The sequence below is a fragment of the Eretmochelys imbricata genome, chromosome 7 (genome assembly GCF_965152235.1).
Source record: "Eretmochelys imbricata isolate rEreImb1 chromosome 7, rEreImb1.hap1, whole genome shotgun sequence".
Lineage (NCBI taxonomy): Eukaryota > Metazoa > Chordata > Testudines > Cheloniidae > Eretmochelys > Eretmochelys imbricata.
This window is the reverse complement of record NC_135578.1, coordinates 97,741,502-97,806,816: the sequence shown is the minus strand read 5'-3', so window position 1 is coordinate 97,806,816 and position 65,315 is coordinate 97,741,502. Positions and strand designations below refer to the sequence as shown.

General features: G+C 41.8%; 1 protein-coding gene across 3 annotated transcripts; it reads left to right on the top strand.

The window, feature by feature from the left end:
* Positions 1–11,968: 11,968 nt before the first annotated feature.
* PWWP2B (PWWP domain containing 2B) lies at positions 11,969–61,350 on the top strand. Of its 3 annotated transcripts, none has more exons than XM_077822714.1 (4): positions 11,969–12,076; positions 14,901–15,294; positions 30,453–32,112; positions 60,823–61,350. In XM_077822714.1, the coding sequence occupies exons 2-3, from the start codon at positions 15,152–15,154 to the stop codon at positions 32,092–32,094; spliced, it is 1,785 nt and encodes a 594-aa protein (XP_077678840.1). In that variant the 5' UTR covers positions 11,969–12,076; positions 14,901–15,151; the 3' UTR covers positions 32,095–32,112; positions 60,823–61,350. The 3 variants fall into 3 exon arrangements, with proteins under 3 accessions (XP_077678840.1, XP_077678841.1, XP_077678842.1); XM_077822715.1 differs by lacking the exon at positions 11,969–12,076 and adding an exon at positions 12,106–12,353; XM_077822716.1 differs by lacking the exon at positions 11,969–12,076 and adding an exon at positions 12,106–12,353 and having other exon boundaries at positions 14,888–15,294.
* Positions 61,351–65,315: the final 3,965 nt, after the last annotated feature.

The following is a 65,315-nucleotide window of genomic DNA, read 5'->3' as shown; positions in this document are numbered from 1 at the left end:
TTATAAAGTGTTTTGGGTGTTATATTGTGTTTCTTTTACTATTTCTTTTTGACCTTCTTAAGATCCCATTCTGCAATTTTTACTCAAACAAACCGCCTATTGAAATATGCTTCAGTTTAAGTTTTGCCTAGGTGGGAATTGCAGAATGTATCCTTTACATTGTACATTATTTGAGGCAAGAAACTTTTTTTATTTGTATGTTTATGAAGTTAAAATACCATGACCACCTACAGTGCTATATAAATTAATAATGTAAAGAATAATGTATCCCCAACTACGCACTATATCTTAAGGCTGCAGTTGCATCAGGGGATTCTGGTGTCATAGCCACCACATGAGTAATTGTTACAGTGCGGCTCTGCTATCTAAGGATACTTTTCAAATGCAGAAAGATCCTGGGCACTAGAAATATGATTGTTTGTTTATTTTTCTTCAATGAATAAAATATTTAAGTATTTTATTTTCAACTTTCTTTCCCCTAGGTGGCATCACTTTCTGTCTCCAGCACAATGATATAGGGCTTGGATCCTGTTTGCAGACAGTGGGAGCTAACAGCTCCAAAAGTGATCAGCTGCAGCTGGAGGGAATGTGCTGCCTGCTGCCCTCTAGTCCAGGAGGGAGATCCAGATGTTGGCAAGGCAAGGGAACCACTGAAGGAAGCAGGAGAAGGAGAAGTGTTGGGAATATTCTGCTATAGCTAGTGACCCCCCTCTTCCCTCTTCCTCCCCCCTCCCCCCCCATTTGAATGAGTGGAGAGGAGACAGGAAAAGACTGGAGGAAAGACTTCTAAAAGAGCATTGTAGCCAGGAATAGAAAGCAGCTGAGCAGGAAGCCAAGAGTATAGCAAGAGTAGGGGAGAAGAGCACTTCTGTATGGGAGATAGGTGGGATAGTGATTGGGATAGGGAGGACAAGGGACAACCAAACAAGCCAGCTGTAGAGAGGTGAGGAAGAAGGGAGTAGGGCTGGAGTCAGTCCTTTTGAAGGGATCTATTATCAATCAATTCCTTCCCCAATCTCCCAGCAGTTGTGTCTGTAGTACCCCAGCAAATTCCTCTAAGTAGCTCCCTTGCTTTGTCAGGGTCTGGATCACCCTGCTGGTGAAGGGGAATCAAGTGACAGATTATCTCAGGCTGCTGCTAAATGCCTTCAGAGCTGTCATCCTCTGAAATCTAATCCCTTCAATATCAGGCTGCAGCCAGAAAGTGGGGCCTCCCAAAGGAGAGAAAGAGAAAAGGTAAAAATAAAACACTTGAGCCTGAATCACCACAGTGTGACACCAATTGTATAGGAGTGTTACTCCATTGAAATCTGTGGAGTTACCTAGATGTAACACACGAGTCACGCACTAGTGTATGAAGACCTTCTGCCTTTCTTTTCAAAGCAAAATCCCCATTATTTATTGTACTAATGCCCAGGAGTCTCCTAAATGTAGAAGTCTTTAGTATTTAAAATGGTGCTAATGACCCTTTAATATCACGAGAACCCCAGAAGGAAACAGTGGATAATTTCTGATCATTATGTCTGTTATTTCATTTTATATATTGAAATACAAGTCTTCCCTCCCTGTCTGGTCTTTGGCTTCTCCCCTCTCAGCCTCCTCTCCTCGTTTCTGGAGTCATTTGTCTTTCTGCTACACTCCATGCCTCTCTGGGGTTTTTCACCTTTCTCCAGCTTGAGGGTGTAAATTTAAAACTTACCTGAACTCCAAATGTCTGTGATTACAGTTTGATTGAAATATGGCCTGCTACTGGGGCACAAAATCAGGGTCATGAAACAGCTCTCTGGTGGCAGGAAGCGGTGCTAGATGGGGAAGAGTTGAATTCACGGTTGGTGGGAGGAGTGGTTCCTGTGGGGAAAATGAGGTGCAAACCTGTGGGGTATCCTGTAGAGGAATTTTTTTTCGAGGAAGAGGATGGAGAGGACAGAGAGGAAAGGGTTGCTAGCAAACAGAATCCAGGAGTGGCTGGTATTGCTGGTACTTCAGAATATGTGGCCCAGTTTGATCATGTCTTAATCTGCTCCTGGATACATACAGTTTTACGTGTTCGTATTTTGGAATCAAATACTGATTAATAATAAGGATTCAATACCTACTGAGTCAAGTTCTGCTCTCACACAAGTGTACAGTCCAGAGTAACTCCCTTAGGGTATGTCTACACTACCTGCTGGGTCGGCGGGCAGCAATCGATCCAGTGGAGGTCGATTTATCGCATCCAGTCTAGATGTAATAAATCGACCCCGGTGCTCTCCCTTCGACTCCTGTATTCCTCCACCATGAGAGGCACAGGTGGAGTTGACGAGAGAGCGGCAGCAGTCGACTCACCGTAGTGAAGACACTGCGGTGAACAGGTCTAAGTACATTGACTTCAACTACGTTATTCACGTAGCTGAAGTTGCGTAACTTAGATCAATCCCCCTGCAGTGTAGACCAGGGCTTAGTTTCAATGGAATGTCTCTAGATTGGCGCTGTTGGAAATGAGATTGCAATTTGGCCCATTTTTTTGTATGACTGCTAACACTGTAAAATGTTGTTTAATCATTCTGTTCACTGTTTCCATATATACTAAATGTGTAGCAATGTACAGTTAGCCGTTAAAAACGCTAACATTGAAGAGAAAATACAAAGCACTTGTATACTAATCACTTAAATATAAAGTGATCATATAAAGTCAACACAATTATTTTTACCTGAGCACTAGTTATTTTTAAATTCAAGACTATTATTAAAATAATTTGTTCTTCTAAATACACTTATAGTTCATACTGTAATCTTAAATGATATTGCCTAAATAAATTGCATTAGTGCATAAAGATGTATAAGAGTTTGGGTCTGGCCAGATTATTTAAATGGCTAGTTTACTGTTGTTGTAAAATCTGCATTGTAAGCTGTTTTGCTCAGTGCAGCATACACTTGCCCCTGCACCCAGTCACTATTTTGGCTGGTGCAAAGGTGGGAAAAGGCCACAGCTCCACCATCATTCTGCCTTTCCCTGCCTTCTCTGAAGATGCTAGCACCAGTTGTGACACTGGCTACTGCCAAGCACAATACCAGCGCTCCCCTTGTGCAAACGGGGAAAACCCCTTGTGCCCTCTTTCCACTCTGCACAGTCTTAATTTGCACAAACATTATGGGCCAAATTTGCCTCTTGTTTGTCCATCTTTTTAATAGAAATGTCACTCAATCTACTGTCAGTTGCATTGGTGTAGATTCAGTGTAAATAAAGTCCAGAGAGTTGCTTTGAATGTACATGAGTGGAACTGAAAGTAGAGGTTTTTTTTTTTATCATTTGTTTGAAAGCTTGGATTTTATGAAAAGGGGACAAAAGAATAAAATATCTTGATACTTGAAACTTATGTTTCCTCTGCATCAAATTTCAGTGAGATAACATCAGCATTGTTTAATTTATAGTCTCTTACTTTTGTTGTCCCAGGAATTATGTAAATATCAAGTCTTGTAAGTAGACTTCCAGTGAATGTGGAACATCTTGCTTTCAATGATACTTCAGAAGGTTGTTTTCCTTCTGCAGTTCACTCTGGATTTCTCTGTCCTTGATAGTGTCAGTATTCTTCTTTATGTTTTCACATTGCTCTCAATGTATTTTCAAGGTTCTGAAGATCAACAGGAAAGTCAAGGCTGATTGTCTGAAATCTATAAACTGTCCTCTAGGTACTATGGTTAGCACATAAAGTGGTTTCCACACTAAATAAATACCAGGTCAATGCCATTTTTTTCAATTTTTCAATTTTAAATTTTGCCATTTAAATTAACAGAGAAGAACCTTGAGCAGTGAAGGTAAACTTTTGCTACGTTATTTGGGCAAGTCTCTACATGAAACTGCCCTTAATCTTTAAAAAGTGAAAGTCAGAGCCCTATTCTGCAGTCCTCAGTGAAGCAAAGTTCTCATTGCCTTCAAAGAAACTTTATTATGAGCATACTTTCGACTGTGTAGATTAGGTCTAAATGTGATCTTGAATAAACTGGTATGAGCTTATTAAAAGTATACCTAATATTTGTAAAGGGTGATCAATAGTTCAGACAAGTCTTACTTCAGTGGGTACTTTTCAAAATTTAGAAAAATGTAAGGTAAATATAGAATTGAAAATAACAGAATTATGAGAGTGTAGAGTTTGATTAACACCAAATGTGGGGGTGAACTGCCTTTTGAGAAGTTCTTGCTCATATCCAACATGCAGATACAAGCCATCATGGGAGTGAGGAAGTCCAGAGTCTAATTCTGGCTCTGTCACCAACTTGCTATGTATTACTTTGCAGCCACTTCTCTCTATAAATGGAGATATCTGTACTTATCTACCACAAGGTGTGGTGAGGATAAACAAATGTTTCTATTATTCTTTCAAAATGTAAAACCCTATAGCATTGATTACTAATAGATTCTACAGAGTTAGAGTGATTGACAAATTTGGATTAGGGAAAAAAACTTCTCTTTAGGGCACATTTAAGAAAGGAACCTAGCTTCGTCTTTTGTTTGTTTGTTTGTTTGCCCTCCCCCTTCTTTGAAGCACTGAGCCAGGATCACAAATTAGGTGCAAAATGACATATCTCACAAGATCTATTTCTTACATTTTCAGGTGGACTGGTGTAGGTGGACTTTAGGCATTCTTGCCTTGCATGTTATGTGCAGCTTAAAAGGCTTTAAAAGTTATCAAAGAGAGGTTTGTCTTGCGTGGTTCTCTTCTGGGTCAATAACGCTGATTAATGGGAGGTAGAGACTCAGCAGTGTTTTTCATTTGATTTTGAACAAATATAAATGAGATTATTTATTACTGTGTGGGTTCTATTTGTATCTTCTCTGACATTTTCTGCTTAAACAGAAATGAATTCATATTCTCTTATTCCCTTTTCAGGAGTACCAAATCTCCAAGGGGGATTGTGGGAAAGATGTGCTAGCACAAAAATGAATCATGTTCTGTCTTTGTACGGGCAGCAAAGAGTGGTCAGTTCAGGTTAGCAGAGATGCAGTTTGGTGCACTAATAACCATTTTGGACTTGTAATTCATTCCTACAAATTGAAAAATACTCATTTCTGGCAAAACAGAAGTAGCACCTCTGACATAAGTGCTGGAACTAGGGATGCTGTCATACCCCCTGGCTTGAAGTGGTTCCTTCATATACAGGATTTACAGTTTGGTTCAATGGCTCTCAGCACCCCCACTATACAAATTGTTCCAGCATCCCTGACCGCTCTCACAAAGATAAACAAGTACTTAAGGAACCAGACTACACTACACTTTGACTTTCAAGGTCTTTTATGACTGTGCATAAAACAAGCTCTGATCCATTCATTAAACCTCTCTTTTTTTTTTTTTACCATATTTAATCTTACCTGTGGTATTTCTATTGTAATTTCTGTATAAGTTTCAGGTTTTCTGTCTCTTAACAAATATAATTATAATTATAATTACATCTGGAAAAACTGTTAAAAGAATGTTAAGGTTGCAAAGTAAAACATTCAAAAGTTAGGAAATGCCAGATTAAAGGTTCTCCGTGCAAGGTTAATTCAGCCCACTTGTACATATGCATTACGATGCAATCTTTAATTACATGATCACATGCTATTTTTACACAGGACCCTGCCTCATTCAGTAACTTTGTAGCCGGTTAGTCAAGATTTCTTTCATCTTCAACATTCAGTTTATAGCCCAGGCCTTATTTAACGTACATCGCATGGTTTGTTGGGGATATAAATGTTCCCCACATGGTTTGTTTGCAATCAGTCATTGCAAGAATGTGTAGTGCATGAAAGCCAGAAAGTGAAACTAAACAGAAAGATGAAATTGACTAATCTACTTTCACTGTGAAAGATGAAGTAGAAGATGTAATAGTCTTGGGGTTCATTAAATAACAAACTAGTGAAGGAGAAAGGAATAAAACTTTAATAAAACAAACTGGAGAGCTTGTGCAGTGAACTCCTGCACACAGACATGTGGTCTTCCCACTACCCTTCCTCTTCCCAGCCTGCCTCCAGGACACATCTCCAAATTCCCATACTCACAACACAGTCCCTTATGAAGGAGTGTCTCTAAATTATAATCTTCTACAAACATATCTCCACAGCAGAAGTAAAAAAACAAATAACAAAATGCACACAAAAAATAAAGTAGATTTTTAAAATTATTTCACTGTAATAATAGTGTAACGTTTGTTTGGTTTTGAGTAACTCAGGTAATCCTGGTCCTGTTGAAGTCAATGGGAGTTTTACTATTGATTTTAATAGGGCAGGATTTCACTCTGTTTGTCTTTTTGAAAATACTGGAACAAATTCTTAGCTCCTCTTCCGGCTGCTTTTTGTTGTTCAACTGGTGCAAAGCAGCTGGAAAGCTGCCCTAACAGGAACATAGAGGAATTCCCTAGGAGGCATAAATCTGGTATAATTGGCTCTACACCTCTTGCTCTTGGACCCCAAATATAGAGGGTGTGTTGGTGAAGGAGAACTTGGCATTCCAGTGATCCTTTTCTGGCAGAGCAATCCCTAGGGCAGGGGTAGGTAACATATGGCACGCATGCCAAAGGCGGCACACGAGCTGATTTTCAGTGGCACTTACACTGCCCGGGTCCTGGACACTGGTCCAGGGGGCTCTGCATTTTAATTTAATTTTAAATGAAGCTATTTAAACATTTTTAAAACCTTATTTACTTTAGACTTATAGGAAGAGACCTTCTAAAACATTCAAATGTATTACTGGCACGCAAAATCTTAAATTAGAGTGAATAAATGAAGACTAGGCACACCACTTCTGAAAGGCTGCCGACCCCTGCCCTAGGGACTATTACTCTTGGAGTAACTGAGAGCAGACCTTAGGCTACACTAATTTACACTGAGGGCCAAACAGCCTTCAGCTAGCACTCAGATGAGAAGAGTGGTAAAATAGCTTAGAGCAATGTTTTCCCCTCACTCCCTTTGGATGCTATGCCAATCACAGCTCAATCAGACCCATGGATCTGACCGGTCAAATTTAACCTACGGTATTTCTCTCTAAATGTACTTTGCTAAAGGGGATGCATATAACTCTCCCAGTGTTATTATTTATTCGAGTTGGTTGCACTGCTAACATTGGATTATCGTTCGTGTGGTACTGATGTTTTATTGCTGTTTATTGTTAGTGTGCCATGAGGCTGATCAATAGATGCATTATATAGATATGAAATAAATAAGAATATTGTGGAAGCATGATTTCCCCTCTATGACGTCTGAAGTTTTGGCAACAGCTGGTTTTGATGCATCCAGAGGAATTATCATCATTGAGCCTGGACATATGTTTGGATCCCTGGAATTTAAAGGGCCAAGGATTAAACTGCCATACACTACTTTGGTGATAATTATCTCTACAGGATTCCAGAACTGGAAACAACATGAAGTGATTCATGTCCATATTTAATTTAACAGCTCACTTTATGAAAGAGAAATGTCCTCCTAAACAATGAGCACATTTTCATGGCTGTCTTCTGATTATGACTTTTTTTGGATCACAAATGTGATTTGTATGATGCCTAATCCATTTCATTATCGCATAAACCACCTTTCCTTTTAATGTCTCCAGGTTTTCAATAGCTGGCTGGGCAAAGGTCCCAGCAGTCTTTTCCTGTGTATCTGTACAACTGCAGACTGAAATACACAAACCAAATGTACATAAAGCACAGTGGTATATATAAAAGTCAAGTAAATAAAATATACTCAATATCACTCATAGACCAACATTTTGAATCCTGGTGGGCTAACTCCCAGGATCAGGCCTCAACAACAACAAGAATTCTCTGACATAGATTTATAAACATAATCAATTCCAGAAATTTCAAACTTGGGTGCCTAAAGTTAGGCTTCTAAAATCCGTATTTAGGCACATAAATAAAAATCCTGATTTTTACAGGATGCTGGACACCTCCAGCTCCCATCCGGCCACATTTATTTAGACATCTATCAACTGAGGAGCCTATGTACTTGCCCCATGTACTTTTTCATATATTTGGCAAAGTACCTTTTTTAGTTCAGCTGAATAAGTTTATGCTGAATACTTTGAAGATACTTTCTTCTTAAGTATTATTAATAATTGGAATCTGCCTAATAATTTTAATATATAACTTTATAATCATTTTAATGTCCAATGTGACAAACATTTTGCTGGGTTTGTCTATTTTAAACAGCTTAAATTTGGAACACTGCTAAAGATGAACTTGGACATAAAACTTATTCCTTTAATTCTCAAGTCTATTGTCCAGTTAACTGTTTGCTTCTGCTTTGGACTGTAGAATTAATCTGCACTGGTTTGACTACTTGGTGATGAAATGCCAGAAATATTACAAGAAGCTACTGTCATTATGTGCCAACATTTCTACACTGTTTTATGCTGCAAAGGTAGCTTTCCAGATGCTGAATATTAACTGACTCCGCTTTAGATCAGGTTATTAAATCTGCTCCGCCATTTTTCCTTCCCTGGACAGCACTGGCGTTGGATTACATCAGTATGCTTCACTATATATGATGATATATCACATGAATACATCATTAAAGTGACAGCTTGTTCTGATGATGAATTATCAGTGTACATTATGTATTTCTCACAAGAAGCTGCAGTGTGGAGAAAAGCAAATCCAGTAGTGGATTTAGCTAGAGATGAAAAGCATGTGCTAAGGTGCTTTTATGGTCCCAAATGCTGGGGACCATGTAGATATAGACTGTGCAATAATACCAATATGCTGTAATTTGCTGTTATGTGCATCTGTGTACTGAGAGGACACTGATATCTTTTAAAGTCATAAGATTCTGCCAATAATGTTGCCAGTCTTATTTGTTCTGTGGTGTTTGTCCAGTCAAAGTGCAAAGGAAGAAATGACTCTAAGGGTATGTCTGCACTGCCATTAGACACCTGCAGCTGCGCCACGCCAACTGACTCAGGCTCAAAGGGGTTGTGCTTAAGGGGCTGTTTAATTGCGGTGTAGCCATTTGGGTTCAGGCTGGAGCTTGGGGCTCTCGGACCCTGTACAGTGGGAGGGTTGCAGAGCCTGCACCCCAAGCCGGAACATCTACCCCACCATTAAACAACCCCTTGGCTTGAGCCCCGCAAGCCCAAATTACCTGACACAGGTCAGCCATGGGTGTCTAATTGCAATGTGGACATACCCTCGGAGCAAGCTTCACCATCTCACCATCTTTCCTGGTAGAAATACTACTACTCTTATGTAGTGCTTTTCACAGCACTTTACATGGTAGCTCAGTATCATTATCCACATTTTACAGAGGGGGGCTTGTGGCACAGACAGGGGAAATAATTTACCCAAGCACCTAGCATGCTAGTAGCAGACCTGGGAAAAGAACCCAGGTTCTTTATCAGTAAATTTTTCTCCAGACATTGTTGCCAAAGAGGTTCTTTATTCTGAAGTGCTTACAGAAGGTTGAAAGAAGGGGCCCACTGTCTCTCTCCTCCTGTTGTTGTGGGGTTTTGGAATCCATTCTGAGCATAAACTTATTAGCCATAACCCTGCCACTTCCCAGTCTGCCCACAGTGCCCTTCTCTGCATGCATCCACCCCAACCCCCGAGTCACCCCAGGCCATGCCAATGGGCCCACTGGCTGGCCAGCCCAGGCCCTGGGCCAGCCCAAGCCACCCCAATTGGCCCGACCCCCACTGGCCAGCCCAAGCTGCCCCGGCTGGCCCAGACCCTGGCCACCAGCCGAACTCCAGACATGGCTGGAGCTGAGCCTCTGCTGGCTTCGGGGGGGCGAAACATGGGCAGGGCCACAGGCTGGGTCAGGGAAGGCTAAGCCTTCCCTCACCTATGATACCCACTGCTGCTACTCGAGTCTGTCAACCTGGCCTCTGAGCCTCGCTGCCACAGGTTGTGTGTAGACATACCCTCAGAGTCTGAGTTTTCACTAAGTTTAAGCTGTTAAGGGAAAGAAATTTAGTCAGGCCACTTAAAACTCTTTGCTTTTTTTAATACCTTTTTAATTTGTTAAAAAATGAATTAACAGTGGCTCCTATTGTTTCGGCTACCTATCCCATAAAGGAGCATAACTGCTTTTTTATTTATCCTGGATGAGAAGTGGCTGTTATGCTTACATGCTTCAACAAGGTTTCGCCCAACTCTCAGCATTACAGGCCTACCTCTGCCTGCTCTTACACCTCTCCCAGGTTCTCCAGCCAAACCAGAATTTAAACTCCGCATATTTCTAAGTTAAAAAAATTGGACAGAAAAATTGTGCTTATCAAACAAACAAAAATTTTTCAGGCCTTCATACATCATAGAAAAGCAAAAAGAGGACACAGGATCAATTTTTAAAAAATCTTTTACATGTCACCTTTAAAAGTGACTTTTTTGTGTGTATTATAAAAATGGAATGATTAAACAGGAACAATAATAATTTTCATTCCTAAGGCACCTACTATACAAGGATCTCAAAGCACTTTACAAATGGTAACAAATTAGATGAGGTAGATAAGTATTACTATCCCCATTTTACAGGTGGGGAAGCTGAAACACTGAGATGTAAAGTGCTTTACACAGGTCATAGAGGAGACCTCTGGCAGAGCTAAAGAACCCACATCTGCTGACTCCCATTCCTGTGTCCTAACCACAAAACCATCTTTCTCATTCATACTATTTACTGCGAAACACAAGCGTATAAATCAGATGTATGCAAATGAGAATTTATTGTGTAGAAAACAAAAGTGAGAGTAAAAAAACTCTAAATAACCCAGATGACTCACCCCAAGGGACTCTTCCTACTTGTATATTTAAGCATGTGCATAAGGATTTGCATAGGAATGGAGCCTAAACTTCTTCATTTCTGTATCAAATTGCAACACTTTTAACAAGACTCTGGTTACCTTTTTATCAACTACACTGGAAAAAAAGGAACAATACTAGAGGAGTTTCCATGTCTAATCAACTGCTTGCCAGACTAACTGAAGGATTCTTTGGTTAAAAGGAAACTATAATGTTAAAAGTCATATAAATAACCCGTGCCTGCTGTATGTTACTAATAAATTCTTGGACTATTAAACTGGTGGCATTTAGAAGTCTAATTTGTTTCACTATTTTAGCTCTTTATTTTTTCATTTCTCAGCTTGGGCAATGAAAATAAAGTATTAGTTTCACTTTCTGATTTTCTCACAGTGGAACAATGCTGCGGTGCAGAAGAATTGTTTAAAAAAGCAGCTCCGATTGGAATTTAAAGAAAAATCATAGAAACGTTTCTACTAGTTTTAGTTTTACAATGCATACATTGAGGGTTAAATCAGATGAAGCAGTATGTATGTATTGAACAGCTATTATGGTCCATTTTTAACCTAGCAAGTAAACTGTATGGTTTTATATACTTTGTATCCATTTGCCCACTGTTTCACTCTTACTTCTGCGCAGATCAGAGGACTGCAATAAACAGAATTTTTAAAAAAAATCTTCAGTACCTGCTTGTGACAGAAATATAATATGAAAATTGGAGCCGTATTTTTAACCTGCGGGAAAGCCGTAACCTCTCGGCTGAAAACATGTTTTGATAGTTTTCTACCTCAGGTTAGGCACCCCCTCCCACCACCACCAACTTCAAAATCGTCTCAAATGCTTCCAAGACCAGCAGTTTAATGCCTTTCATTGGGAGGCTGCCTGCCAAAACCAAACCACAGCCTAATTCCCTAGAGACTACTGCTAACCTCTCCCGCTCTGTTCCAGCAGAATTTAGCTACCAGCCTTCTCCTCCGCAGGGAGATGGCTGTCGCTTTGCTGTGACCAGTGGGGCTGCCTGCCATCTTTGAGGAGGGAGCTCAAGAGGACCCAGAACGGAGGAATGTGGTTGAGTCAAGGTGGCTACTGCAGCAGCGCTCGCTGCCCAGCCAATCCTGGCGCGCCACTGAAGCTTGTCAGACGCAGCAGCCGCCACAGTCCCTAAGGCGGGGGCGGGGCTTCCCCGCCCGGAGCCGCCGGAGAGGTCAGTCCTGGGGAGCGAATGCCGCATTTAGCCGCTAGAGGGTGCGTGTTGGAAACGGAATGCCACATAGTAACCTCTCTAAATTGTCAAACACTGTAATTGTTAAAGGGCTGGAGACTGATCGCGCAGGTAACGTGAGCCCTGGACTTTTCTCTTATTTTTAGTGCCTTTGCAGCGATTCTCATTTCTTAGGTTTTAATCCTGTTTTGGATTTTTGTTTTGCTTTGGGTTTGTTTTTCCCTCTCGCACCCCCCCCTCCCCGCTTTTGGCTGCTCCTTTCCGTTTAGATCCTTATTACAGGCGACTCCAGTGCGACTAACTCCTTCTCCTGTTTCTCATGGTCAAACATTGACCAAACAAACTTAATCAAGATTGAAGTAATCGAGTAAACAACAGCAACAACACTGTAAGTTCAGTGAGCCCACAATACAGGTTTATTAATGTGTAACAATGTTCTGTGTATTTGTGGCTCACACCAAAAATGGTTTTAAAGGTATTAAAGAACTGCAGTATTTAGCTGAGGTGTGCTGAAGCTGTTCCTTTTGGATCCCGCAGATAATCCAGTTATTCTGGTTCAGAATTAGTTTTGATTGAACTGTACAGTGTTTTTTAAATTACCTTTATTACTATAAAAAGACAATTTGAGAGGAAACTTTTTAAATAACATTTTTCAATAAGTTTTAAAATAACTTGTTTTAATCTGTTAAACTAAATATAGTATGAAAATATATTTTTCTATCATGATTTTATAATACTTTAGTCAAACTGATCAGTAAAACAGATTTTAAAATATCAGCAATGAATAGATGGGTCCAAATAAAAAGAGCCTAAACCTTGACATTTTTTCTTTGACCTAATATACTGTAGAATGTGTTTCATTTATTACTTTAATTATCTTCACTACCAGGGTGCTAGCCATCCTGTAGTTTCTCATGAAAAAGAAAAACTATTGTTTACTTTGCAAACAGGAAGTGCAACTTACTTTTTTAAAAAATATGAAGATGTAATTGGTAATAATCAGGCCCTTCAATGGTCTCTTGGAATTTATATGTAATCAGAAATTCTTTCCTATGAATGTGAGTAACAGTCTGGTTTCTATTTCATAGCTTTATTTAACTGAACTATTTCTAGTACTATTGAACTTTATATAAAATAAACCATAATGATTATTAGATAATGAAAACAAGAGGTTTCTAACAGCATTGTTGTAGGCATATATAAGTAATGTGATGGATGGACAGGAAGGGCTGACTGACCTTGGACCCTTTCTGAATGCAGCATTGCTCAGTAAGAAGCAGTTAGCAGTTGTCTTTTCATAGTTACAGTGTATAGGCCAACTAGAGTAACAGTTCTGGAATATTTTAAATCTAGAGTAAGATTTACAACCTATGAGATTCACTCAGCACCCACAACTGGTAGCCTTTGACTGAATATGAAGGGAAAAAAAGCAGCTTTCACCTTCTTACTTCTAATCTAATGCGCTTCCAGATGAAACTGTTTTTTACTTCCTTGTTGCATTGCCTTGACAGGCCTAAAAAGGAACCTGAACACTTGCCCATTGAGCTTTTGTTTGATTATTAAAAATAACATTGGTGAATTGCTACTTGAAACAATAATGAAATATATTTCACTTTAAACACATTTTAAAGGAGCCTGTTCAGTGTTGTGAGGACTCCCTCAGGAAAGAAAACATATTTTCCTGCAAATTCAGTGCTATATATAGAAGAGTTCTTTTCTCATGATTTATAGTAGCCACCTTCTAATGCAATAGATTTTTGCTCTGCCGTCTGCTAAAAATTCGACTTTTTTAAATGTACCCTAGGTATCTCTTTCTTATTTAAATGAAGAATAAGAACTGATTTAGTTTTTCCAGTACCACAATATATCATTTGGAAAAAGGCATTCTGGAAAACTGAATTTCTATCACTTGAAATTAAACTAAAATAATAAATCCAGGTTTCTAAAGGCAGTTTTGCTCATTTGGAATCAGACACCTCATTTGGGATTAATTGTAAAGCAGTTTTTACAGTATCTTTTACTTGTGATACACAATGCAAAATGCTTCATCAGTGAGGCATTTGAAATCTCATACATAATTTGTTGAAATTTCACTCCTTCACTTACAATTTGACATGTCTGCAGGCTGCAACTCTATAAGAGCAAGCTTTTGAGTTATAAAAATGTACTGATTGACAGGTGCTGAGAAAAGTGAGCTGTTCTCGGTGTCCTAGGAAAGCAAATTTAAGGTTGCAGTTAACCCTCTAAATGGATAAAAGTGACTTGCTGTATTTGCATACTTGTCAGCATTTGAATGCCATTCAGACAGCCTTTAAACACCATTGTAATACATTTGGGCTAGGATATCTTTTTTAGAGCAGCTGTATGGGAACATCTTATTTAGCTTTAAAAAAATAAAGACTGCTTCTTTCCCTTCCACATTATATAGGGACAGTTAACACGTATGGATCAGGAATAAATGATGATGTAGTTATCTTCCTAAGGAACAATTTGGGCCAGGAAAATTCTTTAACATGTCTAAATAATCAAGATGTAGCCTGGTGAGGATGGTATAATTATGTCCTAGAGGAAAGGGGCAGAAGGGGGAACAATCTTAATCTAGCCTATTAACATATTATTGCATATGGAGTATTCATCCTCCTGGAACCCAGGGAAAAGAGGGTGACTCCTCGATCCTTTCAACGTGCTATGGGCCTGATTCTCCTGCAGCCCAATGTAGGGCAGAGCGGATACGCACTGACCCTTTAACATGTTGTTGCACATGGTGCTGTGAGGGCAGAGCGGAGACCCCTGGACACTGATGTTAGCGATGTGGTATTGTGGGGGAAGAGAGGAGACCCCCTACCAGGCCCCGCCGTGAGCGGCAGTAGCCGCCTTAGTCTTCCTGGCATGCTCTTCTCTAATAATCACCCTGAACTGTAGCCAATTGTTGCAGGATTCGGCCGTGGAACGTTCCCGGGAGGGAAGCATTGTGACGTCAGCGCACCTACTAATCCTCCCAATTGAGGGGGAGCCTGGAGCCATGAGGTCATCGTAGCGGCCGGTGTAGCCATCCGGGCGGCGGCAGCGGCGGGGGAGGGGAGAGCAGAGAGCAGAGCAGAACGGGCAGAGGGCCCAAGCGAGGCCGACTGGGAGCCTGCCGCCGCGCTCCAGCTGTACTGAGGCGGACGCCGAGCTCCTGCAAGCATGGAGGAGGCTGAGGCGAAGGAGCTGCAGGTCGGCTCCTGGCTACCCGTGCTGGTGGAGCAGATGGTGAACGACACGTTGGTGGTCACCTTGAGCTGCGGGGAGAGGCGCTTCACTGGGATCCTCCTGGACTGCACTAAAAAGTAGGAGCCCTCAATGCTTTGATTGTTACCCAAAATATTTCCAAGGGTGATGATTGCAACTGAGAAGTTTTTTTCTCTATAGAGTATGGCCTGCTGCTGCACAGAGAGATCAGAGCAGCTGGGGAGGAGGAGGGATTAGGCCATAATCAGATTAAAGAGTTAAGGTTGCATTGCACATTGCAGGTGGGGGAGGGGAAAAAGTGTGTGGGGGGGGGGGAAGGGTTCTTCTAAAAAAGCAAACTCTGGATTTGGTTTCATTTTCTTTTCAAAAATCCAGCTTGGAAGGAGACTTTCAGAGGGTTGTTATCCAGTTACACTTCAAGATAAATTTGAAAATATTTTTCGGTGACCATCTTAGAAGCTTTGAAAAGAAGAAAAACCTAGTGTGAAAGTATTTAAAAGTAACTCTTTTTATGGGCATAGGTTACTAGAAAAAGTCTGGCCCCCATCAAGGAGGGGAATTGACCAAATCTGTTTAAGTGCCTTCACTGTCCCAGAGGCTGCTTGTAGAGTTAACGTTTTGTTTTGGACCAGAAACTGCACATTTGTCAAGAAAAAGGTTTTGTTGAATAAAAATATTAGAACTTGATAAAGTTCTTTTTAATGATGTTACGACTGTGTAGTAAGTCTGGGTGTGCTGGGTAGTGGTATGATGTCAGATACTGCCATAATTATAGACTTTCTTTCTTTGTTCAGGAATACCATATGCTTCAACAGCTTTATCTTCTGGGGAAACTGACCTGTTAATTTTAATAATGCAAAAATAAAAAGGGTATGGACATATTAGTCATGGGTTTTCTAGAATATTATACAAAAATGATCAGTTTAAGTAAAACACTTTATTTGCCATGTATTTGGAGCTAATATGCTTAGTACAAATTATTAGTGTGGTAGCAAGACTCTGATGAGTATATAAGCATACAATGGTGGAATACTTTTTATGTGCTTTGAGTTAACATATGCTGTGCATTTGCCATGTAATTGCAAAACTGTAACAAACGATCTGTTAGACATAATGAAATGTGTAATAGCCATTTAGATTGCTGGATAGCTGATCCTTATTTATTGTTAGTGGAAGGTTTTTTTTTTCGTTTTGTCTTTTTAAACCAAGTTAGAACTCGATTTAATCACACACAAATATAAAGGTTTGTTATTTTTAAAGTTTCAGGTTAGCATATATGCTGTTTTTTTAGCCAATTATCTATATTATGTCTTTATTTAATCCTCTGGTGCAGTAAAGTCCCTGGAATACATCACTGCAAGATAATGGGATCCTACTAGATGAGTGGTATGAGAAGAGAAAGTGGAGGCATTAATCAAACATATATGTCTTTGCTTTCCTTTAGTTTTTATTTTCCGAGTGGGAACTGTAAATGTCTCCTGTTTTTTGAAGGCCTCAATTTTTTCCTTAATACATTCCTAGACTTTGCTACAGGCTTTCCCCCTCCCCACCCCCACCCAGCAGTGCAAAACCATTATCCTTTGACAATTATCCTACTGGCATTATCTCTTAATTAGATGTGCCAGAAAACATTAATACTAAAGTCATGTGAGTTAACATATGGCTTCATGTTAATTTTATCCATCTACCTCATTGTCTACAGTATGTGAAAGTGCTCAACTCAAACATTTTAAACTAAGATGCAGCTAAATGAGGGTTCACATGTTTTCCTTCTCATTGTCCAAGTAGCCAGCTAGCACTACTAATATCCAGTATCCCTAGAAATCCTTGCATTATGTAGTCAGCCATTGGAGAAGGACTGCAGCTTTATTGATTTCTCTCTGTCACTGAAGAAACTGAAGCCAATAATGTAGGTTCAATTCCAACATTTGAAGCTTTCCATTCTGGAATTTCTACAGTGATCTTGTTACCATTCTTGTGCCTTCCCTCAGAAGCTTGCCCTGTTAAAATCGAATGCTTTTCAGTTTTCATTGCTCATCTTAAATCCTCAGGGTGGTGTTTTGGGGGTTTGTTTCTTTGGTGCTTTTTTATTTATTTGGTGGCCTTCTGATGTTCTTCTCTTATTTTATTTTGGTTGTGGATTCTACTGCAGCAGCAGGGTACCATGGCCCTGTCTTCTGCCACAATGCCATCATGAATATATTGTACCCACCTTGAAGTGGTCAAGACCTCTTCTGACATTGATGATAGTTGCCCCTGAAACGTAAATGCTAATTTTATTGAGAGTAGGGGTGATGTTCACATTCCGCATGCTTTATTTCATTACAATGATCTTAAAGAATTGTTAGACAATTAATAATAAAATAGCCTTTTAGACAGTAATGCTTGTTGTACTATTAACTTTAAAACTTTAAAAAAACAAAACAAAAAGAAGATTTCATTTCTCTTTCATTTGTATTTACATTCTGAGCTAGGGGAGGACTGTTGATTTATACATTTATTGAATAGTCATTTTCACTCTGGCAAAATTTGCCAGTGACTCCCTGGACAAAGGACATGTGAAATGAGACTTTTTTTATTATTTCATTTTTACAAAATGCTTGAATAGTTATCACTTCCTCAGACCACTTCAGATTTTCCATAATCTTTGGGGCCAGATTTGCAAATATATTTTTGTGCCTTGACATGCAGGTAGGAATTTTTAAATGGATCCAGAATGGTACCTCTCTCCAAAATGGATTAGGTGTCTAACTCCTATTGTTTTTAATGCCTGCTACACACCTAACCTGTTTAAAACACTTTTGAAAATCCCACTAGACACCTATTTGCATTTTTAAGCACTTAAATATCTGTAAAAATCTGGCCCTTAGGGTCCTAAGTCACTTTTGAAAATGGGCCTTACGCTTCTAAGTCGCTTTGGCACTCTTGAAAATTCTACTTTTGGTGCCTATCCCTCTTTTTTTTTTTTTTTTTCCCCTTAGGCTTTTGTGATGATTTTCCTCTTCAGTTGGAACAATAAGCTACTCCTCCATTTCTAATAGGCCCCTTTTGAGGCACTTAAGCGAGTTGTATACTATACAATTTAGCTATGTCTGTCAGGGATGTGAAAAAAACCACCACCCCTAATCAACATAGTTGTGATTGTAAACCCCCCAGCATAAATACTTCTGTTGGTGTAGTTAATGTCATTTGGGGAGGTGTTGTTATTATGCCTGCAGAAAAACCCATTCTGTGGCATATGCTGTGCGTACACTGGCCTATGCCAGTATAGCTGTATCAGCAAAGGCTGTGTAATGTAGATGAGCCTTTAGGATACTTTCAGAATTCTTCTCTGCCAATTCTAAGGTTAAGTCAGTGGAATGTTAATGTATGTTCATACTATCCCCAGTCCACAAGTTCCTGGCAAAATCAGTTACCTTAAAAATAATCTGAATTTGTGGAGTCCTCTGTTAGAGGATGAAACCCTCCAATTATCTGACAAATCAAATGCCCACATCCTGATGATATTTAACTATATAATCACATGGCAAAAATGGATGTATTAAAGTCTATTTCTGACAGGGAGAGGGGTAAGGAAGCCAAAATGGATTTAAGGCAAAAGATAGGGTTCTCTTTTTCCTGATTATAAGTAACCAATGTTAAATAGAAATAGGGTTACATGGACGGAAAAGAGCATTTCTTGTAGAACTCTTTCCATTTCTTTGTGATGATTTGTCCCATCTTGGTGTTTACCTGCTATCACAAAGCTAAACAGAGGTACTTCTAATGTCCATCTTTAGTCTCTTTAAAAACAGAAATACTGCCGAAGATCTTTGTGATGACCCTAGTGATGTTCCATTGATTCAGTAATATTGGCTCTGCTTCAGCCATCTTGCAAAGAGATTCAGTAAAACAATTGGGAGCCTGACCCTTTCCTTTAAGTGAGGTTGTGTGGTAAGGACTGAAAGAGAGCTCTTTTTTTTTTCCTTCCAGCATCTATTAGGGATGAGAAACTTTTAATCACTCTAGCCGGAGGCTGATATGGAAGAGGGAATCCCTGAGTCATGTACAGTACTTGGCTACAGTACGTGGCAGCTAGACCTTTTCAACAGAGTTTGGATCCTGGAGCTTGTTGGTTAATGAGCCTCCCTTTTTGCAGGCCCCTGCCTAATATTCCAGTCAGTCTATCTAGGTCAGAAGTGGGCAAACTATGGCACGCAGGCCACATCTGGCCCACAGGACCGTCCTGTCCGGCCCTTGAGCTCCCAGCCAAGGAGGCTAGTCCCCGGCCCCTCCCCCGTAGCCTCAGCTCGCTGCGCTGCCAGTGCTCTGGATGGCAGGGCTGCGAACTCCTGCGTGGCTGGCTCCAGCTGGGCCGCACGGCTGCCAGTCCTGCTGCTCTGAGTGGCATGGTAAGGGGGTGAGGAGTTTGGGGGGGGAGGTTTGGATAAGGGTCAGGGGGTCCCGGAGGGCAGTCAGGGGGCTGTTGGATGGAGCGGAGGTTCGAGCGGGGTGGTGGTGGTCAGGGAATGGGGAACAGGGAGGGGGTGGGGGTGTGGATAGGAGTGGGGGCAGTCAGGGGATGGGGGGTAGGGGTTGGATGGTCCCAGGAGACGGTGGTCAGGGGAGGTTGGATGGGTCAGGGGTTCTGAGGGGGATAGTCAGGGGGCGGGAAGTGGATAGAGGGTGGGGACCAGCCTTTTTGGGGAGGCACAGCCTTCCCTACCGGCCCTCCATACAGTTTCAGAACCCCAATGTGGCTCTCAGGCCAAAAAGTTTGCCCACCCCTGTCGTAGGTATAAGCGTATGAATATTATGCCATATACTGGAGTATCTAGGTACCAATGGGCTAGTTCTCTTGTTAGTAGGTGTCCTGTAACCATCTCATAGCCTTATTTAGGTGCTGACCTTGCAATAATCTATACAGGTAGATTTGTGGCTCCTTGTGGAGTCCCAGTTACTTCAATGGGCCTCCACATGGATATAGGCATTCTCCTGTGTGGATCAGACTGGAGAATTGGGGCCCTACTGTAGTGAAAACTTTGGCCAAGATTTTCAAGGCTGACTTGTGGAGGTCTCACTTCTGAGTGGCAGTTTAGACAGCTTAAAGAGGCTGGGCCCTCTGTAACTTCTGAAAATCTGGCTGCTTTAGGCACGCAAAATCACTAGTTGCCCAAAAACGTAAAGGTCAAGATTTTCATGGTAGCTTTCAGTAGCACAAAATAATGGACGCTAATCTTGCTTATCCGTTGACTTTTGGCTATTGTAAGTAGAGCTAGAACATGCCAGTGAAGAATCTGCACTTATTCTGTTGCAGTAGAAGATGCATCTGTTTACAAAGCAGTTGCTTAATGTAACATTGAAGTACTGGATTTTGCTTCCATAAGAAAAGTTCAAACTCCAAGCAATACTGTTGGCCCCATAGAAAGCAAGAAAATTCTTACTATTGTAAAGCCACTTAATGTCCTGTAGAGAACAAGGGACTAGAGCAAGACTGCATCCAAAACCCTTTCTATATTGCGTCTCTGTGGCCAAAGCTTGAAAAATAAGCTTGCCTGGAAGCTTCCTTGGGCAAATGCCACGAAGTTCTGCAGAACCTAAGCTTTTTTTTTATGCAGTTTCTAATGCTTAGGTTCCCTTCAGCCCTATCAAGGGGGTGGGTCTTTGCTGCTGCTTAGAGCTTCAATAAAGAACAGTAGAGTGAAAAGTGACCAGAGTCCTGTCAAACTTTGTGCTACTACCCAGAAGCCTGCTGGCAGCTGTGAAACTGACAAGATTCAGGCAGTTCCATGTTGCTGTTTGGGAAAGTTGAGCAAGGGGAGCTATTCTTCGAGAGGAAAGTTTGGCGGGGAGATGAGGAGAGTAGAGTAGATGCTTCAGACAAAAGTTGGAGGAAAGGGAGAAAGAGAAGAGATCTCACCCCACCTTTTATCCGCCAAGAAATGTTGCATTCATTTCTCTCCTCTAGTAATTAGAGGAGGGTTTTGTGAGGGGGATGGTAGGTTAGCACTCTACATTTATCAGAAATATACTGTCTGGAGGCTGAGATTAAAGCTAAAGCCTCCCAGCTGGGTCCAGGACAGAACCCTGCTAGCAATCCTAGCACCCTTCCCTTTCCCAGCATTGGAGTCGGGGGCAGTGGTTCTCCTCAGTGTATTGTCTCTGGAGAGTAAAGGCCTGCATCTCATGTCTTTGGCTAATAAACATAGTCCTTTGGCTCAAAAATGTTACTGGCATGTCCGTGGATAGCGTGAGGGGATGTATGTGAGGTGAATTCCTATGTGGAGGTGTGGGGGGGAAGAGGGAACTTGATGGAATATGAAAGAAATGTAATCCTGAGAGGGAGAAGTGAGGGACAGTGAAGACAACATGGAGAAAAGAGACCTCGTGATCTATTGTAGGAATAAAAAGAGTAGGGTAAAACGAGGAAGGGAAAGGTGTTTTTAAAAATAGAAAAATCTAGGGAGGTGTAGTATGTTTAAAAAGGTGCTAAGTAAAAAGCTGATTGTTTGTTAGCAATATAACTAAATGCAGTACAGAACTGTGTTTATTTCTTTCAATATGTGGTGTGTGGCTTTGGGAAGTGTGGTGGCACAAGTCTTTCACCCTGGCTAGTAGGCTTAGCCATTGGGCTAGTAGGATTATCCAGACACCTTTCTTTTTCTAAGTCTTGCCTGTGGCCATCAGCATCACAGGAATGTGTGCATATAATCCATATTTTTCTGACCGTGAAGGAGCAGATGTTGCTCTTCAAAGGAAAATACCGTTTCAAGATCACAGCTTCTGGACCTAAGCTGATGAAGGAAGCATGAGCTGCTGCTCCCCCACCCTCTAACCACACATCCCCTTTATCCTTTAACTCATGCACTGGGAGGAGGGCACAAAAACAAAACAAAAAATGGTAATCTTGTATAGCTGTAGAATAATCTTTCAAAAAACGCCTACAGTTGCCTGCATATGGGGACGCTTTTTTAAACAACATGCACTCAGACTTTACTGGGACTGACTATAACTCTCTTACCAGTTCAAAACACTGATTTCTGTGTGGATAATCTATTTTGGTTTGTCATCTTGAGTTTAATAAATGTGAAACCCAAATTTACATCCTATCTTAGTATTTACATTAATGAAGGACTATAACCTGGTTGACTGCACTTACAATGTTCTTGCTAGCAAGACTAGCCAGTTTTGATGTATCTAAATTATAAAGAGCTGAATCTTAATTATGTGTGGGTTTAAGCATTTCCAAAACAGAGGATGGTGTTGCCTGTCTCCAGGGAGAGAGGGGATTGAGGAAATTAATCATTTTGGCTGTGCATGTCCCAGAAGGCTAAGACGAATAACTGAGACTGAATTCATGTCCTGTAGTACATGCTGGTGCCTATAATATCCAGACACTTTCACATGCCCCTAAGCTCAAGAAAATGAAAATGCAGAATCTGTGACTGAGCAGATTTGAATATGCCGCATCAATAATGACAATGTGCAGCTATATAAAATGTTAAGTAATTTGTGCAGGTCAGGAGAAAAAACTAGGTTTATCTAAGTTTGTGTTACTCTAAGACTTTACTAAAAACTGAAGTGTGGTAATGGAAGTGTGTTTCATGAAATGTACTTAATGTTATGTTATAGGTGATAGACCTCTTCAAATAAACTGTATAATTAAAACCTATGTCAGTCCAGAAATTGTTTAGCTGCAGGCTGATCAGAAACAAACTTGAATCTGTATGGGGTTGTTTTTAATCGTTCTGCAGCTAAACTTGTGTGGAGTAACTTACATTTGTAGCATAGTTTTCCAAAAGAAATAGAAGGTATAAAGAAATGGTAGCTCTACTCATTGAGTACCTTTATTAAATTGCATTGGCATATTGGTCACATGGCCTTTGTGCTTGAACAGAGGGGAGTAGCATATGGTGATGAGGACCATATAAGTATCTGGACAAATGTAAGGACTCATCACTATGAACATAGCCTCCCTAGCTCCTTTGGGCGGGTGATGGGGCTGGTAGATGGTCAGAACTTCACAAACTGGGGAGTTGGTGGCAATGGCAACACCAAGTTTGGACTTGCCCTCTCCTCCCAAAGGCAAACTGGTAGGGAGACTTAAAAGAGAGAGATTTTTTCCTCAAAACTAATTTTAAAAATCTCCAATGTGAACAAAGCAAATGCAGGCTGACTTTGTGGGCAAAAGCAGCAAAATACGGCCCCTCAGGATAAAACAGTCACCTCAGTTGTCTGTCTTGCATTCAGACAGTATACTACAGTATTGAGTATTACTTGCCCAGTAGTCTGCAATACTATGGTATCTTGCTCAAAGATAAGAGACACAATAAATACTAGGGGAATTCTGCACCAAAAAAATAAAAATTCAGTTAAAATATTTCTGCATCTTTTATTTGTCAAAATAACACAATTTAATCATGCCAGTTTCAATTATTTTGGTAATTTATATCAAAATACCTGTCAGGAACTGTCTGTAACAATACAGATGACAAAAAAAATTCAGGAATTTTTTTTTTTTTTTTTACAAATAGATTCCTTACTAGGCCTATAAATGCAGAACTCTGAGTAATAATTAATTTAAACTACAATACAGAAATGTATTTCCCGCACCCCTCAGAAGCAGTGCAAAGGCTTGGGGGCATCAGGAGTAACAGAGGAGCTGAGGGAGAGAGAAGTTATTGCTGTAGAGGAGCCTGGGTATGAACCTGGAGGGTTGTTGAGTGTGGGTGGTGGGAGAAGTGTGGAACAGGGTGCGTTTTGGGTAGGGAGGGATTGTTAGGGAGCCTCCACCATGCATACCCTAGCTGACCCCTAGCCTCTCCCAATCAGTCAGGCACATCTGCCCCGTCCTCATGTGTTTCTGCACTCCCCTCTCCCCACGTGTCCTTGCTGCCTCCTCCACCCCTACTCCTGTTTAGCCCTTTTGAACCCCAGTCTGTGACACTCCACACACACACCCTGCATCCCCATGTGCCCCACGCTTTCTGTCCCTTGGTACTGTGTGCCGCCTGATCTGGCTGGGTGAGTGGCTGCTCTCTGTTCTGGTGCCACAGTGGCCCCTAGTGGGAGAAAGGCATAACTGCAGTACCTTGCCATCAGAACGTTGTTTCTGTGGGCAGGGGGAATGCATGGCACATGAATTCTGCACATAGGCAGTAGTACAGAATTTCCCCAGGAGTAAATAGAGAAAATTGTCTTCTCTTGATGGCCTCTATTTCACTGCCATTGCTTTCACCGCCAATCTGAAGTTATTTAAAATATAAAGAGTTCAACTTCCACTTGCTTTGTTTTGTGCTATAATCCTCAAACAAATCTTTGGGATGGGCATAAGCTCAGTCAGTAGACTAGAAAGATGTTGCCAGTCTGTGGTTAGCCTATTTCAACGCAATTATGATTGTGGTGGCAGCTTTACGTAGGCAGATGCAAAACCAAAATGATCAATTTAAACTCCCATCTGGAAACAAACCTGAAAGCCAAGGTAGACTGTGGTGCTGCCCCACCTTAAGTTTCCAAACTCTTTGTGTAGCCTTGCAGAGAGTGCATTGCCAATACTCTAATCTCAGTGTGACACAACCAGGGACAACTATGAACCTCACTACATACAAACCCTTTCCCAAAAAGCTGTCTGGGCCACCACAGCTGCTACCTGAGAATGCTGGAGCAACCAGGGATCTAAAATAGCCCCTGAATTCCAAATCTGAGTAATTAACAGCCCAGGCAATCCCTCAGTCAAAGAGGCTTATAGTTTCTCCCAAACCACCAGTGTTATTTGAGGCTGGGCAGGGCTGGACCTCAGCCAGTCAAAGGATTGAATTGCTGTATGGAGGCTGGACATATGGTAGCAATGTGACTACTTCTAGATTGCTCAGAGCTGACATTAGGGACTATCACTTTACTACAGTTTTGTATAGAGCTGAGCACAATGAGGCCCCAGCCTGGTTGAGCCTTCTGGGCACTACAATAGAAATATTAACTAATTGTCCGCTCTACCCTTATTGCAGAGCTATCTCTTGATTGGTTTAAGGAGTGGTTAAAGCACAGAGGGTAAGCCCAGTCAGACCCCCACTCATTCATATTAGTTCAGTGACTTCACTTCACTAAACTTTCTCAAATAAGATACCTTTGGGTTAATTACGCACTCTCATACTCTCTGGTATTGCAATCTGGCCACATATCAGTCTCCATCTGCTATAACTGGCTCACCTTTACCATTAGCACTGTTTATGGATCTTAATTACTCTTTTTTAAATGTTTTTTACTTTACTATGATTGTCAATTTTGGGATGCAGATTAGGGTACTGAGCCTCATCTAATGAGTGCCAAATTTACTAATTGTAATCCACAATTCTGATGATTCTCACCAGAAACAGTTGTCATCCCACTTCTCAGGAAAAGTTTTTAATACCTAAGTGCTGGATCATGTTCTACTAAAACTTTGCTGTGGCATGTTTTGCAAAAGTAATGAAGTCACTGACTTTATAAAGGACTGGATCCTAGTACGTTTACTCATACGAGTTCTGGTGATTTCAGTGGGACTGCTCATGTAAGTTAGGCTAGCAGGATCAAGCCTTTAGAGAATCAACAAGGCCTGAACCTGCTTGCTTTAATGACTCTGGTAGTTCTGTTTAAACCCTTGGGCCTACTTGTGAGAGTAAGGTAAACAGAGGGTATGTCTACACTTAGAATAATTGTCTACACTTTTTGCACTGTAAGTTTCACCAGTGATAGGGAACTGGTAAAAGTAAAGCGCTGGTTTGTGTACTCACTCAATTCCTCAGGTGTCAGAGTGTGTTTATGCTACCAGCACTTCCGATGAGAGCAGTGCTGTAGGGAAGCTATCCCACAGTGCAGCTCTCTTGAGATGTCTTGTGGGATGGGGGGGTGAGCAGAAGGCATTCTGGGTCCCTTCTCAGTGCCCCGTGCTGCCCTGCTTCATGTCTCAGGAGCCCCATTACTTCCTGGTTTTTTCCGTGGCATTTTTTAAAAACCGCCACATCTACAAGCAAAGGGAAAGGGAGCTTCTGACTTCCCGGAGCTTACAGGGGAAGGGGCGGACGTCCGTGCATCGGAGCAGTGGAGCTGCTGGCCAGAGTGGTCGCTTTTGGAACTGTGGGTTATCCTCCGGAGGCCAAAGGTTTTGAGTTTCACTGCAAAAAGTCATTAACAAGTGTAGATGCTCCTGCGGTTTTAGCGCAAAAAAGGGACTTTTTGTGTCTTAAATGGTATGTGTAGACATACCCAGAATTTACCTTCTAATGGAGTGGAAGAGAGGAAAATTCCTCTATTGCATAGTTTCATTTGGTCAAGCCAGAACTGTTCCACTTCACTGAATAAGTAAAGTGTTGCACAGTTCCGACCAAAGCTGCGTGAATAATAGCACTATACTGGTTTCCATTATAAGCTCCACGAATACCTCAGGTTCAATGTGCAACTTATGGTTGCTTTATAGCAAATATGTTAGCAGAGTCTGTCACTTTAAAACCTTTAATTCTCAGGCTTGACTTTCCTTTTTTTGTAAAGCTCTCAAACAAAATGGCTTAGTTTTTAAGTTATATTTTGCAAGCAGTTGTTCAGTCCTCTTCCTGTAGACTAAGCTAATTTTCTTCTAATTTGGAAAGTGTCACCTAGACCTAAATATAAAAATGGTCAAGGTGTCATAATCTCTCCAAGTAAATGGAAAGGAAATTAAAACTTTATAGTTTTCCAGTTACTAAATTATTTGAACTCTTAAAGAACAAAGAATAGTGATGAGTCGGTGCCAAAATTAAGGACCAATTCCTGTTTTTTGTGACTTACGCAAGCAATTTCTTTTTTGCCTGGTGGGTTTTCTCACACAAATCAGGTAAGAAGGGTTTGGCCTGTAATTAACGTCTGCAGAAACAAAAATGAAACCATTTACCATAATAAATTGGAGTGTGCATGCTAGTCAGCGTTAGGAAGCGGGGGAGTGGCAGTGAGTTTATAAGGCTAATCCAGTCTTGGGAAGAAAGCCACCATCTCTCTTCTGTAATATCCAATTGTATGCGACCGCCGCTAACGCTCCTCCAGGAAGAAGAGTTTCCCTACTTTGATGTGCAGCTGTCATCTGAAACAGCAGTAGCCTAAAAAGATCTGCAGTGAGAGTGTGAGGTTTACCCTTCCAGCAAAAAGTTCCACCCTGTGGATATGGTGCTGAGAAAGAAATACAGCAGCTTTACCAGTCAGGTCTGAAGGCACCTACTGGAAGCAAAGCAGGAGAAGCTTCTGGGTGATCAGCAGTACGTGCAGTCAAACTGACTGTCAGCTTGCCTATTCTGACTCCTCACAGCCAACTGTACTCCCATCCCCCTGGGTTCTTTATGCTGCTCTCTGGAAGGGGATTGGACCTGAGGTTGAGGGAGTTTCCATGCTTCTCAATTATTCTCTGAGCTGGGGATGCCAAATCCCCTTTCTGCTGGCCTGTGTTGGCACCTGCCTCCCCCTCTTTAGGCAGGAGTTGATCACTGAAGGTAGCAGGAAGGAAAGGGAGCACTAGAGAGAAGATTATTTAATCTCGAGGTAAAACGGCCCGTGCAACACGCTCTACCTTCCATTTTTGTTAGTTTCTCAGAGCTTAATTTGTAAAACAGTTAACATTTATTTAAGAAGTTAGAACACTTGCTTGACAGTACATGCTCTAGTAACTGTATGTTGAACCTTGCACTGTAACAGGCTGTTCTTGCATTCCCAAAGCTACCTGAAAACTTCTTTTCTACTGAAACTTTCCATTGTGTTTCTGCTCAAAGATAGAAAACTACTTTGGAAAAACCTAAGCACAATCTATCAAGCCTTTGTTTTTATTTATTTTTTATTTTATTTTAGAAATTGTAACTCAAAAGTACCACCCTTTAACAAGCTGACACTTTCACTTCTTAAAAAAAGAAAAAAAAACCCTACCCCTTTATTTTCAGACACTAAGAAAGGGTGTAGTAACAATAGCTTGTTGCAGATCATATTGCTCCCAATGAACCTGAAAGATAAAATGTTTCAGATATGTCAGCCAAGTATATGGGGACTGTACTAAACTGACCGCTCTAATGGCTATTTGATGGGTTAGTTTTATATGATACCTGAAAGCTGAGGAGGATGTGGGACAAAAGAAGGGGAAAGCGGATAAGGAGAAGTCTGGATTTCTTGGATGGGGAGAGACAGTGTAGCTATGTCTTGATAAGAGATAATTGTGGGATATGACAGATGTCTTATAGAAACTCATAGGATAAAAATAGCTCATCTAGGTCTTCGTTAGAGAGGATGATCTCCATTACAAGGTGAATGTTGCCTGCTTCCAATCACATAAGAATGGAGGGTCTTGTCCTTTTTGTGAGTAAAGGACCAGTTTTAAAGAAAGTCATTTCTGCTAAAACTGATCTTTTAATATAAAGTGCAATAGGGAATCTTCCCCCAAGTCCCAGGGGTGCTGGAACACTTTTGTATAGTGGGTGGTGCTGAGAGCCATTGAACCAAACTGTCCGCGCTCTATATGATGGAAACAACTTTAAGCCAGGGGGTGTGGCAGCACCCCTAGTTCCAGCATTTATGCCAAGGCCTGGCTTGTCTCAAAGTACAAGGTGAAGTTTAGAGCTTAAAAATATGGCTAGACATTTCATGCTGTATTTCTTGTAGGAGTCAAAATATTGGAGAAAAGGGTTGAATTGGAGTTATTAAAAACAAAATTTTGTGTCTGGGATGTGTTACTGCTGAAATTTGAACCAGAAAGAACACAGCTTGGCTCTTATTGAGTTTTCAGGCCCACGGAAAAACCATTGTATTACTTGTTAAAGGAGTACATGTCATGTCATATATGAACCACTGAGACACACATGGAACCTCATGTGGGCATTCTTTTTAATAATAAATAATTTTTAAAAAGTGACTGTTTTACAAAACTTGCAATTTACTTATTCTCAATCTGTCAAGAACAGACTGGGCATTAATAAGTCAGTGGAACATAATGCTCTCCCTGCTTAATAAAACCTAAACACAAAGTAGAATTTCATATTGCAAAGAGTCATTTTGTCAGACACGTGTGTTCATGGAAAATCTCTCTCCCATTAATCCTTTGCTGCTGTATTGCAAAGAAAAGTGAATTCCCTCTTCTAAGACAGCATTTTTCATATTGAAGCTGTAAACCTTCAGAACGATAAACTGATAGTTTAGTGTGCAAAGCCCAGTCCTTGGCACATAATTGTTAACCCTGATCCTGAACAAGCAAGAAAATCATGAAGGCCAGGCCAAGGAACAGAAATGAACCACTGCAGCAAAGTATACCCCAAACATGTGGGTAGGGAAAGGAAGGGGAAAATCTACAAAGAGCTGGTGGTGTGATGAAGCAGTGTTTCCACTCATTTCTTGGTTTTACATTCCCCACAGACGTGACACTGGTCCTTGCTTGGCTTAGACTTCAGAGATTAGCACAGATACAATGTCTGGTCCAGCAGTATATCTGCTGGCGCAGCTGGCTGTCGCTATTCAGAAGAAACCTATGGAAATGAAATGTTCGTACGTACTTACTTTAGAAAGGACCCTGTGACATACTCAGTGTGTGCAATACTGTAATATTCTATGATAAAATTTGTCATTACATAAATGACATTTTCTGCTTGATTTGGCTAGCTTGGAGATATAGCAAGTACATTTAAAAAAAAAAAGTGGAAGAAAAAGGGCTCAGGGTGAACATGCATGCTACTATAAAACCCCATGCTTGAATATGCAAGTTGGGAAATTAGTCATTCGGTGACCTGACTTGCACGTGCATGTGGCTCAACTGTTGCATGGTAATCTAAAAATTTAGTCTTAGAAGTCTAGCATACTGAAAGAATTGTTAATAGTTCCCCAAAGACTTGCAGTGTTCTACTCTTCTATACGTCATCTTTTCCATGGTATTGCTGGCCTGTTGAGTGTGGCTGTGATAGGAGTAAAGTACTTGTTCTGGATTGTGTGAATGGTGCTAGACTAGAAACAAAACATGCACACACTTCACTAATACAGTGGTAAGGCTGAGAATTCAGTGCACAGGTCACTTTGGACTTTCCACCCAAAAAGTGGATTATACACTCTATACATTTGGAGATGGCACTTTCTCAACAGGATAAAATTAGCTGCTGTTTAAAAATGAAGGGAAAATGTTGACCTCTTAGTGCATTGGGCAAATATTCTTTCAGAAAATGGCATTTTTGGTAAGTTTTAATTTTTCTCAAAGAAATCTCTGTTTTCAAACAGTTCTGATTTGTGTGTATTTTTCCCCACACGGCTATAGGTCTGGCTTGCTCTGTCTTCCACCACCTTCGTTGCCAAAGCAAGAGGACCCTCCTACTGATGCTTGCACTAACTGGATTCCTGAAAACAGACGGGCTGCGAAGGGTGAGACGGAGTCCCAGCTTTCTAGTGAAAAACCTCCCAAAGGAAACAATGATGAACAGGTTCCTCCTCTTTTGCCACCTCCATCGCCAGGCAATGTTCCTCCTTACCCGCCCTATTTTGAGGGAGCTCCTTTTCCTCCTCCCTTATGGTTAAGACACACATATAACCAGTGGGTTCCTCAGCCACCACCAAGGACTATAAAGAGGACAAAAAGACGGTTGTCACGAAATAGAGACCCAGGAAGGCTTATCATGAGCACTATTAGGCTGAGGCCCAGGCAAGTGCTCTGTGAAAAATGTAAAAATACTCTGAACCCAGAGGAAGTGAACTACAAAGCCAGGCAAAATGCTAAAACAAGGAGGAAGCTAAGCATTCAGGATAAGGAGCAAAAAAAGCACAGTGATTCTGATTCTGTAGAGAAAAGGAACAAAAGAGAAAAGAGGGAGGAAGACAAATTTTCTGGGGAATTAGTGCATCGAACTCCAGTTATAAAAATATCCTACAGCACACCACAAGGTAAAGGTGAAGTAGTGAAAATTCCCTCCCGGATTCATGGATCAGTTAAACCATTTTGTCCACAGCGGATATTGCAGAATGGAGGGGAGGACCAAGAGGAGAACCGAGACTCTGAACGATATCAGGAAACCAAATGTTTTATGGATAAGTCGGCAAGCAGCCAACTTGCTTCCATTCCAAAACTGAAATTAACTAGGCCTGTGCATTCCAATGCAGATGTTCCACCTCCAAAAATCAGACTGAAACCCCATCGAATAAATGATGGTCAGAGTGTTTCCATTTATAAAGCAGAACTTATTGATGAGATAAATGTCCTTCAGAGTAGCAGAGAGTCCAATCCTGCTGCATTTTACACTGATGAATCTGCAGATAGAAGTTTAGCAGAGATGTCTTCAGGGAGTTCAGGTGAAGATGATGACTTCAAAAGATTTCCCCAAGGTAAAGATGGACATGATAACTTGGCTTTTCTTATGAATTATCGTAAAAGGAAGGCAGATTCTTCTAGTTTATCAGTGTGTAGCAATGACAGTCTAGATGAATCCAAATCCTCTAGTTCAGAAGTAACATCACCAGAAATGTGTGACTTTTTACCTGGTGATGATGCATCTGTTTCTTCATCTTCAAAAGATGACCGTAAAATTGTGCCACCATTAACAGTTAGACTACATACACAGAGTGTCTCTAAATGTGTCACTGAAGATGGAAGAACTGTTTCAGTGGGGGATATTGTTTGGGGTAAAATTCATGGTTTCCCATGGTGGCCGGCACGTGTTCTTGACATAAACCTTAGCCAGAAGGAAAATGGAGAACCTTCCTGGCGAGAAGCTAAAGTATCATGGTTTGGTTCTCCAACAACCTCATTCTTATCTGTTTCAAAACTCTCTCCTTTCTCTGAATCTTTCAAACTGAGATTTAATCGTAAGAAGAAAGGGATGTATCGGAAAGCTATTACAGAAGCTGCAAAGGCAGTAGAGCATCTGACCCCAGAAATAAGAGATCTCTTAACCCAGTTTGAAACATAACTTTGCCTCCAGTACCAGGTGAGTGCATACTGGATTGATGCTGCCTGTACTAACATTCTTGTACAGATTGCATTTGTCTTCTTGTCATGTCTGTTCTTATTTCTCTTTGTTTTGTCTTTGAGTTGCCTAAAAGATCAGGGTTAAACTTCTTATTCAGAGGTCTAGAAACACATGTTTAAGTGACCTTTCAGACGAGTGAGAACCTTTAGCTCTCACAGACTTCAGTGAGACTCACAGAAAGCAGCCCCTTAATTCTAGTAGGGGACTATGGGCCAATTTATTGCTGTGGGGAAAGGAGCATTGTTGCTCAGGGTGGCCCCATACTACCTCCCAACCAGCTTTGCTAGTGTACCATTTGGACAGATGAGGGAACAGACGTGTAATTACGTGGGATTCTAAATGTGGGTATGTGAGAAGCAGACTCATGCAGTCTTGTTTTGACTCTGACAATGACATTGTAGGTAAGTGACTTGACTGTCTCTGTTTTGCCGTCTAAGTACATATCGGTGTAATAATACTTGCCTACCACACAAGGATGTAATGGGTATTGACTGACCGTACTTATGTGCTAAAATTTCATCCTGCTGTGGCTGAAGACCTAGTGGCCCCTAGGCCCTTAGCTGTTTTGGTGAACTGTCCCTTGAAAAAACACTTTCATAAATGATAACTTACATGTAGACACTATACAAGCAGCTGGCTTTAATAATCAAAGATGCTCACGATGGCCCTCTCTCCCCCCCCTTCATTCTTCTCAAAGTCTAACAGTCCACTTGGGTTTGCTTCCTTCTGCAAAAGATATTCTCTTCTCCATGTGTCTCACTTTAAACTACAATAATCACATCCGACTATTTGTCCTAAAGCTAAGAACAAAACACTTGGTTCCTTTTTCTCTGGCAACTTCCTGAAAGTACAATGCCCTGAGTACCACTGAGAGAAGGTGGAAGGACATCAACATAGTAATCAGTTCTTGGGAAACAGCTGAGAGCATAATATTGGTTCTCCTATGTGATTGAAGGAGATACTTTTTCTCTTACTTTCAAGTTGTAATATGTGTCTCTGTTGTGATCAGTCTTCAGTGTTTAAAATTACAAAATGTAGCGCAAACTCTTTAGTGATCTTTAGTGGGATTCTGCCTGTTCCTAGAGAAGGGCAACAAAGGTGTGACAAGATTATGACTATCAATAGATGGCTTAGGCAGTGGTGCTATAAGGAGGGCTTTGGGATGTATGGCCATTGGGAGGCATTCATGGATAGAGGACAGTTCTCTCGGGATGGACTTCATCTGAGTAGGGAAGGAAATAGACTTCTAGGATGGAGGCTGGCACAACTGATTAAGAGAGCTTTAAACTAGGAATTTGGGGGAGATGGTTGGGAGATGTCCAGGTAATCTCCACGCCAGAATTAAGCATAGAGTGGAAAGAAAATGAAGTAAGAGTGGATACAGCTGTAGGTAGGAGGAAGGGCAGTGTAGATACAAGTCTAATAGGTTATACTGGTAGTAAAATAACCGTGCCTAATAGGGTACAGAATGTGAGTGAGGCTAAACAGCAAAAATTAAGATGTTTGTACACTAATGCAAGGAGCCTAGGTAACAAAATGGAGGAACTAGAGTTACTGGTGCAGGAAGTGAAACCAGATATTATAGGTATAACAGAGACCTGGTGGAATAGTAGTCATGACTGGGCTACAGGTATTGAAGGGTATGTGCTGTTTAGGAAAGACCGAAATAAAGGTAAAGGTGGTGGAGTAGCACTGTATATCAATGATGAGATAGAATGTAAAGAAATAAGAAGCGATGAAATGGATATGACTGAGTCTGTCTGGGCAAAAATTAAATTGGGGAAGAAAACTATTAGAGCCTCCCCTGGGATAGTGCTTGGGGTGTGCTATAGACCGCCGGGATCTAATTTGGATATGGATAGAGCCCTTTTTAATGTTTTTAATAAAGTAAATACTAATGGAAACTGTGTGATCATGGGAGACTTTAACTTCCCAGATATAGACTGGAGGACGAGTGCTAGTAATAATAATAGGGCTCAGATTTTCCTAGATGCGATAGCTGATGGATTCCTTCAGCAAGTAGTTGCTGAACCGACTAGAGGGGATGCTATTTTAGATTTGGTCTTGGTGAGTAATGAGGACCTCATAGAGGAAATGGTTGTAGGGGATAATCTTGGCTCAAGTGATCATGAGCTAATTCAGTTCAAACTGAATGGAAGGATTAACAAAAATAAATCTGCAACTAAGGTTTTTGATTTCAAAAGGGCTGACTTTCAAAAATTAAGGAAATTAGTTAGGGAAGTGGATTGGACTGAAGAATTTATGGGTTTAAAGGTAGAGGAGGCCTGGGATTATTTTAAATTAAAGCTGCAGAAGCTATCGGAAGCCTGCATCCCAAGAAAGGGGAAAAAATTCATAGGCAGGAGTTGTAGACCAAGCTGGATGAGCAAGCATCTTAGAGAGGTAATTAAGAAAAAGCAGAAAGCATATAGGGAGTGGAAGAAGGGAGGGATCAGTAAGGCAAGCTACCTTATTGAGGTCAGAATATGTAGGGATAAAGTGAGACAGGCTAAAAGTCAAGTAGAGTTGGACCTTGCAAAGGGAATTAAAACCAATAGTAAAAGGTTCTATAGTCATATAAATAGGAAGAAAACAAAGAAAGAAGAAGTGGGACCGCTAAAAACTGAGGATGGAGTGGAGGTCAAGGATAATCTAGGCATGGCCCAATATCTAAACAAATACTTTGCCTCAGTCTTTAATAAGACTAAAGAGGATCTTAGGGATAATGGTAGCATGATAAATGGGAATGAGGATATGGAGGTAGACATCACCATATCTGAGGTAGAAGCGAAACTCAAACAGCTTAATGGGACTAAATCGGGGGGCCCAGATAATCTTCATCCAAGAATATTAAAAGAATTGGCACAAGAAATTGCAAGCCCATTAGCAAGAATTTTTAATGAATCTGTAAACTCAGGGGTTGTACCGTATGATTGGAGGATTGCTAACATAGTTCCTATTTTTAAGAAAGGGAAAAAAAGTGATCCAAGTAATTATAGGCCTGTTAGTTTGACATCTGTAGTATGCAAGGTCTTGGAAAAAATTTTGAAGGAGAAGGTAGTTAAGGACATTGAAGTCAATGGTAAATGGGACAAAATACAACATGGTTTTACAAAAGGTAGATCGTGCCAAACCAACCTGATCTCCTTCTTTGAGAAAGTAACTGATTTTTTAGATAAAGGAAACGCAGTGGATCTAATTTACTTAGATTTTAGTAAGGCGTTTGATACGGTGCCACATGGGGAATTATTAGTTAAATTGGATAAGATGGGCATCAATAGGAATATTGAAAGGTGGATAGGGAATTGGTTAAAGGGGAGACTACAACGGGTCCTACTGAAAGGTGAACTGTCAAGTTGGAGGGAGGTTACCAGTGGAGTTCCTCAGGGATCGGTTTTGGGACCAATCTTATTTAATCTTTTTATTACTAACCTGGGCACAAAAAGTGGGAGTGTGCTACTAAAGTTTGCAGATGATACAAAGCTGGGAGGTATTGCTAATTTAGAGAAGGACAGGGATACCCTACAGGAGGATCTGGATGACCTTGTAAACTGGAGTAATAGGAATAGGATGAAATTTAATAGTGAGAAGTGTAAGGTCATGCATTTAGGGATTAATAACAAGAATTTTAGTTATAAGCTAGGGACGCATCAACTAGAAGTAACGGAGGAGGAAAAGGACCTTGGAGTATTGGTTGATCATAGGATGACTATGAGCTGCCAATGTGATATGGCTGTGAAAAAAGCTAATGTCGTCTTGGGATGCATCAGGAGAGGTATTTCCAGTAGGGATAAGGAGGTTTTAGTACCGTTATATAAGGCACTGGTGAGACCTCACCTGGAGTACTGTGTGCAGTTCTGGTCTCCCATGTTTAAGAAGGATGAATTCAAACTGGAACAGGTACAGAGAAGGGCTACTAGGATGATCCGAGGAATGGAAAACTTGTCTTATGAAAGGAGACTCAGGGAGCTTGGCTTGTTTAGCCTAACTAAAAGAAGGCTGAGGGGAGATATGATTGCTCTCTATAAATATATCAGAGGGATAAATACCAGAGAGGGAGAGGAATTATTTAAACTCAGTACCAATGTGGACACAAGAACAAATGGATATAAACTGGCCACTAGGAAATTTAGATTAGAAATTAGACGAAGGTTTCTAACCATCAGAGGAGTGAAGTTTTGGAATAGCCTTCCGAGGGAAGTAGTGGGGGCAAAAGATCTATCTTGCTTTAAGATTAAACTCGATAAGTTTATGGAGGAGATGGTATGATGGGATAACATGGTTTTGGTAATTAAATATTCATGGTAAATAGGCCCAATGGCCTGTGATGGGTTTTAGATGGGGTAAGATCCAAGTTACCTGGGAAAGAATTTTCTGTAGTATCTGGCTGATGAATCTTGCCCATATGCTCAGGGTTTAGCTGATCGCCATATTTGGGGTCGGGAAGGAATTTTCCTCCAGGGCAGATTGGAAGAGGCCCTGGAGGTTTTTCGCCTTCCTCTGTAGCATGGGGCACGGGTCACTTGCTGGAGGATTCTCTGCTCCTTGAGGTCTTTAAACTACAATTTGAGGACTTCAATAGCACAGATATAGGTGTGAGGTTTTTTTGTAGGAGTGGTGGGTGAAATTCTGTGGCCTGCGTTGTGCAGGAGGTCAGACTAGATGATCATAATGGTCCCTTCTGACCTAAATATCTATGAATCTATGAAACTCAAATAGCTCTATTATTTCAATTGCAATTTGCATTTTATAGGGCCTGTCCCTGCTCCAATTGAAGTCCATGGCAAAACTCCTGGTGACATTGAATAAGATCAAGATTTGTCTCTTGGCATCCTGCTGATGGTGGCTATCATGCTAAACATGACCACATGCATGACACTTACAGATTGGGACCCCAGTGAAATGTTATTAAACCAGGATACAAACTAACTCTTTTTTTTTTTTTTTCCTCTGAAATCACAATTCTAACTGTTAGAAAAACTTTTCCTCTTTTAAAATGTAGTTTTGTGCTCTGGCTCCCACAGAACTCAGTACTGGTTCATCACTTTGTCCCTTATTTTCCTCATTTGCCTTATTTAAGAAATGCATACACAAGCCAATGATTTTTTTTTTTCCAAGTTTCTAGCATGAGGAAGCTTACTCGTGATTATAGCAATATTTGACTCAACACTTCAGTTATTGGGACTAAGCTGGTAAATGTTTGTATAATTCTGAGGCAGGCAGGTTTGATCTAGAGGAAAATGAAGGGAAATTCTGCTGACAGTTTGCTTTTGCAAACTTATTCTGGATAGTTAAATCTTGAAAAACTGCACTAATGAGAAGCACTGGAAATTCTCTTTCACCCTCCATCAAATGTCACCAGTTTATTTACCTGAATGTGAGAGAGACCCAGAATTCTCCCTCTTTCTTTGTACCATGACCATTGTGCCAAATTCCTCACTTCTCCTAGGTAAAAACCTGAATTGATCTTAGAAAGGCCTTCAGGTATTCCTGGAAACTTTCTTTATCTTCTCTCTACCCAAGTGCCATATCTGACTCACCTTTTCAGTCTTTCTGCTAAAATTATCTGTCAGTCTCCATGAGAAAATAACTATCTGCTAACTACAATAGTTACATGCATCTGACAAAGTAGATATTCACCCACAAAAGCTTATGCTTCAATACGTCTGTTAGTCTATAAGGTGCCACAGGACTCTTTGCTGCTAACTGTGCCACAACCTAATCCTGTACCAACCAGGAGGCAGCCATCACATCTGAGGACTTGTAAGGAGGGAAAGGGACAGGAGATCAAAGGTCATCATCACTTGGATCTTCAGTATGACATTATACTGCTCCTACACTGGATTTTTCTTGTTTGTGGCTCCTTTTATCCCTATTGTGTCTTGCTTTTACATAATTTTTATGACATGCATCAATAACTAGATGATACCGTATTTGAATACCTTTTCTAAAACTAGCTTTCTGTCCCTTCAATGGGACAGAGTTTCATTACTTTCTGTGAATTTTCTTAAGACAACTGAAGTTTTTTCACCACTTTTTGGTAACTGATGACTTCTTTTCCTTTTAGTTGCTATAGGTCACAGTGGCTCAGTTACTGTTGCAATCAGTCATGCCAGGAAAAACTTGTTTATGTTGTAAATCAAAGTGTGTCTTGATTGTTTTAGAATGTTCAGAGGTGAATCTTCTATGTCTCTGATACGGTAATTAACAAGATTACGTAGCCATACTTGTAATAACACACTTTGTGCCATTGCAGAAATGGGCCCATTAATAGTTGTGTAAGGGGAGGTCTGTTTACAAACCAAATCCAATAGAACCACATAACATTTATAACAAGGAGTCCGGTGGCACCTTAAAGATTTAACAGATTTATTTGGACATAAGCTTTCCTGGGTAAAAAAAAAAAAACAACCCACTTCTTCAGATGGGTTTTTCTTTTTTTTTTTTTACCCACGAAAGCTTATGCCCAAATAAATCTGTCTTTAAGGTGCCACTGGACTCCTCCGTTGTTTTTGTGGATACAGACTAACATGCCTAGCCCTCTGATACTTGGCCCACAACATTTATGTTTACAATTAAAGTAATTGATATGATCCGACTAGATCAATAAGTAAAACAGTCACTCACCTGTCACAAGTGTTCTGCTGTTAACCTTCTCAAATATCTTAGGTGGCTTCTGGCCTATAGGGGACGGAGAACACATTGGGGAGTTACTGGAGACCTCAATATAAAGCAGAGGTGGGCAAACTACATTCCGTGGACCACATCCGGCTTGTGGGACCATCCTGCCCAGCCCCTTGAGCTCCTGGCCTGGGAGGCTAGCCCCCAGCCCTCCCCTGCTGTCCGTTTCTCTCTCCTCCTCCCCCCCGCCTCAGCTCGCTGTGCCACCAGCACACTGGGCGGCGGGGCTGTGAGCTCCTGCCAGGCAGCATGGCTGCGAGAGCTGCCAGCCTGTCCCAGTGCTCTAGGCTGTGCGGCGGCGTGGCTGGCTCTGGCCAGGTGGCATGGCTGCCAGTCCTGGTGCTCTGAGCAGCATGGTAAGGGAGTGGAGAGTAGGGGGGTTGGATAGGGGGCAGTCAGGGGACAGAGAGCAGGGGGTGGTTGGATAGGCATGGGAGTCCCGGGGGCCTGTCAGAGGCAGGGGTGTGGATAGGGTCCAGGTTGGTCAGGGGGAATTGGTTAGGGGGTGCTGGGGTCCTCGGAGGGGGTGGTCAGGGGACAAGGCGCAGGGAGGGTTGGATGGGTCAGGGGTTCTGAGGGGGGCAGTCAGGGTGTGGGCAGTGGGAGGGGGCGGATAGGGGGTGGGGGCCAGGCTGTTTGGGGAGGCACAGCCTTCCCTACCAGCCCTCCATACAGTTTTAGAACCCCAGTGTGGCCCTCAGGCCAAAAAGTTTGCCCACCCCTGATATAACATCTACAAATGCAAAATAAGCTGAATACACGTGGATTCACTTAATACTAGAGCTGATCAAATAATGTTAACCATATCTAACTAAATTATTTGACCAATTATTACAAAACAAAACTTCCAGTTGGCAAGGTTAATTAGCCCTACTTTTTGCTTCCCCTGCAAAATGTACTTTGAGTAGAGAGTTAACCTTGTCATTAAATCGCCAATAAAAATATGGCAACGGGGAAAAAGCAAGGCAGAGTGGTAACCTGTAAAATCCAATTTCATAAGACACTCTTGATTCAGCAGATAGGGAAAAAATCTCCCACTAAACATGTTCCCATGCCTCTTTGCAGCTGTCTTTGATATACAAGCATAACTTGCTGTTTGAGAACTGGTGGCTTCATAAATGTCTTTTGCACTGTAACTAAATGCTTGTAATAAACAGATTCTTATTTCAGTGGTATGTTTGTTTTGGTAAGCATTGAAACTCGGACCAAGTTTGGTGATTTTGCTTTTAAGATTAAAGTTTTTTGTAGTTGCTACTGAAAATTAGCTGGACAAGTCCTGAAAATAATGGCAGCGTCAGAACAGTGGATGATATTTAACCTTAAATCTAAATCCCTATTTACAGCAGGCCTGCTTGAAGGCCTGCGTAGAGTGTTTTAGCAAGGGTCATGTTGTAAATGGGAGTGTTTAATGGGGGTTGGGAGCCAAAATGTAGTCAAGTCTTCTGCCAGGATTGCTTTTGAAGGCAGACCTCCTTGGGGTAGGGTGGGGAGAAAAGTGTGGGAAGATGGTTACCTCAAACTGTATTCTGTGTAAGACCGAAAATATGGATCTGGCTTTGTCTTGAGCAAAGGCAAGCCTGTATTCACTTGCTGAAGTCCCAAGTGGAGCCGAAGTTGCACTGTTATCACTTTTGGCATAGCTTACTTTTAAGCAAGTTTACAGCAATTCTTGGTTCTGCCACTTTCAGATTATTTGAACAAAACCAGATCAGGTTCCAAGGATGTAACCAAGTTATATTTATTGACTTGGCTTATGAAAATCATTCCATATTCTCCCCCAGCCCTCTTGTAGGAGTTCATCACTAGTGTTGAAGACACTTATGAAATCACTGATAGAGGATATTAATGGGTAAATGGGTCTTCAGCGTGACTGGCTTTCTTTAACGTCAGAAACAAAACCACTGAAGATGTATCTGTGGTTGAGGGAGAGGGGTGCAGCCTATATGTACCTAGATAGAAACATGTTTCACATACATGCATTTGTAAAATTAAGTTATCATATTTCTCTTTATTAACTCAGATTTTACACATCAAGCAAATTCATGGAGTATTGATCCATTGAATAGTAAACAACACCTTTATCACCACAGTAAAAAGTTCCAATATTTCCTTAAGGTCTTGTGATACATGGGTCTCCTCATTATCTATCTTTCTTTCTTGCTCCTATCCCAGGGGCGGGCAAACTTTTTGGCCTGAGGGCCACATCGTGTTTCAAAAATTGTATGGAGGGCCGATTAGGGGAGGCTGTATCTCCCCAAACAGCCAGGCCTGGCCTGGCTCCTGCCTCCTATCTGACATTTTGCCCCTCCCCCCCCCCACTTATCGCCCCCTGATGGCCCTCCTGGGACTCCTACCCCATCCACCACCCTCTGCTCCCCGACCGGCCCTGGAACCCCTGACTGCCCCCTGCCACACCATCCAACCCCCCTATTCCCAACCACTATCCACTCCCCTGCCCTCTATCCAACCCCCCCGACTCCTTACCATGCTGCCTGGAGCACCGGTGGCTGGCAGTGCTACGGCCATGCCTGCCAGAGCACTGGGTCAGGCTGTGGGTCTGCAACTGCGCTGCCCGGCATCCCAGAGCATTGTGCCAGTAGCGCGGTGCTCTGAGGCTGCAGGGGAGGAGGGACAGTGGGGGAGGGGCCCGAGGCGAGCCTCCCAGGCCAGGAGCTCAGGGGCTAGGTAGAAGGGTCCCGTGGGCCGGACGTGGCCCGTGGGCAGTAGCTTGCCCACCTCTGTGCTATCCCCTTGTTTGTGAATTGCAATGAATTTTAGGTAGCGTGATCACCTTAATATTAGAACCAGAATTTTTTGGATTTGCCATAACCTCCAAATGTTCAGATGCTTATTCAAATCCCCTCCTGCCATTCTCTGCCTTCAGCTTCTTGCCTGGAAATGGCTTCAGCCTAATTCTTCTCCCGAAGAGCGGAAGCTGCAAAGAGGAAGTGTATTGTCCTCCCAGCCCCGGCCCTCTTTGAGGGGAGATGCTATGCCCCTCCTTCATCTCTGCATTCTCCGTGTATTCAGGGGCATTCTGAATTTTAGGACGTACCCATTCTCTCTGTGGGTATATCTATGCTTCAGCTGGGGGCGTGCTTCCCAGCTCAGGTGGGGAGAGATGCACTAGCACATTAACACTAGTGCAGCTGGGAGCAGCACGGGTGGTGGCTTAGGCGAGCCAGCTGAGTACAAACCAGCGCAGACCCCCTAGGTATGTACGCAGGCTGCTAGCTTGCCCTGCCGCCTGTGCTGTCTTTTAGCACGCTAGCTCAAGCAGAGCGAGCGTGTCTGTCTGCCCACCCTGGGGGACGGGCTCCCAGCTGCAGCATTAGCTATCCCTGAAGAAGAGGAATCCTGCCTATTCCTAGTTCCCCATCCCTGGTAGCTCATTCCTGCTTTTAAAGGAGGTGGGGTCAGTGCTTATGGGAGCACAGATCCTGACTGTAGAGCAGCAGGTAACAGGCAGAGAACAATCTTGGAGTAGCGGAGGGAAGTAAGCAGCAGTCTGCCTCATACTCTGATCGGTGGCCCCCTAATAGCGGGGGAGGTGTCTCCCTCCGCTCCCCCCTCATATTTTTATATATGAACAGCTTAGCTAGTTGCCAAGGTCTACATACACTCAGCTTTGGATTCAAACACTTGGCGAGCCTAGCGGTGCACCTGCAGTAGGATTGTAGGAGCATATATCAGAAGATGCCGAAAATGTTAGAACAAACTGACTCAGAGATCTACTCTATGGGTTATGAAATGGGTGGCCAGCTCAACAAGTGAGTGTGAGAATTACAATTCTATAGTCATTTGGAAAAATGGAGGCCAGAGGCTGCTCAGGTCAACTAAAGTTCAGAGTGTGGGATGGCAAACGTTCATATCAAAATCTCATCTGGGTTGACTTACCTACGAGTCACTCAGGACTTGAGGATGAGATTGGTTTTAGTCTGATTTCAGTAATGTGTTTTTGAGACTGTCTGGGGTTTTGTTTTTGCGTGTGTGTGTTTTTTCTTTGCTACCTTGGCTGATTCACAATGGGCTAGAGCTAGTCAAAAAAAATACCAAATCTTGATTTTTTTGGTGAACAGTATACACTTCTGTGCAAAGCTTTTGTGAAAAATGTATGCTGTTTGAGCAGTTCTGACACGCTGACCACACGTTCATGAGAAACATTTACTAATATATATGGAGGGGAGTTATCCTATGTTGCAAGCTTTAGTAATGTAAGCTAGAATTGGGATTGATATAGAGGCAAATATAGATGGGTGTTCTAGTTGCAGTGACTGAGGCAGTGTGTGTTTGAGCTCTGGTCTATAGCTGTGAACTGTTCCTTAAACATAAGAAAATATCCTTCTTGCACTCTTTGGTCTCTGCTTGTCTTTTATGATAGAGAATTTAGGCTGGAAGTTTCATAAACCTGAAACTCCCTGAGCTGAATGGCTTCTCTTCTATACTTCTCCCTAATGCCAAGTACCCCAAGAGCTTTCTACAGCTTTCATACCATAAATGGGTTTGTTAGCATATCCAGATCTGTTTTTAAATGTTAACTGCCAAACCTATGCATGATATAGCCCATATTAGGCAAACTTCTATGGTAACAGGCTGCCCAAAAGCATTGTGTGCACCTGTAAGAAGCACAAAGAACCTCAATGTGGAAATGAGAACTCAGGGGGAAGAGCACCTAAGGTACCGTGGCACCTGTGTGGTCCTGGGGTCTGGAAAGGTCCTTGGTGTACTGTAGACAACCCCAGGGGCCTGACTAAGTTAGAGCAACCCCAGAAGTCTGCTGCATCTCCTGCAGTGATGCACAGAAACTCGGCAGCACTATATGCTGTTGCCTCACCTGTGCCAGGGTGTGTAAGGGGATCCTCAGGAGGCAGCATGATGGCTGTCTTACTCAGTGTCTGTGCCACAGCAACCTCCCCCAGCTATAGAAGGGGATTTTAGAGCCCCTCCTAAACTCTGGCCTCGTACGCAGCAAAAGAGGTCAGCAGTGAGAGTCTTGCTCACTGTGACTGTGAACACTTTTTTTTTTTTTTTTTTTTTGCTTGTATCCTAGAGCTTTTTGTGGGACAAGAAAGATACCTTCACATACAGTACCTCTAAATATCTGCATTAAATGGCTTTATAGTACTGAGATTCCTTTGGCATTTCACGCCAAGAAATACAGCTCTCTTAACTTGACCTTATTCTCGCCTATATCTCTTTCTACTGGTAATATTTTGTATGGCTGTGATGCTACTAAACTTTAAAACCTACTGTGGCATTTTGTAAGTTAACGCTATTGCTATTTGCTTAATATAACCTTTTTTGTGATGATTGGATCTGTGTATAGCAAAAATGAACCACAGTACATAGACTCCATGTACTAAGTTCTAATAATGTAAAACAGAGTTACAATTTCATTTTCAAAAGAGGTTTTCTGGCATTGTGTGCATATTCTCTGCATTCCTGGCAGAATAAGAAAAAGGGCTGGCAGAGGGACAGTTCTAGGGCCACCTTGACTGAAGCTCCCTTCTGTTGCACACCTGTCTTAGTTTCCCTCCTTTTAGATTCCCCAGAAATAGTCCAAAACCTCTTCCCAAGATAAATATAGCCCTTGTGTAGTTCATTTATGGCCAAAGTCTTGTGCACATACATCATAACAAAACAAGTCCCAATACCATAGTCCAAATTCCTTTAGCACAGTGCATACAGCACATGCAACATACAGCTCCAGAGTCCTTCATCACGCCCTGGCTCCCCAGTGCACTCCTCTCTTTTTCCCTTGTACCAAGGCAGCCACCCCAGCCCTTCCTACTTGAGTGCAAGCCCAGTCTTCCCCAGGGGAACCCCTGCGGCACCTCTGTTGGGAGCATCCTTCGCTCTCCCTGGGCCTCACACAGTTCCTCAGGATCCAGCTCTCCAGCCCTGGAGATGTCAGCGGGTAAGCTCCTCAGCAGCTATCCTGCCTTTGGCCTTCTCTGGCCCTTGGCTCCGGCTCTCTCGCTTACAGCTAGCGGGCAATTCCCTCTGCTGCTGATCCTAACTTCAGTCCAGGCTCTTTGGCTTGGGGGTGCAGCCAGCAAATCACTCTTGCTGCTCTCCTGCTTTCTCCCTGCTCCCAAACATAGTTTCCTAGTCAGTTCCTCCTTCAGATTCTCCCTGGCCTTGTAAAGCCTCCAGGTGCTGCCCCACCCTCTTAATCGGTAGCACCTATTCTGTGACAGGGGACCTGGATCTACTTCATTTACTGGGGCTAGCCATCCTGTGACCGGAACATACACAGCCCTGCTGTGTGACTAGACATGGTGGTGGTGGTGAGGATAACTATGTAGCTAAGGTTGTAAAAACACTTGCTGTTGTTATGTGAAATGACTTTCTGAAACATTTATCTTTTCTGGGCTGAAACTTGCCATGCTTCCTCTCACCAACTCAGACAGCTGATCTGAAACATCAAACTTCATATGTGAACAGTTTAGTCAGCATATGTATGTAGCTACATTTGAGGCAGGGGAGAGCCTCAAAATACATTACAAATGTGTGAGATTGCAGGGCTGCCCATGTGCTGTGGGTTTCCAGACTGTGGTCTGCTGAGCTGGCTAGTTGCAGAGTGCTTGTTGGCTCTCGTGTTTCCAGCTGAGAGTGTGCAGATGGACAGGACATTGGCTCTGTGATTGCAGATGGTCCTGTCTATGGGCCACCTGCCCTCCTAAATTGTGGCTCATGCTGTGGAAAAGTTTTGAGCCCCTGCTGGAGAATAGTCAAGTGGACTGCATGCTCCAAGTGCTCAGGGGGGCACTGTTAACGAACGAGCTATCTACTTACAAGAATTTACAAGTTCAGCTGCTGAAGGAGATTATAAAATTGAAAGGCTTAATGATGCTCCTAGGACACACAGCAAGCTGTTTTAACTCCAGACTAAGCAGATTATGGCACCATTTGGAGCTGGTGGACTTGCAAAGCTACAGAGAAAAGAACTGGCAAAGCCCTGCCAGCAAAGTTTGTCAACTAGAGGCCAGCTAGCTGTGCAAGGACTCCTGTACCTTGGGAGCTTCAGCCAGTTTGGTCTGGATAAGAGTGCTGACAAGGTCTGCTGGAGAAGCTGTCAGAGACAATGGCTTGCTGAGCAAGCCAATGAGTGCGGAATAGGAATTAACTGTATTGTTGGCCAGTGCAGTTTGTAAACGGAGCCAGCAGACAAGCTCGATGCTTAAGAATGTGATCAATTGTGCAAGACCAAAGTGCTTTACAGCTCTTCTGTTGAGCTGTGATACTCTGCAGGATCTGAGTGACAGTCAAACGTTGCAGCAGGTAGTGAAGGCAAATGTATCTATTCTCCAGATGACCACGAGTTTTGTTTTATGAGGATTCTTGTGATCAGTTTGTGACTGCAGTTCAAGGAATTTATAAACTCAGTTGGCAAAGTTTAAGACAGTTGGAAACTGCACAAGTCAAATTTCTGCAGACTTTCCTTTAGACATTTACACTGAAATCCAAGTGCAGACACAAGATATGCAAGATGGAGAGAAAAATCTCATTTAATTGGGTTTCTGTTTTCACTTGTAATGTTGCAGCAAGTGAAGTGAGCTGGTTTATAGGATCTCAGGTACAGGAATTGCTGCAGAACTATGTTTTGAGATGGGACTTGTGTTGAAAAATAAGGGAGATAAGGCCATTCCAAAAGGAGTCCTGTTTTCTGTGGATGCCCTCCAGTGAGGGTCAAAGCCTCATTTTTTAAACCTCTTACTTTCCAGGTGTCTGCTTAAATACTGCACTAAAAACACTTGTCAAGTCACGCCACAAAGTGAATGCTGTACAAGTGAGCAATATAAATAACTTTTGATTTTTTTTAAACTCTAGAACCAATTCTGTGTGCATACTTTCCTTGCTACCTGTTGGGGAAGGAGAGAAGAGATTTGGATATGTGGTAGTAAAAATAGAAATGTTAAGGCTACTCCAGGTGCTGTCACATGGGACTTGATTGTGAAGGGATGGAGTTTAGTATAGAAATGCATAATTTCCACACTTTTACTTGAGTGGCACATTGATAGTAGTCTGTTTTTAACATCAATGCAAGATTTCTTTAATTGTCAGTTTTTAATTTGGCATGAATTGGAACAGAATGATTTAAAGATTTTTGTTTCATTAGGCAATGGCTGTTTGCAAGTCTCCTAATCCCCTTCTTTGTCTTTTTTCCACACAAGTGCCTATAACTGACATTGTGACAGGATTACTAATATTGCTGAAGGACAATGCCTGCCTGCATCAATCTCTAAAACCAGAGCGACTTGATCTATTTTTGTTTGTGTAAAAAAATAAATAAACAAAGCCAGCAATAGAAAGTAGATTAGAATGTGCCATTTATAGTTCAACCTTCAACGTGTGCCTTCATTTTGCACCTTTCAGTTTTAAGTGTGTGTGTGAGCTTTTCCTAAGAAAACATACTTCGGATCTATTGTTGCATTAACTTGTTACGTGGATCTCTATTGTGTATTCTCATTCTTAGTGCTTGAAAAATCATTCCCACAGCCAGGTTGTAAGACTTTCCCGAGTGAGTCAGAGTGGAGCTTCAGCTATCAATTTTTGGTGAATTTATGCTTTCACAAAATAAAACAAAAATAACTAGCCCTTTAACCAATGGAAATTTGCCTTTCCACATCTGCAGAGGGCTCAGCTAGCAGCAGCAGTATGGAATTCTGCTGTGACAGCAGTGAAATGTCAAAGAATCCTATCCCACTCATGCTGCTGCTGGACTCTTCTGTGATGAGGGGTGTAGCTTGTCAGGCCATTAGACTGTAGTTCTGAATAATAGTGTCGTAGGTTGGCATCTTAGCGTGCCCTATCCTGGATCCTGCAGGCACCCCACCCTTCTCAAGATTTTTCAAGAATGCTTCCCCAACACAGAGTGGGTTATGCAGTGGGCTAAGTTATTAGGGTGGTCCCCTCAAATCATAGAATCTCAGGGTTGGAAGGGACCTCAGGAGGTCATCTAGTCCAACCCCCTGATCAAAGCAGGACCAATCCCCAATTTTTGCCCCCAAAAAATTGTTAAATAACAAAATAAAGTTCAATACAATAATGCTAAAGGTTCCGGCTCTGCCATCTTCTATGACTCTAGGCTGATCATCACCCTCAGTTGTTCCCTTCAGGCTTGGGGACTCTCCAGCTTCTCCTGGGAGTCTCCTATTAGAGTTCAGAAGCTCAGACGAAGCAAGAACATAAACAAAATCCACTTGCCCTGGGCTTTATAAAGATTTTGTATCCCTTCTGGCACCCTGCCCTTTGTGTGGGCCATAGGGGTCCTCCCCTGGGCCTTCCCCTTGCTCCAGAGTCTTTCTCCCCTACCTAGGCCTCCTGACTTCTGGCTGGTCTCAGTGTTCCTGGGGAACAGGCAGTGAGAGCCTCCTGTCTGTGCTCCCTCCCTCTCTCTTCCCTGATTCTCAAGTCTAACTTACCCAGCCTCTGCCCACAGGGCCCAGGTGCTGCTTTATACCCCAGCTGGAGCTCAGCTGGCAGTCACAGGTGCACTGGCCTCTTCCCTGTTTAAAGGGCCAGTGCTACCCTGTGACAAGTAGGCTTGCGGTAAGGGAAAACTCTTCAAGTTCTGAATTAGACGACAAACATGGGAAGATACTGAAGTCCCCTATGCACTTTTTTTGTCAGGTATGATGTGTGGCCTGTGTAAGTGAACATAATGGGTCATCATCACTAGGGCAAAAGGGTAATAAATTCTCTCTGGCAGCTTAGTCCTGAGCCTTTCCTGCACAGATGCTGTCAGCTGCCCTGAATTAGTCTAGTAATTGTCTGGTCGCTAGTCACTCATGTATTTTTCCAGAATGGGGGACCGGTGTCTTTTTACTGAACTTTTCAAGATGTTCATTAATATCCTGAAGGAATAGACACTTCCAAGTAGTTTAACAGTTCCCTTAGTGCATGTTGGATTGTCTTAAATACGAAGAGTCTCTTCCCTATGTAAACTACGGAGTTGAGGGCAATGAAGTGTAGTGAGGTTATTTGACTCGTGAGTAAGATAACCTGTTACATCTACATACCTGGGAAGTGGGCCTTCATCTAGGCCCCAAACCACATGATGTGCTAGCGTATGCTGGAGCGCAAGCATGGGAGTCTGAGAAGCTCAGTTCCTGTTTTGCTTTGTTTTTTTAATTGTAAAGTGAACCTTTTTCAAAGAATAAAAAACCTGTGAAACTATTTTATTTCATAAATAGCTATTCGGGATGATGACAGTTAATACTTATGAAGGCATGTCTACTAACCCGTCTAAGTAGGCTGCATATTGCTGCTCTGGGATTTGGAAACTATTCCAAAAACCTGTTGTTCGTGGCTAGTAAGGCGGCTGGGGCAATGCAATAAATTTGTGATGCTTCCATCCTCTGTTTAGATCTTCCTCTGGCCACTTCTAACAATGGCTCTTGAATTATTTGCTCTTACTGCGTGCCTGCCTTCTCTCCCCCCCCTCCCCCCCCCCCCCCCGAAAGACTTTTCCCTCCCACACCCCATTTTATTTCTGTTTGAGAAGCTGAGTCTAGGGAATCTTGTTGCTGGGGCGGGGGAGGAGGAGAGAGAGGGACTCTACATCTGAGCTCTGCCTTGAGGGAAAACTTCTACTCTCTTCTGGTGTCTATGTGAGCAGGATATTCTTTTTTGATTGCAGCTGGGACTTGCAGGAAGTGGTTGGGTGGTTTTTACTTCACCCCAGTCAGAGTTGTAGGAAGAAGCAAGCAAGGAGGATGGAGATCTGAAGTAAATGGATTTGGCAAAGCTAAGTGAGAGTTCACCCAGTAGCTGTTCATCAGCTGGATGATGGATGGAAAATATCCCTCTGAAGTAAACTACTGGGGGAAAGGAGAAGGTTTAACATTGCCTTCAATTTTTAAAACTTCCATTAACTTCCAACAGAACAGGTGATCCCTTTTGGTATGCTGTTTTGAATGAGGAAGATATTGGGAACAAGTGCAACAGAGAGAAGAAACCACTCAGTAACTTTTCTGACTGGTCCCAGTGATAGGTATGCACTTCAGCACCCCTTTAACACTAATAATCCAGGAAGCATCTTGAGCCTGCTCTTCTCCAGGAAAGGCGGAATCCTAAAATTTCAGTTCTGAGGTTTCAGGATGAATCTTAGGCATGGTCTACACTATGGGGTTAGGTTGAATTTAGCCGCATTAGGTTGATTTTAAAAATGACTGTGTCCACACAACCAACCCCCTTCCGTCGACCTAAAGGACGCTTAAAATCAACTTCTGTACTCCTCCCCGACGAGGGGAGTAGCGCTAAAATCAACCTTGCTGGGTCAATTTTGGGATAGTGCAGATGAAAATTGATGGTATTGGCCTCCAGGAGCTATCCCAGAGTGCTCAATTGTGACTGCTCTGGGCAGCACTTGGAACTTGGATGCACTAGCCAGGTACACAGGAAAAGCCCCGGGAACTTTTGAATTTTATTTCCTGTTTGGTCAGCGTAGCGAACTCAGCAGCACAGGTGACCATGCAGTCCCCCCAGAATCATAGAGTGTAGATGGTTTCTACGCTCCCCTTATTATCTCCGTCCCTGAGGTTATCGCAGATTAGAAGGCGAAAAAAATGCACTCACGATGACATGTTTTCCGAGCTCATGTAGTCCTCCCGCGCTGATAGGGCACAGCTTAATGCATGGAGGCATTCAGTGGCAGAGGCCAGGAAAAAATTAAGTGAGCGCGAAAAGCGGAGGCAGGATGCGATGCTGAGGCTAATGGGGGAGCAAACTGACATGATGAAGCATCTCTTGGAGCTATAGGAAAACCAACAAGAGCACAGACCCCCACTGCATCCACTGTATAACTGCCTACTCTCCTCCCCATGTTCCATAGCCGCCTCACCCAGACGCCCAAGAACTGGGAGGATCCGGGCACCGAGCCACTCCACTCCAGAGGATGGCCCAAGCAACAGAATGCTTATTGTAGCCATACTAAAAATCAAACTGTTTGAATGACAGCTATGTGGCCTTGTCCTTCCCTTCTCCCCCACCCCACCCGGGCTACCCTGTCCGTTATTGCATTTTTAAAAATTTAATAAACAGAGAATGCATGGTTTCAAAACAATAGTTACTTTATTTCAAAGGGGGCAGGTGGTTGGCTTACAGGGAATTAAAATCAACAAAGGGGGTGGGTTTGCATCAAGGAGAAACACACACAACTGTCACACCAAAGCGTGGCCAGTTATGAAACTGGTTTTCAAAGCCTCTCTGATGTACAGCACGCCTTGCTGCGCTCTTCTAATCTCCCTAGTGTCTGGCTGCTCAAAATTGGATGCTAGGCGATTTGCCTTAACCTCCCACCCTGCCATAAACGTCTCCCCCTTACTCTCACAGATATTATGGAGCAAGCAGCAATAACAATGGGAGTGTTAGTTGCGCTGAGGTCTGACCAACAGCGCCAGCGAGCTTTTAAATGTCCAAAGACCCATTCTACCACCATTCTGCATTTGCTCAGCCTATAGTTGAACTGCTCCTTACTACTGTCAAGGCTTCATGAGCCATAGGAGCAAGGGGTAGGCTGAGGTAGGTGCGACCGTATGGTGCTGCTGGTTGGGAGAGCAGCCTGAGGCAGAAGCCTCCAGCTCACAGGAGAGCAGAGTTACAGCAGAAGCGGTGGAGCCGTACATCATGGACAAGGACGGCTAGCAGTCCTACTGCACTGTCTGCTGCGAAGGCACCCAGGAGCTGCTGCTGTGTAGCAGTGCCAGCTGCTGCAGGTGCTTCCGTGTCGAATACTTTGAGGTCCTGGTAGGGCAAGGTACCTCGGCCAAGGCAAAAGAGCAAAAGCCCTGGAGCTGTTACATGTGGCAACCACAGAAGTGCTATGGGGTGTTACCGCACCTACCGGACTGGAATGTACGGCTGCAAGACTTCTTCACCAGCGACAAAGGACAGGAATATGAGGCACCTAAAATCTAAAGAGGCCCGCACATTTCCCAGAGTCACTACCCTTGATAGCAGAACCTCAGTGATTGCATTGGCTACTTGGATTATAGCAGCCCACACAGTAGACTTGCCCACAACAGCAGTGGTCACAGTGAGCTGAGCGGGCTCCATGCTTGCTGTGATATGGTGTCTGCACAGGTAACCCAGGAGAAAAGGTGCAAAATGGTTGCCATTGCTTTCACGGAGGGAGGGGCAACTGATGACATACCCAAAACCACCCATGACCATGTTTTTGCCCTATCCGGCATTGGGAGCTTAGCCCAGTATTCCAGTGGGCGGTGGAGACTGTGGGATAGCTACCCACAGGGCACTGCTCTGAAAGACGATGCTAGCCATGGTAGTGAGGATGCAGTCCGCCGACTTAATACGCTTAGTGGGGACATACGCAATCGACTGTATAAAATTGACCTAATTTTGTAGTGTAGACATACCCTAAGGGATACAGTATTCTCAGCTGACCATTTTGCACTGATTTTAAAACAATTAAGCCTCCCAGGCTCCAGCCAGACTAGGAATAAATCAAGAATATTTTTAGGAAATATCTTCCTTTGGGGCTCAGAGATATGAATCCTTTTGATGTGTGCTCTAAATGATGTACTATAACAATTGCCTTCCCTAACAACAAAGTGGAGGCTAAATAGCTGGTATATGAAATTCTGTAAGTTTCAGCAGGAGGGGAAATACCCCATGATCTAGATAAAAGACTAAAACCAGATTCAGCAGTAACTGTGCTAACTATAGACCTCAGTAAGTCCCTCTAAAAGGACTACTCCCTGACTTCTAGCCACATAATTACTCCGTTATGGGCAGAGAGAACTTTTTTTTCCCAGGAGAAATGTTGAATCTGGGCCTCCACAGGCACAAGTCCTGTCGACATGAGTGAAAATTAACACTCCTGCATTATTGGCCATAGTGGAAGCTCTAGTGTATACTGATCTGGGTGCTGTCACTCTTCCCCAAGCACCATGTCTTCCAATCCTGCTGGAAATGGGCTTTACTGGCATTTGATATGTTGGCACCAGGCTGCCTATATTGGGGCTTCCAGTGTTGCTAAAGCCATTGGAGTTGAACCAGTGTTGGCAAAAGTAGGAAACTTTGTGTAAAATTTCCTTAGTGTAGACAAAGTGATGTTGCCCCATGGTGGCTCAGCGTGAAGAGAAAAGCCACTTAAATAGAGGGTCAGAGGGGGAATAAATCAAGGAAGCCGATGAAAATGCCTTGTTCCCAGGACACTCTTCTTCCTTCCCATCACATTTGTGCCACTGGTCTTGTGATCACCTCAGCTACTCCTAACTGCTTCCTCTACTTTCTCCACGGGACCTGATCATTACCCCTCTGGGGCCCTGTGTTTCAGAGGCTTCCATATACCAGTGTGGTCAAGACCAGTGGTGGGTTTAGGAAGGGAAGTGGTGGTTTCTCTCCCTCATGCCAACCTGCCTGAATGAAGAATCTACCTCTTGGGGCTCCTATTTGTCTGCCTTACCCACAGTCTGTTCATTAATTAATTTGGGGGGGGGGGGGATAGCTCAGTGGTTTGAGCAGGGGACTGCTAAACCCAGGATTGTGAGTTCAATCCTTGAGGGGGCCATTTAGGGATCTGGGGCAAAAATTGGGGATTGGTCCTGCTTTGAGCAGGGGGTTGGACTAGATGACCTCCTAAGGTCCCTTCCAACCCTGATATTCTATGATTCTATATCTCAGATAGCAATACTTCTGCCACTGCTCTCAATAGTGGGTTAGGGTTCTGATACCTGGCAAACCATCAGGGCTAGTAATAAGGCACTAAGATTCAATTACTGTACCTCACCATGTATTTACGTATGTAATCTCACCTTAAAACCATACTCCACCCATCCACCTCCTCTCTCTCGGCCTTCCCCTGCAAAAAAATAAGAGAAAGCTGACTTACCCATGTAGAATGTATATTCCTAGCTCACAGGCAATGTTTACAGATTACTTACTCTTTGTCAGATCTCTAAGGGGATGATTTCCCAGATAAACCCCTGAGTGAAATGTATTTTGATACAGAGGTTCCTTGGCAAAGCATCCCCTGTTCTTTGTAAACAGCTCTCACTTCAGACCTGACAAACTCACTACACTAAATACGTATTTTACACGATATTTATCCATAAAGGATAACATGTAAGGTAGCTACAGAAAGCTCACAACTTGTCAAGATTCATAATCAATGTGAGATGCACATATGGGTAATATGTAAGAAATAATGTACACTAGGACCTCAAAGATAGGAACACGAGAGTTGCGGACACCCCATGGAACCGGAAGTCATCAATCAGGCAGCAGCACAGACCAATAGGTAAATATAGTACTGCCTCGAGGCTCAGGGCTTCAGCCCTGGTGGGTTGGGGTTGCAGCTGCAGGATAGTGGGGGGCTCAGGGCTTTAGACCTGGGGCTTCAGCCCTGCGGCTCTGCTCTCCGTTTCAGTCTTGCAAGGGGTGCTGGGGCTCAGGGCTTCAGTCCCATGGCTTTGCTCCCAGCTTTAGCCCTGTGGGGTGGGGTGGGGTGAGGTGGGGGCTTTAGCTATGAGGGAAGCACCAGTTTCAGCCTCAGAGCTTCCCCCGTAGCTAAGCTCCAAGCCTTGGCATGCCCGCCCTCCATGCTGAAGCCAGGAGCAGAGCTGTGGGGAGCCCGAGCCCCACCGCTCCCCCAGGTCTAAAGCACTGAGTCCTGGTGGTCCCATGGGGCTGAAGTCCTGAGCCCCCTGCCTGGCTGCCTGATGGTTAGAAGCCACAGAGCCCCCACACACCTGGTGGCCCTCTCTCCCCCATGTGCCTGAAGTCTGCAATTTCTTCTTCAGAGTTATGGAACTCTTCAGAGTTACGAATAACCTCCATTCCCAAGGTGTCCCTAACTCTGAGGTTCTACTGTATTTGTATTGAAAATACAGTTGATGGACTTGGAGTAAAAGTTAGTCACCACTAGATACAGTTACAAACTTGACCAGTTAACCACACACCTCATTTGGAACTGGAAGTACAAATCAGACTGCAGCTGCAACACCCCTCCCGCCCCCCCCCCCCAAAAAAGCAAATACAGTACATTACTGTGTTAAATGTAAACTACTAAAAAAAGAAGGGAAAGCCGCATTTTCCTTCTGCATAATAAAGTTTCAAAAGTGTCTTAAGTCATTGTTCAGAATTACGAACAACCTCCATGCTTGAGGTGTTCGTAACTCTACTGTAACATGTCCTGGTGATGGCCCATTCAGGCAGAGGGAGTTGTCCTCTGCAAGGACCACGTCTAGCCTTGCTCCAAGACTACCAATTGAAAATCATCAGAGATAACTGCAACAGTGGAAATTACTTGGAGGTTTAAAAAAAAAAATAAAGGAACATTATAACATATGTTTGCCCTGCCTGTGAATAAAGACAAAAGTCTAGTTCAGTATATGAGAGGGGGGAAGAAAGATCCTCTGTATCCTTTCACTGAGGAGACATCTTGGGGAGTGGGGATTTATGAAAAATTGGATCATTGTTCCTGTGAAGCCGGCTTGCTCTGCAACAGACTGAGCTTCGGGGTGGGGGGGGACACATACTTTATTAGATAGAGGTAACTATTAAATGTAGACCCAGGTTTGTGTGTTATGATTTTATTTTTGCATTGTAACCATTTGTTTCCGCAATTTTGTTTCTAGTTAATTCTCTATTGTTTCTTACATAAACCCACTTTAAAAAAAAAATTAGACATGCTCATGAGTGCTGTGATTTTACTGGAGCAGTGATTTAAGATAACATTAGTAAACTGGGGAACATAGCTTTTTTATTTTTAAGGACAGAGGAGCTGGGATTAGAGAGAGTAACCACTGACAGCCTGGATATCACAGGGGAATGATTCAAAGGGGCTCAGGGACCTATTGTTAACCTGTAAGACAAAGACAAAGCTGGCAAAGCCCAGAGGAGAGTGCTTGAGGTAACAGGCTGGTGGCATTAGGGAGTTTACACCCAGTCATCATAAGCAAGACTACCTGTCATGAGAGGCAGGGGGCTAACACAGTGATTTCCAGTCCTGGGTGCCTCAAGAACAGTCACATGGACCTCTTTTTATCTTGGGATCAGATCCTGTGATTGGATCAATGCAAGCAGCCCCTCTGCTCATGCCTACAGAGACATGCCCATGCAGGTCTGATTATCAGATTGAAATTTGTCCCTGCAGGGATTGACTTGTGAGGAGTAAAAATTTTAGGTGTAAATTGAACAGCCTTTACATAAAGTGTAACTCAATGTTTCCAACTCTCGTGATATTTGTTTTCCGTCTCAAAGCCCCAGCTCCTAAAATCAAGTGACTAGGGGAGGATCTCTGCTTCAGTTTATTTAAAAAAATCTAGTCCCTGTGATTGTGGAGAAAATCTTGAAAATGTGAACAGTGTGTACCTTAAAGGCTAAAAACCCAGTGAACATAAAGAATCCAATGAGTTTTTTAAATCACTATTTTTAAGCAAATCTAATTTTATTTTGAGGATTGAAGAATGAGTTTTCAGTGCTTGAGGTTGGCAGCGCTGAACTTTTCTCAGATAATGACCCACGATGTCTAAATTGGCGTGAAACGTAAATTTATTGCTACTTTGTGTTTGGTTGAAGTCTGAAAAACTTTTCCTCTTTTACTTGGTTCATTTCATTATCCTGCTTTATAAACTATTGAGATTTTCCAATGCACACCTGATGAATAAAAAGAGGAAAAGAGTGACCCACAACCTTTTGGCTAGTATTTTTGACCCATGCTAGTGATTTTTTTTTTTTTTAATGTTTCCCCGTTCTATCAAAGGGACCTGATAGTTTGTCACTTTCTGAAAAATCTGCCCTCCTCAGATCATCTTAAATTGTCTTTAGTGATTTTGAGTGCCCAACTTGTTGCTTCAAAAAAATAAAATAATAAAATCTTGACCTTTAAATAGTAGTGCTAGTTTTAACTTTTAGATTCCATCCAGCTATGTGGTATCTGATATTTCTTTGTAAAATAGAATTAGTGTGGGGAATGGTGTCTTTTCTTACGGTAGCAAAGTATATAGTATATTAAAATGCCAAATGACTTCTGAGAACATAATGCTGACCCAACTCTGTATTTGACTTTTTCCCTGGGGAGAAATGTCTTAAGCAGGTTTAATAGCACAGTTGTATAACATCCACCACGCAGACGCGAGGCAGGACTAGACTAAGCAGAAGACAAAAGTGGCACATTTAAATCTTGGGTGTGTGTTTAACTTTCATCAAGGGGACTTATATAGTTGCAGCAGATACAAAATGGCTAGTCATATACAACAAGCCTGCAACAGGATTCACCACTAGCTGCATTAAGTTGGGCATAGGGGCTGGAACCGGGGGTGCTACAACACTTCCTGGCTTGAAGTGGTTTCCATCGTATACAGGGTTTACAGTTTGATTCAATGGCTCAGCACCCCCACTATACAAATTGTTCCAGCACCCCTGTAAGTGGGGCTATTTTTTACCCTCCTCTTCCTCTGCCACCTGGATTGTTCCAAACATCTCTAGCTGTAGCCCTAGTCACTGGACCATGCTGCCTCTCATGCTGTTGACCTAAATCAGTAAATCCATAATATGTAAATCATCGGGGACTTAGAAGTTTCCAGAATCTCAAACTTCTCTTTAAATTGCAGTTTTATTTTGAGGTGTTGTACGGTACTAGCCATCTGAAGCTTGAGAGTAACTAAGTAAGTCTCTCTTCAGTCATCTGATAAATATTCCTTCATTAGTCAAATGAACTGCACTTGAAAACTGCTGAATCTATCTGGTATAATATATTTAAAATAGCCATTTGTGCTCTCTCACTTTTAAGAAGCTTCATCTTTCTATTTGAGCCATGAGCTCCTATATTCAAGGTTATTAACTGCTGGTTTGTAGTGGCACCAGAACTGTAGGTTAATGTGAAGAGAAGTTATAAGCATTCACCTTTAGGGACAAACAAATAAATTTGTTAGTCTGTAAGGTGCCACAAGTACTCCTTTTCTTTTTGCGGATACAGACTAACACGGCTGCTACTCTGAAACCAGTGTTTATCAAAGCTGTTGTAAAAGCCAACTTGCAGTTGTGCCAGTCCTGTCAAATTTCTGTTGTGAGAAGATAGTCTCTGATCTTGGTCTTGAAGCAATTGCATTAAAGAACACACAGGGCAGGCTGAGTTATGTACCCATTCAGTAAAAAGAAAAGGTGGGGTGGGGGGAATGGTTATTGTCATAAGATTAAATCCTCTAACAAAACTACCTAGGTTTTTGTGAATTTTGTTAGTAATGCTTCAAAAATTCAAACCAGAAATTGTCAGTTGCTATGTGCTTAATATTTCTTCCCATACCACAAAATAACTAAGTTTCTTTATGAGCTTAGTTTGGGAATGTGTAATCTGACCAAGTTTGCAGAATTATTTCTTTAAGGCAAACAGTAAATGCTGAAGTGATGTAGGTATTTTTCAAAATTCCACCTGTTGTGTTTTATGTTTCAAAGGTGCAAATCACACATTGCAGATAACTTTCAGGCCCCAGTGTGCTTGATAAATTGATTGTTTTCGATCAGTTTGTGTTTGGGTTTTTTTGCGGCTCTTCTTTGAAGTAGCTGAGTTTTGAAAGTGTACACGAAATTTCTGAATACAGACTTTGCTGAAATATAAAGGTGCTTTAGCATAGGAGTTTCATAGGAATGTCAAAGGAAGTGACTTAAAAACAAACTTTCTGTCACTAACAAGACTGTAAATTATTAAAATACTGAATTTCTAGCTTATCATGTTTAAGGGCTATGGGTTCTTTTGTGTTTTTCAGTCACCTTGGACAAGGACAGGCAGGTCAGTTTCACTTTTAGTTTCTCATGCTAACAGGAGGCTGTGGTGCATTTTTAGCAGTGCAGAGAAATGTGATAATGTAATTAACTTATTTAAATCATTATATATTGGATTTTTCTTCTCATAATTCAACTTTTAGACTTAAACTCTGAGGGTTCTATAAAAAAGGACTTTGAACCTTAACCATAGTATTACATCTCATTCTGTTATTCATCAGAAAGGTAAATGTGAGGTCCTAAAATCCTGACTCTGTATACTGACAGTATTAGTTTCTGAGTTAGGACTGATCATGGATTTTAGTGCTAGGCCCTGATTGAATTGCTTCTTAAGTCCATTTGTGGTGACCTGTTTTCTCTGGAGGAAAATATTAAAAACTTATGGATGACCTCAATGTTTTCAGCCACTCTTCTGTCAACAAGATGTCCTGACTTGCACTGCTCAGTCACTATTCTTAATCAGTTTTACTCCAGTCAGTCTTCAAGATAAACAGAAGGGTGTGTGTTAAATAGATATGCAAATGTTTAAGGCCACTGATCGCGCCAAGGTACTGTAGCACAATTTCAGTACATTTTGCACAACAGAGTTAATTAACAGAATGGCAGGCATAAGTTGCATGGACTTCTAGGTAAAATCTTAGCCTTGTGAAATGTTGCCTCTTTCTTTAAACAAACAAACCCTCCCACTGATATGGCCTTCTGCCCAAGACTACTGCAGGCCAGATGACAGGGTCCACAATCCTGCTTTCTGCCTAATAGTCTTAGCACATGCTGTTCATGTCAGAGTGGGAGGAATGCAGCATTTTGAATGTTGTGACTTCATTACATATTAGTAGCGGAAAGCCCATGCTGTTGCAGAAGTATGATGCTTGGGCCAAATAATCCATCTATTCAGTCTTCCTCATACAACCAATCAAACTGCTACATGCAAATTATCTGTTGAGTAAGGGTGGTGATTGGTTGTTACCCCTAATGTGACGATGATCTAGGATTCTTGGCATGACATAAATACATGCCTTGCTGTCATGTGTGTAATTTGTAAAGTCAAAATGGCTAAGAATTTAAAAATTGGTTGGTAATAGACTATGAATCCCAGTGATGATTGAACTTGGTGATATTCTGAACAAAAAAACCTCTCAGCCATGTTCGTAGCTGTTTCACCACTTCACACTGATTCCACAGACGTTCTAGGCTTCAGAGCGAAACACAGAAACAGTCCTGGAATCTTATAATATTGACAGCTTCTCTTTAAATGCAAATCAAGTGTTCCAGTATAGTCTTTGAGGTAACCAGGTAATAAGAGCTGCTGGGGCTCTTAGTCTAACTTTAAAAGGCCAATAAAATAGGTACATATCACAACTATTAGAGATTGCTATAGTGGGATATGAATAACTTTCTCTGCTTAGAGGTGTGGATTGGACTATCGGGAGCGTTGATGACTCTCATTGGTATCCTGCAAGAATGGTGTGGGAGGAATACTCTGTGCCAATCTGGTTTGACAGCAGTATCTCGCAATCATCTCAGGTATCTCCTTGTTTCAACCGTTAAGTTGAAATGAAATGTACTCATTTCTGATTTTTTTTCATTTCCATTCTGAGCAACGTGTATTGGCTGGAAGGAAACATCTCTTGCTTTATTTTTTTTCTTTCTTTTTCTTATCGGAAATGTACATTTCTACCTGAAAATTCAGATGTTAAACATGCATCAGCTAATTTAAACAGCTGCAATTCCTTACGCAAGCTTAAATTAAGAGTTAAAGGGGTTGGATTCCATGAAGAACCTTTTTTCCTATTTTATAAATTTTTTTGAGAAGTAGAGGTCACAAGGGAAAAAATGGACTATAAGAATCTTAAAAATTTCTGATAGGTTTTAACCAGAGTACAGTATAGGAAAACTTATTATATCCCTACACCAAAAAGTGAATTGTTTAAGATTTAAATACTAAGCTAGCCAGCTATCACATTCTGTTCTTCATCATTAAAATGACAACTGCATTCTTCAAAAAATATTTCAGTGGTATTATTGCTTACTTCCAACTTTTATTTAGATCTGTTAATTCAATGAGGCTATTATTAAACTGTAGCTATTATGTCTTCAGTTTGCCATGCAAATTTACACCACAAGAGTTGCAGGTTATATTTAGATGAAGTAAAGGAAAGTGAGCCTCTCACCGCTAATATTGGTCAGTTCTGTGCCACTTACAATAACCTTTCTCCCTCTTTCACTTTCTTCAAGGTAACAGAAGATAAGAACACAGCTGTTCTCCTAGAGTTTCATGAAGTCTGTAAACATCCTGACATGCTCCCCAGGAGAATCTTGAGGTTGCCATGCAGATGACAGCAGGATGAGTTTCCTTGTCAGATTGCACTGCTTATCTGTGAAGGGTGACGGGCACCTGGACTGGAGTTAGGAGACTCTTCTGGTGCGAGGCTGACAGGAAAGTCTTAAGGATATCTAACCGAAAACAAGGGAATTGAAAAGTAAAGCAGTGAACTAGGAGAATAGTGAATACCACAACTTGGAATGTATTTATTACTTAAAACTAGCTACTCTTGATAAAATCCCAAAAAATATTGCTGCTGCTTATTTTACTTACAGATTTCACACACTTGTTAATTTTAAAGCTACAAAACTTTTACTCTATACTGTATTCTAAGAAATGTAATTGGAGCAGGACATGCAATAGAATGAAATCAGTGTAGTGTCTTAAGTACAATGGACTCACTTTTGTGTCAATTAAAACATGGAAAATGTGCAACACAATTATGTGGCCATTATTGTGCACACTTTAAAGCTTTTCAGTGATGTTTACTGCAGAGCTGAGATAATTAAGAACACTATGATTTCAAGCATATAAACAAGCAATCAACTAGTAATTCGGATTGTGAGGTATTCTAGATTAATCTGTGCATCTTTCAGTGATCCCTACACATATGCTGTACATCCTAGATGCATTTAACCGAAATGCACTGGGGTGGCTATTCACCTAATGCAGTTCATTAATGAACTTAATCTTGCATTCACACTTTTCTCTTCAACCAGTGTAGCTTGTGGCCCATTGAGAGTACATGCTGATTGATAGGGAAAGGATTTTTCCACCCTTAACATTGCTGATAGTGACTGGTACTCTTTTTGAAATGTTTAAAACATTAAAGAATGAAAGCCAATTTAAAAATCAACTGAATTACAGTGAAGTTTGGGATGTTTTTAGTATCACTTAAACAATAGCTTGGATCTGATCTTCCTTTTATATAACTTAAAAAAAAAACCCCACCCAATAGCTCCAGTATCTAGTAACATCTAGTAATATCTGTGATACTCATTTTAGAATGGGGAGGAGAGTTCAAAATTGCCTACTACAGTTAACGTGGCTTGTATATACTAGAATGAAACTAAGCGAAGTGTCATTACAACATATGCTATTTTGTATTTTTTTTTTTCATAAAACCTTAGTCCATGTCCCCTTACCAAAAATAAAAATATACAGTTAGGTTTGCTAACTCGGAAATATTAATGGAAAGAGACAAATAAAAGCTCATGTTTTTTCTTGGCTCCCATTGGTTCTTTAACAATATGATGTTTCTAATGGCTAATATTAAAGGGGCTAAATTTTAAAACCTTTTCAAAAAGAAATCCATTGTACATAAACATTATGAGCACCATAGATATAGTGAGGTAGACACACATGTCTGAAAATGTAAAAAGTTTGTTTTACGTTTGTATATGCTGTTACTCTGAATTTCACTTATTCAGACAATGAACGTGAACTAGTCATTTGTACTAGTGTGGTAAGTTTCTAATTTAACTATATTTCCCTTAACCAAATACTGATTTGTAAGAGTGGCAGTTCTCCCCCTCCCCCCTTTTTTTTTTTTTTTTAGGAAAGTATGTTTTTTTTAAATTGTTTTTAAAAAAAACTTCAGCTAGACTTAAATATGATGTCAGAGTCAATTTTTTCCAAACTGAAATCAGTTAGTCATGTATAGACTCAATCATTTCCCATTAACAAATTCTTAATGATAAAAAGTGTAGTAAAGAATAACTTAAAGTAGCATTGCTTTAAATAGAGATGTTTTAATGGGTAAATAGATATGTGCAGATCTTTTCAAAACTATTTTAGATTACTCTCTCAATGTGTCCCAACCTCTATTTGGTTTGGAATTCTAGTACTTGTTTCATCCACAGATAACTACATTAGGTGCAAATTATGGGACTGGCTTTTACAAAGCTAGCATCGCCTGTTTGCAAAGAGGGTGAGGTATGGGCGAGAGAAGCCTAGAATCATAGAATATTAGGGTTGGAAGAGACCTCAGCCTGTCTCAGGAGATCAGAGAGACCTCAGAAGATCAAAGCCGCTTCCTCTTACCTTACATTTTTAATTTTTGAGCAGAGACACTTAAGTATTTTGTAATGCTCAGCAAAAATACACAAATATTCTCAGCAAAAATACACAAATATTCCAAAGAAATTTTCCCCAACAAACAGCTGTGACCATGAGCCACAGAATCTTAATATGCAAACTAAGATGCAACACTGAACAGAGACTCTTGCAAGGCCCAATTCTGGCTACCCCAAAATGGTGCAAGAGGACAGCTGCATATGAAGAAAGGGAAGTGTTTCTGCACATTGTATAACCGCATGTCAAAGCAGTTGTGCTTACCTGTTTACTTAATGTCCCCATCTTGGGAGATGAGGTAGGCTGCTTGGCTTCTAGGTTAAGCTCCCCTTGCCCCTTTCTTCTTCACAGGCTTGTGTGCATGGAGTTTTGCAGTGTTTTCTAGAGCTGCATTTAAGGCTGGCTATGTGCTTTGTGTAGTGATCTTCTACTGTCTGCTCACACAGTTCCTCTTGATCCTATTGCACACCAGCCAAAATGTGGTATAAAGATTTTGGGCTGTAGCATTACAGCAGTTAACTGTAGGGAAGTTTTAAAATAACTTGTCCATAAAAACATGTTCAAGTGAAACTTCTTTTCCAGTCTGTAATAGTAAGTTAAGGGCTGTTTCTACCTGCCTTTCTGGAAATGTAAAGGGAGCACTCACTTGCTATTAGTGATGCCAAGAATAGCAGGTGAGTAATTCTTGCTGTTTGCTAAACTTCTCATGAAACCAAGTGAGACCAGAAATACACAGGTAGAAGCATGCTCACTAAGGCTGGTACTATTTTCATAGATTTCACTCAAAATGTGATTCCCTGCCCTCCTTCCTCCCAGCAGATAGTCAATCTCCACTGGGGGGAAAATAGTGATACTTAAGACAGTGTTTTGCTTTGGATTTGCGATAGTGCTGCGTATGAATACAGAGAACCTGAAATAGCCAAAAGTTTGAGAAGTGATTTAAGATAAATGTAGTATCTGTTCTTCTTCAACATCTGAAATGTTTCCTGGGTAGAGAGCCTAAATTAAGTAGAATTTTGAAACTGGGACATGGAGTAGGAGCTTATTCTATTTCCTTTCCTTTCCTTTCCTTCCCCCCCCCCGTTTCCCCCTGCAAATGAAGTGACCTAGCATTGCAGTGCATTTTCAGGAAGAGCATGTATGCACACTTCTTCCCAAAAAGCCTGACGTGTGCGCCATTTAATGGTAACCTGTGTATCTTCTGCCCGGCCTGGATAAGGCACCAATCTCTTAACACAGAGTTGAGTGCACGTAACTTACACAGCACTTCTGAAATTGTTGGGCCATTTTTAGCTTAAGATGACCTTGTAGCATTCCCATTTCCTTCTGTAAGTAAAGGCTGATGTAATTAACAGTCCTTCCAGTCTCCAGGTAAATCCTCAGCATTGGTTCCTGCTCCAGGTGGAAGGCTTGGTTTCTTATTGTCTTCCTCCACGTGCCACACGTGAAGGGCTATATCTCTTTGATTATTGATTTTTGCATATTGTAGCTTTTGCCCATATGATATTAAAGAGGTAGCCTGGCATACACCTGCAATAATGCAAATGCTCCATGAATAAAGCAGAGCAGGTGAAAGCTCAACATTGTGCGTGACAGTACTTAAAGTTTGCCACTTTATATTGAATTTAGCCATAAAGTGTTTCCACCAAAGAAAAAAGAAAAAACCCCAACCCCTGGTAAGTTGTGTTTAGAGTTGCATGACTACATCAAGCAGAAAAGTAATTTCATTTGCCAACAGCACAATTCCAGGAAGCAGAGCTTGGTGTTTAAACCTTTCAAGGCTTCATACTTTGGTACTAGAAGAGGATCAGACGTATTCTAGCATACCAGCCTTTGCAAACAATATTCCAGCCAAAGCTCAACTTGGAATCTACATGTGGGAAACTGAAGAAGCTGGCTCAGTTGGCCTGACTGAAAAGATCCATCCTGCAATTTTCGTTTGTCCTGGTGCTAAAATCTAGTGCAAGACTTACCAAATCTGGATTTTTAATTTTTAATGCTGTTCACAGTAATTCACAGTGACAGATGCAGAAGCATAAACCCAGAGAACGTACCTCTATATCATGCTGAAGTGAAATTTACTCACCTGAACAAAAATTGTCCTACAGTAGAAGTTCCTGAGCACTTTAAAATTTGTTGAAATTTGTTTAAAGTAATATGTAGCGTAGCATTTGGGTCTTGGATTTTTTATTTATTTATTTATTTTGAACAGTTAAAGCCTCATGAGGCTAAAAACTGAATGGAAATTCTCCAGATATATCAAACATTTACTATCACTTCCATAAAATATTTTTAATGCTAGCCACTGAAGTGTGCTTATGCAATTGTGTTC

What these genes read in the sequence shown, in the direction of transcription:
- PWWP2B (XM_077822714.1), top strand. Translation starts at nt 15,152, where the DNA reads ATGGAGGAGGCTGAGGCGAAGGAGCTGCAGGTCGGCTCCTGGCTACCC. An exon ending in CTCCTGGACTGCACTAAAAA is followed by an intron (nt 15,295 to 30,452) that starts GTAGGAGCCCTC and finishes ACACGGCTATAG; the next exon opens with GTCTGGCTTGCTCTGTCTTC.